General features: G+C 39.3%; 5 protein-coding genes across 10 annotated transcripts; 3 read left to right on the forward strand and 2 right to left on the reverse strand.

Annotated features, from left to right (window-relative positions):
* The first annotated feature begins 12971 nt into the window (after positions 1-12971).
* On the forward strand, positions 12972-14950 carry LOC105354599 (bryoporin). Its single transcript, XM_020704958.2, has 3 exons — positions 12972-13073; positions 13388-13493; positions 14261-14950. Exons 2-3 carry the CDS (start codon positions 13393-13395, stop codon positions 14688-14690), a joined length of 531 nt encoding a protein of 176 aa, XP_020560617.1. The 5' UTR covers positions 12972-13073; positions 13388-13392; the 3' UTR covers positions 14691-14950.
* A 419-nt stretch (positions 14951-15369) lies between these two features.
* LOC101165734 (DELTA-sagatoxin-Srs1a) lies at positions 15370-17089 on the forward strand. Its single transcript, XM_004071304.4, has 3 exons — positions 15370-15585; positions 16040-16194; positions 16273-17089. The coding sequence occupies exons 2-3, from the start codon at positions 16094-16096 to the stop codon at positions 16727-16729; spliced, it is 558 nt and encodes a 185-aa protein (XP_004071352.1). The 5' UTR covers positions 15370-15585; positions 16040-16093; the 3' UTR covers positions 16730-17089.
* Positions 17090-22767: 5678 nt separating this feature from the next.
* On the reverse strand, positions 22768-27782 carry ramp2 (receptor activity modifying protein 2). Of its 4 annotated transcripts, XM_004071305.4 has the most exons (5): positions 27650-27781; positions 27106-27168; positions 25232-25258; positions 24975-25152; positions 22768-24296 (listed from the first exon to the last, which is right to left on the reverse strand). In XM_004071305.4, exons 1-5 carry the CDS (start codon positions 27732-27734, stop codon positions 24047-24049), a joined length of 603 nt encoding a protein of 200 aa, XP_004071353.1. In that variant the 5' UTR covers positions 27735-27781; the 3' UTR covers positions 22768-24046. The 4 variants fall into 4 exon arrangements, with proteins under 4 accessions (XP_004071353.1, XP_011476270.1, XP_020560813.1 ...); XM_011477968.3 differs by lacking the exon at positions 27106-27168 and having other exon boundaries at positions 27650-27782; XM_020705154.2 differs by lacking the exons at positions 27106-27168; positions 27650-27781 and adding an exon at positions 26571-27093.
* Positions 27783-29821: 2039 nt separating this feature from the next.
* Positions 29822-41898, forward strand: ezh1 (enhancer of zeste 1 polycomb repressive complex 2 subunit). 3 transcript variants are annotated; one of them, NM_001278836.1, is given in 20 exon segments: positions 29822-30177; positions 30964-31153; positions 31261-31386; positions 31471-31593; positions 32597-32714; positions 32809-33039; positions 33391-33493; positions 33730-33893; positions 34014-34105; positions 34193-34355; positions 35972-36156; positions 37915-38006; positions 38150-38178; positions 38249-38374; positions 39296-39474; positions 39558-39653; positions 40363-40444; positions 40538-40618; positions 40695-40779; positions 40922-41292. In NM_001278836.1, coding segments are annotated over 19 exon segments (2310 nt in total). In that variant the 5' UTR covers positions 29822-30177; positions 30964-30979; the 3' UTR covers positions 40983-41292.
* A 263-nt stretch (positions 41899-42161) lies between these two features.
* Positions 42162-60432, reverse strand: cntnap1 (contactin associated protein 1). Its single transcript, XM_011477969.3, has 24 exons — positions 59627-60432; positions 56602-56703; positions 55241-55434; positions 54866-55019; positions 54544-54747; positions 53624-53808; positions 53395-53544; positions 53021-53282; positions 52119-52268; positions 51852-52026; positions 51657-51763; positions 51454-51576; positions 51049-51252; positions 50807-50963; positions 50609-50736; positions 50287-50460; positions 49964-50182; positions 49616-49855; positions 49296-49535; positions 49021-49148; positions 48720-48813; positions 48368-48598; positions 48240-48284; positions 42162-46455 (listed from the first exon to the last, which is right to left on the reverse strand). The coding sequence occupies exons 1-24, from the start codon at positions 59685-59687 to the stop codon at positions 46256-46258; spliced, it is 3927 nt and encodes a 1308-aa protein (XP_011476271.1). The 5' UTR covers positions 59688-60432; the 3' UTR covers positions 42162-46255.
* Positions 60433-60948: the final 516 nt, after the last annotated feature.

The following is a 60948-nucleotide window of genomic DNA, read 5'->3' on the forward strand; positions in this document are numbered from 1 at the left end:
AAATGACTGGTTAACTTATTTTTTTTTAGCGAATACCAAAACAGACGAGCGACATCGAAGGAAATCTGGAGTGATATGAGGTTTGGAAGAAAAGCCAAACTTGTCACATTTATATGTATGTAATAAAAGAACGCAAAATTGAGTGATTTTGGTTTTGGAGCAAATTGATGAAAAAAGGGTGAAAAAATGTTGCTGTTAAAACAATGAAAAATTAAAAAAAAAAATAGAACATCTTGTTAGACTTTTACCATAATTTTGCCTGGACTGAGCAAACAAAACACAAGTTTTAACTCAAAGTGACTGCAGCATATTCCCACCTGACTGTCACTTGTTGGTTAAAACAGTCGTAGAAAAGGGAAGCACACAAATGTACACATCAAACCATGTAATAGCCAATTAGGCTCAGTCATCTGCTGGTTTTCTGCCTCAGTCATGTGACTACCTGTGAAGTCGACAAAGGGCGGGTGGTGGCAGTTTTCAGACTTAAGTGGTAATAATTAAAACTAGCAGATCAAACATGCTGGAATCAGCCAGCATTGTTGTTGAAGCCGAATAAATTATGTGTGTTGCTGTGTTTGCATTAATGTAAACAACTTAAACATGTTTGGGTTTTTTTTTGTCCTGAATGGATTTTCCACAATCTACTCTTTGAATGTGATAACACATGGACAATACAGTACTTAAATCTAAATTAAATCCGCACTGTGAGCATCACAAGGAGAAATTGATCATTAAAGACACTCTGATGAAAATTGTGAAAAAAATAGGGAGAATCTCAGCACCAACAGTCCCACCCACAACTCAGAGGTACATTTCTGATGAACTCCTCTGCAGATACTATGTCCTAGAAAATGACAGGTTTTTTTTTTACTTTTGGGTAGAAATTGCATAATCATAATTAAAGGATCACTGGGAACGTTGTTAAAAAAAGATCAAAATATGTTCAAAGTGAGTCTTTAAAATCTGGTTCAAAGCTAGACTTTGCTGTTAAAAACATTTTTTATGTGTTTTAAAAAATGTCGAATTCATGAACCTGCTTACGAAATAAAAACAAATGCAGAAAACCCGACTGCATTGAGCCAAAGCAAAAAGCTTTGCAACAAAAATGCACAGCTTTCCCACCAAAACCAACACTAGCAGAACAGACAGTGGGAAAGTGCATAAAAAATGCACAAGACACCAATGTGTCATTTCTCTGACTGCCGGAAAAAGAAATTCTCAAAGGCAGCACAATAAAACTGCAATAAAGACAGGTTGCAGCTGGCACAACAACCATAACAAATAAAACCGCCAATTTCAGCTCAGATTTGGAAAATATCTGCTGATTAATTTTTCAGGCTTCTGCTTTTTATATGATAATCCTTCCTGGACATCATACAAGTTTCACAGAAGTGTAGTCATTTTCAGAACAAACAAAAACACATGCTTAATAAATCACTTGTATTAAATGAAACTTAGTTTTTTCTTTGCCTTTTTTTTTTCAAACAGCACGTCATTTGTTTGTGGAGTCAGATCTGCTAAATCTAAACTCTTCAGAGTTTGATCTCAAAGGAGCATTTTGTTCTGCAGGGAACTTTCTGGGTCGGCGGTCAGTGTGTTTGGAGGAATGCGGTTCAGTCAAAGCTTGAGAGCCATCTGTTTATTGCTGAATGAGAACATTGGTGAATCAATAATCCTGATTAGTCATGTTAGGCTTTAAATGGATTATAGAGTTTTTGTAATTTGTCCATTCACGAAAAAGGACAACAACTTCTCAACCAACACATTGAAGTGCATGTTTTGCAATTAAATGGGCATATTTTTCCAATTTCTGCTGGACCATTTATATATCAGAGAATTAAACCTCAGACACCAGACAGAGGCATCTACGGATGTATAATTCCTGAGGAACTCAGTACACTGGCCTTCATCTGACACCAGTGAGGATTAGAAAATCTTGGTTCATGTGTCTTTTTTTTATCTTAAAGTTATTTTAGATATAGTTGTGTTCCGCTGTTTCCCCCATTGGCACAGCTGGTTTTAGTTTTCAGTTCTCACAGTTACTTTGTTAGTCACAACTGTCCCAGTACATGTACCTTATAACGACTACAGTATGGCTTAAGGTAACTGTACGACAGCATCACTCTTACATCATAAGGGCGTGCAATTTACATTAATCTCACAAATACTTTATGAAACCTTTAACACACGTACGGCAATAGTGCATTCCATTTTCATGACGTCCCCTAAGGTGACCGTATGAGCCTAAAGGGAACATCAGTGTTCTGCTTAAGATGCTGTCACTCCTCTCTACAACCCTCCACCAATCCGGACAACCCAAAAACCCACAGCACCCGTACGGGGCGTGACTCAGGCTTTAGACCACATTCACGATCCCAAAATGCCACCGCGCAGCGACCTCAATGCAAGTTTTTCAGCAAATTTGGCAGGTGGCGGCATTTGTAATCGGGAGGCAGCAGTTGCATTTTTACTTGCAGTGGCCACAGAGGTTTTAAGAAAAAGTTAAAATTTGACATTGGACAGTGGCCATCCAGGCCCATTTAGTGGTTGTGTGCTGGCAAACCAGTAGCAGATGGGTAGCAGGAAGGCAGTAGCACAATAAATGACTGATGAGAGGGTCTTAAAAAGTCCCCACAATTGTCTGATGACTGCTCACACAGCCGCCTTCTAGTCACCTCCCTGTCCACGGTTCGATTCTTTGAAATCGTACGGTAGCAGCAAGGACACTCGACAAGGGCTGTTGACACGGACAGCGGGCCCGGCAATGACCGGACATCAATCTGGCGATCCCGTGGGTAATACATATAATACTTTGGCATCAATGCTCTTCATCCGATGAAGACTTTTTCTGTGGTTGGACCGCTTAAACCTTCGTCTTCTTGGGCGCAGGTGCTTTGCCCTTGCCTGGTTTCTTGGGAGGCATGTTTTGACAAGATTATAATGTGTGCTCAAAATCTAAGTAGTGAATGACCAGTGGTGCAGAGTGGCCCGCTTTACATATACCCCCGGGCTACCGGGCGGCCGGTGGCCAGTGGAACTTGATATGGACAGAGACGCTTGCACATCGTCTAATCAGAGCTGCTGCCACCACCCTGTGGCCACCCAGCTGCCGTGCGATTTCATAATGGAGTCATCCCCTCCTGACTGACGCTGTCTACATTTATGACCGCGCCAACGATTTTCATTAAATCAGGCAGTGGCACAAAATCTTGAAGATTCTGCTGAAGCGCAGTAAAATTCAATGGTTTTCTGTTAGTTAGATTTAGTTTTTGTCATGTTCAAGTTTTGGGGGTTTTTTTATTCAAAGTTTTACTTTATGTCAACAAGTCAATCTTGTTCATTGGAGTTCTCCACCATCCACAATTCCTGACAGCACCCTTCTTAAGGCAGACTGAGATCTGCTGTTGTCAGTGAATCCAAAAAGCAGACTCATCATTTTCTAAACAAAGCCAAAGTTAGAAAAGCTGAACCGAATAGTTGAATATGTGATTCACTTTAAAGAAACGCTCACAGCAAGAGCACACGTTGTTCACGGTTGCTGTGAATCTTTCCAACCAGACAACTTACTCCATGTTGTCCCAGCAAGGTGTCACAGGTTGTCATTTGTCTCTTTAAGTTCTAAAGTTGATCCAGAGCTTCACGGTTATTTTCTTAGGGAAGCCATGTAAAGTTGGGAACAGTTTTTGTGGAAACACAGTTTGCTGGAGGATGTTATGGTTCAGCATTGATGCTATCTTTTATCAATACCGTTTTGTTACATGTCATTAGCAAGAGGGTGCCTTTGGCATCGCAGTTTGTCTGTAAATTTCAACTCAATTATATGTGGGGGTTATATGGGAGTTTTGAATTTGGATATCTACGAGGTTAGCCTTGCTGCTTTTTCTTTAGTGTTGAACCACTTTGTTTTAATTGTACCTATCTATCAGACATATTTAACTTTTTTTTTTAAGAAAATGTTAGGTTTATCACTTTGCCACCATGCACAACCACAATAAAAAAATAAATAAAATACATGGATCCATTTTTCCGGAATTTAAAACGTGTTTATTATTTTATTATTACTTTAACACATCCCCTTTAGCCAAATCAATAGCCTGACCAGAAAAAGCCATTACTGATGACAGCTCACTGTATGCATTGCTCAACTGTGGCGAGAGATGGGCCATGTTAACTGCAGATCAATTTAGATGGAAGAGGTAAATCCTGTTCTTGGGTATAGTGGGATTAAAACGACACCGCTGACCCTCTTAGTTTAAGAAAAAAATCTTACCATCAAAAGCAATCCTAATTTTGCAACTTTCACACATTTGCTGTTAAAAAAAAAATCTCCTGTTATCACAGAGTCGGTGCCTCTCTGTGTGACAAATGACCTTGATACAGAAGCGGTGTAAGTTCAGATGGACCCACTCGCTTCATCAAAGGCACAAAGGGGTAGGGGGTTAAGAAAAAGAAAATAACCGTGGAAAGAGAGGAAAAAAATCCATCCATTCCTTTGTGCCCTTTTAAACTGTCAACAAATGATTTAGGATGAGCTGGGGTTCAGGGCAACCTCCTTGACAACTACGACCCGTTGCATCAGTGAGACACAAAGTAAGACAGCGGGAAAGGCAGGAGGGGGGGCACAAAGCAAAAGCTTTGAACAGAGTGGGGAACATAAGTTAAAAAATAAATCCATATCAATGCTTTTATATGTCTGTTCTTATCACTCATTCATGGAGTGAAAGCCAAAATATCACAGCTTTTTCTCCGTTTAAGTTGGAGCTGGGGATTTTAATTGCTCGGGTAAAGCGCAGCTGGATCAAAGCGAGACTGTAGATGGGGGTGTCATCAAGAGCTAGAAGGCCAGGTGAGGGGCAATGCCAGGCAGCCAGAAAGCAATAAAACTGATAAATGACACCAAGATACACAGAAACTCAGATCCACTCCACCTTCATCCTCTCTCAACATCTGCTCTCACAAGCACACCTCTCCTGCTCCATCTGCCCCTGAAAAAGCACCCACCCAAACACCCACCATCCCTCCATCTCCCCTCCAGAGAACAGCCCGGCTCTTATTGAGCACTTGTCTGTTTACAGATCAACGCTTCCCATCGGGTTTTGGATCAATAGGATTATATTTCTTATAAAGCAGGACAGGCCAGGGGAGGGTGGGGGTGACAGGAAGGGCGGCTGAGGGTTCTGGGTGTCTGAAGATGCAGCAGAGGATCAAATCTTAGAGAGGCTGCGTGAGGGCTGCTGGAGGATGCGATGACAGAACAACAATTTGGAGAAAGAGGGAGGATGAGGGGGAAATTGGGGGAGTAAACAGGAGAAAAGCCAATGCCAGATGGAATAGAGGATGGGGAGCTTATTGATCTCTTGTCTGTCTTCTCTTCAGAGGATCAGTGGCAAACAGAAGCCGTGGTGTTTATCATTTAGTCAATGCGAGGATGAGGGCGCTCTGTTTGGGGATATGGAAATGAATGTCAAACACTGCAATAGTGCATGTTTGCATGGTGCAGGTAATTTCCCAAAACGTCATTGAAAGATAAGCACGGTTGGAAAGGGCAGAAGTTAAGATGTTTTTTTCAAGAACAGCAAGCTGGAAGAACAGAAGAAGCAGCAGTCATTTACATATGTTAAAAAGCAGAAATGCAGCCGTCAGATGCTTTCATTTCAATACCAAGATGCTGTTAGGAAACAACAAAGCCGACTCTTTTTTTAGCTCTGTCTTGTGGTTCTCCTGTCCATTTACAAATGCACGTTTTTGCATGTTCTTTTTATCAAGGAAAAGGTTGCAGAAGGTCAAATCTGGCCTACTTAAACAAGTATTTACAAAATGTGAATTGTTTTTTTAGGAACAGCTGCCCAACATTCCAACATAAATAATTACATAATTGCTGTTTTGAAAACTGTATTTAATTTGCATTTATCTGTGTGAAAATGAAAGACCAGCCAAGCAGAAGAAAGAGAGAGACAATCTCTAAATGACTGGCTCCTCCCGGCACTCAGACTTCTCATCACTTAGATGGTTTTAGTCATTTTGATGTACATTGTGTAAACCTGCCTCTCCACTGTGTTTTCACTTTCTCACCCCGAAAAAAGTGACACAAATATATTCCTGATGCGAGCGGGGCCATTGATTTTTCTTCAGTTTGGGGGAATTAATCCATGCTGGGCACAAATCATCTTTAAAGCAGCACCCTGGATGCGTTTTGTCGCTGGGTAATTTAGGCGTCCGGATGCGCAGGCATGCTCTGTCAACTTAAAGCCCTCATCTTCAGTCTTGCCCTCTTAAAAAAAGCACACACCCACCCTCATAAGCATACAGGCAGGCAGACGCCAACACACTCACGCTCAGATTAATGTCAAGGACTTTCCTCTTTAGAATTCTAAAACATTAAAAATGCAGATTAAAGCCACATTTCCTCATATACACCTACTTTGCTGTGGGGTATTCTGCTGGCTTGTCCCTTTTTATTCCCCACCCTCCCTCCTCAAAGTGGCAGCAAATGTAATCCTCCTTAATGGATGTGTAATATTTACATTTATACCATAATCGCTTAAACATTCATTTACAGGGCCGTATTTGGTTGTTCGTGGTCCTGACAGCCTATTCATCAAAAAGTAAATGTGCAGAACCTCGCGTCCCCTTCAGCAATCAATCAATACGCTCTTCCCGCAGCTAGCATCGGTGCAGATATATATCAGGCCAAAATTAATCACTGTGAAGTTTGCATACCCCCCCGCAACTTAATCACCCCCACCCATTACCCTGTCTTTGTGAACCTTTACCTTTGAAGACCGTTTTGATGACTAAAGGGATTGATCAAAATGACCCATTCTCAGTGCTGATTAAATTGTAAGAGTTTATGCCGCGAATCACCAAATGAAAAAAGATTTGCACCTACATTCACTGATTGGACCCGTGGCTTAAAGATATTGAGTTGAGTGGGCTTCACGTCATAGCTCCTCCATAATTGCCATAATTTGTTGATATTTTCACAGTTTTACCAAAATATTAGCATCTCCACAACATATGGACAGTTTACTTGGTTCTTTAAAGGGTTAAAATCTTCTAAATTAGACAAAGTTAGACAGTTTTGATGAGTTTAATAACTGGTAAACTCTTCACTGAAATATCCATCCATGTTCAGAACCTGCTGAATCTCTTTTGGGGTTGAAGGGTTGCTGGAGCCAAACCAGCTACTGTTGGGCAAATGTGGGCTACATCCTGGACAGGTCATCACATTCACATTCACACCAAGGGGCAATTTCTAATCCCCAATGAACCCATGAAGCGTGTTTGTGGGAAGCCAAAGTCCCCAGAAAAAATACATGTGCACGAGATGAACATTCGATTTGAGCCAGTGAGGTGAGAGCTTTAACCCAGCCCCCACTAAAAAATTTCTGATAAAATTAAGAGCCTAATCATCTACAAACCATATATTACTTCTGTTAGATTTGCATGATTTTTTAATGTTCGCATTTAGGGAAAAAAGGAATTCAATATTTATTTTGCATAAATAAAATATTAAAATTGCAGAAATGTGGTCATAATTATGGTAAATGGTTCAAGTCTCTATAGTTTTAAGGTGGTTGATTGTTGTTTCAGAGATTTGTGAAAGGAAAACAAGTCACCACAAGGTTGTGCAAATCTTTACCTGTGTTGACAGTTTTTTAGGCGACTACCTTTTGGTCTTTTATTTTATTCTTGTTATGCTCATTGGATACGAAAATTAACCTTATAACCAAACCAAATAGTGAATAACCACACAAAACGTAAAAAGCCACATTTCTTTAAATCTGCAACTTAAATTATTATTTTTAAAAAATGCTGTAAAAACATTTCAATCAAATAAACAATTTGAAGTCAGAGCTTTAAAAAAATTCTACAGGTGTAAAAGAGCAGAATCACTTGGCTCCAGAGGAGACAGAAAAATCACAGATACTGTGCATCATTTGAGCTTTTTTTTTTTATACAATCAATTCGAATGGAAAAGTTGAAAATCTGTTCTGTTTCTGATTTGTTAAAGAAATTGAAATACATGAGCGCTATTGCACTCACTCTCTTATATCAACCTAAAACCAGAAGAGGCACATCTGCCAAAGCCACCCACAGAGGAGCAATATCCAATGATTTTTGTTTTCACACTTTCTAAGTGGCCAATTCCAGATCCCAGAGCTCCCTAATGTTGATGTCACATTTGGGAAAAGAAAGGGGAATTCTGGGAAGAGGTCATAAAAAAACACATACATTAACGACCATCATTGGGTGACAAGGCCTGACTGTCAGTCTAATAATGGGAACGCAATGTCAACACTTTCAAAAATAAAAGCTTTTTGCACCTCCAGCTTCGGAACTGTTTATGTCATTGATTATTTTTATGATTATTGCACTAAAGTGATCCTGCTTTGTAAAACAATTACAGCTGAATGCGGTTGCGGTGAGCATTAGGGAAAAATCTCATAGAATTTACACGTTCATTTGCTCATTTATGTTTACTTTTTCAGTTGTAGTGGTAATATTACTTCATGTTGTAATATTTTAAAACATACAGGGTAAAAAAAAACTTTAATATTTCAGAACTTTTATTTAGGAAAGAAAAAAATTATTTTGGGGCTACTAAGATCTCTGATCTCTAACACTTCTGACAAAATGAAAAGGAAGAAATTGTCCTCTTATTTCTGTCAAAGTTTTATTTTTATTTTTACCAGAAATTAGTTATGCAGAACTTTGCAAATATCACAGCTTTGTAGATAAGAAAGACTGCTTAATAATTCCATACAGGCAATTACAAGCCAGCTCAAATTTTGGCAAAGATTCTATTGATGTTGGCATGACAAAGACGTTTTCATCCAAACTGTCAGCAAAAACTATCAGAGATCTGGAACCAAAGAGGCTGCTTGTTTGCTGTTCATTAAACAGAAGGACTCGTGCCCTCCAGGTGTCATCTGTCTGTTTCCCACAATCCACCACAGTAAAGCATCTGGACCCTTCCAGCTTGTGCTTTATATTTATCAAATAACAATATTCTGCCAATTTTTATAAAACAAATACAGTGAATTATTTATAACAAAAATAAAACTAAGTAAAAAGAGACAGTCAAATTGTATGTTATTGTACCCATTTCTATTCTGTTTCTGTTTTGCATATTTTATTTTGAAAATTGTTCTTTTTTTATGTATTTATCATACATATATTGAATATATATAAAGTATTTTTGCCAAGTAAAATACCTGCATTAGGCAATCACTTTAGCCAGAGAGTTTATTAGTTTGTCTGCCTTTGATTCCTTTAACCTCATCACTGAATTTTCAATTTAGAAACAAGAGCTTCTGTGAATCAGCCAGTGTGAATTATAAGGTGCTGATTGCTTTATAATTGTTTTTTTCTGTATTTTAGGGAGGAAAAATGCACAAACTGCATTACAATTAAATCAGAACTGAAAAGATTTAAACTCAAAGTGTTGTGAGGTAAATGTTTTTATTTGGGCTCCATTCAAGTTTGAAGTCAACATTTCTTTAAATATCAGTAAATAAGTAAAAGTAAAATAAAATGAATGCTGAACAGCAGCTTTAGTGGTCTGAAAAATAGAATAGAATAGAATCTTTATTTTCTATAGCACTTTTCTCAGAGCAAGTCACAAAGTGCTTAACAAAGAGCATAAAAGCATATCAACACACAAAAAGTAATAAAATACAATAATAATAATAGTAAAATAAAACACAGTAAAACGTGGTAAAACTAGGACTAAATCAACTAAAAGCTCTCCTAAATAAAAACGGCTTGACCTGAGATTTAAAACACTCAACGGAATCGATTCGACGCAACGACAATGGGAGGGAGTTCCAAAGACGAGGAGCAACAGCTTGCAATGACAGATATCCTTTAGTCTTATAGCGGGTTTTTGGAACGCTTAAAAGATTCTGGTTGGAAGACCTCAATGATCGGGCCGAAGAGTATGGGGTTAAAAGGTCAGATAAGTATGTCGGAGCTTGACCATGCAAGGCTCTAAAAACTAAAAGTAGAATTTTAAAATCAATTCGAAATTTGACAGGTAACCAATGTAAAGCAGACAAGAGAGGAGTGATGTGTGTCCGTTTACTTGTTCCTGTTAAAAGCCTCGCTGCAGAGTTTTGGACAAGCTGAAGACGGTTTAGGGAACGTTTGTTAAAACAGGTAAAAAGAGAGTTGCAGTAATCTAAACGAGAGGAAATAAAAGCGTGGATAATTGTTTCCAGGTCTGATCGAGACAAAATACTTTTAAATTTTGCCACGTTCCTCAGATGATAAAAACAGTTTTTCACTATCTGTTTTGAGTGACTTTCCAGAGACATGGACCTGTCAAACAACACCCCAAGATTTCTGAGGCTTGACTGGACAGAAGAGCTCAGACACCCAAGGCGTTGACTGATGGACGGGATTTTATGATCAGGGGCAAAAATAAGTGTCTCGGTTTTCTGAGTATTTAGGACTAAATGATTACTGTTGTGAAGTGGATAATATTAATACTTATAATGCAGGTGCTATAGTGAAATATATACTGTATATATTTTTTGGGCAAATCTCTAATAACACTGAGACATTCACCAGGAAGAGATCACTGATATTTTACTTGTTATATTTCTTCTTCTTAGTCTTCCAGTTGTTCCCTTTAGGGGTCAGCAATGAATCCTTCACCTCCATCTAAACCTTTCTTCTGCTTCCTCTTTGCTCACACTAACCACCTCATGTCCTCCATTACATCCAGGAAATACCTTTTTTATGTATGACCTATTTAGAAATTTTTCAAATAAGAAAAAAAATAAACTTCAAAGACAGAATTCAAAAACACAAGCACAAAAAAAGAAAATAAAGAAGAAAGAAGAAAGTAAAAAAGAAGGTAAAAATAAACAAATAAAATACAATAATTATTCACAATTACAATATACCATGCTACCAATCTATGTCAGAGATTAAACACCTCATACCTGTTAATATGTTTGAGAGTTCAATTTTTAATCCCTTTTACCAACATCACCACTGTCTCTCCTCTGAATGTGTCCAAACTTTCTGCATTTATCTCCAAAACATCTAACATGAGCTGTTCCTTTTATGTGATCTTTGTCACTCTCAAAGAGAACCTCAACATCTTCATCTCTGCTACCCCCAGCTCTCCCTCCTGTCTCTTTCTCAGAGTCTCTACAAAATGGCTGCTCTCACCCCACTATTCTACACCTTTTCTTGCACTCTTGCTGACACTCATTTGTCACATATCCCTCCATCTGTCACCCGTTCCAACCTGCTTGCATACACCTCTTCACCTCTTCACACACCTGTTACTCTGAACTGTTGAGTACTTAAAGTCCTCCTACTTCTTCACCTCTGCTCCCTGTAACCTCACCGTTCCACTTGAGCTCTTCTCATTTACACATAAAAACTCTGTCTTGCTGTGGGAGACTTTCATTCCTCTCCTTTAAGGAGCAAAACTCCCCCTCCATATGAGAAATATCTGCAAACATCATGATCCTCAGAGGTTCTTGTGTAACCACATCTGTCCGTCATCACCACAGAAAATTCTTGTTCACTCAAGCCTGAGCCTTTGTTGTAGTCTCACCTTCACATTCTCTGAAAATGTAACTTAATTAGGGGTATTCATGTAATTGATTTACCTAAAAAGCTGATCATAACTGCTGTTTGGGGGTGGATACTCTCACAGCATTACCTTTGAATTTGATGTTGTATGTTGTAGGACGGCCTAACAACCAGATTTAACCCTTGTGCTATCTTAGATGACCCCACCCTTACTTTGACGTGTTCTCCCTACCATGACAAAGGTGGATAAAGGTGGAAAGATTTCATGTAATCCATGGACACCAGTGAAGATCACAAATCATTGAAGAAAAAAGTTTCAAAGTTTTCAAAAAGCTTAATCGAATCCTAAAGAGCTGAGTTTGGTCAGATGGAGCAGCAAAATCAACAAACATTATCATTTTTATTTTAAAAGATAGCAGTTCCAGTTTCCGTAAATGTGTCACTATATTTGCATTTTATAAAGTTTTTGTATTCTTCACAGACTGGTGTGCAAATATTTTTATAAGGGGTTGATGTGATTTTTATCATGTTTTGGATCGGAACTGAATTAAGGCAAGGTGCACACAAAGTGTGTGTGAGACCCTCTGCTGAGGTGCCTGTTTTTATGTTTAGGCAGCAAATCCTAAATAGTCTATTTTACACACATTTGTTTAAGAAAAATGAATGTAAACTGCTCTACGATTTCAATCTTTGGAGTTGAAGGTGGTGTAATAGTTCCAGAAATCCTAAAACAGAAAAAAACTGGAGCTGCAGTTACTACATGCTCTGGCTGGTTGACTAACAACCAACCAGCCCATCTAATATAGAATAATCTTGCAAAGTAAATAAACTTCAAACACTTTAAACCTTAGATTAATATAATTAATGAAAACACAAAACTGAGCTGTCTTAACGGATTTTTGTAAACTACATTAAAAATGGGAGTGTCTCCTCCCTGATCATCATGGGAGCAGAGTACATGAGTCTCTGAAATTAACTGTTACAGCCTGTGAGTGATGTCTGGCTTCCACTTTAATCTGTTGCCACCCTTCACCAACAGCAGTTGAGTAATCATTTAAATAATGCTATAATTCTCCTTCGCAGATCAAAACATGTATGTTGTGTCCTTTGAAAGTATTGATAATTTATTGCAAAAATTAGAAGCAACAAATAGAATAGACTTGCAAACAAAGACAGAATTTTACAATACTATCAGAAACGTACCATGGCTTTACACAAACACCCTTCACAGAAGAGCAATGTTAATATTAGCTAACAAATACAGACCAGACCACTTTTTCATGGACACTGTATAATGAATTGATGAATATCATCATGCAGATCATTTTCTGAATGTTCAAACTTCTACTTTGAACATCCATATTGAGTTGTTACTAATAGTTTATGGCCACGCCTGTTTGTGTTGGATCAAGTATCAGGGAGGTGCTACAAGCAAAAACGGAGATTCTCTCCACCTTCCTGCAAGATCTGAGAAAGAATTTGACGTTGCTGTTGGACACCAGACTGGTCTACAAAAGGTAAATTTCACTCTACTTTTTCTGCCCAGATATACAGTAAGGACATAATTTATCATCATACCCAAAATGATGTAGCTTTGACAGATTCACCTCTTCTACTTCCAATTATAATACACGTCTACGTGTAAAACATTTAAAATCTCAGTCCAGCATTCTCTCTCTCTCTCTCTTCTCTCTTTCTCTGTGTGTGTATATATATATATATATATATATATATATATATATATATATATATATATATATATATATATATATATATATATATATTAGACATATATATAACCTGAGAGGCTTTACTTGCACTTTTCTTGCAGTCAAGATGCCAGAAACTGCAGAGGCTGTGTCAGCCACTCTGACCACCAACAGAAATTGCACCATAGAAATTACCAATGGCAGCAGCCACTGCCTCATCAACCCCAAGTAAGTCTGTGAATGCTTCTGCAAGTTTACAACTTGTGAAATTGATTACATTAAAGTGACAATTTAGATCAACTTTAACACCTCTTTATTCTTTTGTTATTTTATCCCAGAATGATCAATAAAGTATTTTTTGTTTTAACATAATTTTTATTACAAGGTGCTGCTAGTAATCAGTGCAGCTGACTTGATTCGTTTTATTATATCATTACAATAAAATAATATTAATATCTTTGATGTCTGAAATTAACAAAAAACTACTGATTATAGTCATGGTTTAGTAAAGTTTTAGTTTTTTGTGTAATGCAATACAATGTCAGACCTTCAGTTTCGAATTTCCAAAGAAGAGTGAGGATCTCGTGTGACTAAAAAAAGACAAACAACAGAACCATTAAAAGTTGCTGCTGCCTGCTGTAATTTGTGTCAAGCCTCCACATTTATCTGAGTTTGGCAGGACAGGACATACTTTGGATGAGTGGTTTCATGTGTGGCATTACACCGCTGAGAACATCCACTTATCCATCATACGGTGACATGCACTGCCTCATTGCACATTGCATGCAGGTACACTCACTGTTACTTAGAAGTTCACAGTGGTACCTCCAGTCAAACTCCATCCATCAGCATAAGCTGTTTCACCCCAGAAAGCGCCACTCTCAGAAAGTACACTGACAAACTCCTAAAAACTTAGTGAGATGTGTGTTGGGTTTTTTCCATTCGTATAAGTGGGATTATCATGATCTGTTTGTTTTATTTCTATCCTCTCTTAGGGTCTACATGAGTAGTGGTTTCTGTTACCATCCACCCCAGCCGACGATTCGAACCACGATGACAGAAGTTTGCTCCTTCACCAAGGATGACCACACTGCCACGGGCGCGGTCGGCCTGCTGACCTACGACTTGCTCCATATGCAGAGTCGAGTTTGCTCACAACGCATGGCCATCATGTTCTCTGTGCCTTTCGACTATAACCTGTACAAGAACCGGCTGGCTGTGGGTGTGGTGGATCCCTCCACTGCCTGCGACAAACATCTGTACGAGCAGATGTACGATGGGAAAGATCTGGGCAACTTCGCCCGTTCTGATGAAAACGGGTGTGGCCTGGAGCATCGAGCGACATCTGTTGATTTGAGAGCGACCATGTCTGCAGTCGGCAAAGCCATCGTTAAAGTGGAGATCTATGATAAAATGCATCATTAAGATGCTGTTTGTTGTTTCTGAATTCAAAGAGTGAATAAACTTCATTGTATCTGACCAATGCTGTTTTCTTAAAAAAATAACACGAATAAAAACAAGCTTTATGGAGATGAAGACTGATTTTGCTGTCATTTTTATTTTGTGTCCACTAAAAGATATCAATATCTGACAACCAGCTCATTGATTCCTCATTACCTTATATCTTGGGCTCACATACAGTGTACACTCCCTTCTCTTTGATTATGGTAATAAAGCATTCAGACTCAGTGCTTCTGGTGGATTATTTTCACTCTATATTCTTTCATTAATACTTATGAACAGTAATTATTTTTTAATCTCTTATTGGGATCCATGCAATTCTAATCAGTGGGAGCAGATGGAACATGGGCAGAGATGTTTTTATAATCGGCACATTTACAATCCAGTTCCTCACTTTCTTACTTGATTGTGGGAAATTTGAGAAAAAAGGTTTAACAGTGGAAAAAAAAATTTTTGTCTTGGCATGCAGTGATTGCTTCATCTTTGTTGCACAACGCCACAGACGCGTGATTTTCCGAAAGCTCTCCATTTTTGCCAACAGCTATAGTCGACCAGACGGGGCGGTGGCACCACTATGGACCTTCGGTGTATCATAGCAGGAAATTGTTCATATCTTTCCCTCACATGGGTGTGTCTGATTAAAGAGGGGAATGCCATCGTTATGATCTGCAGTGCTAGTCATCTTTTAGTCTAAGCCATGGCTTTCAAAGCTGTATGGAAAGAGGGTGTGCCAGGTTTAAATGTGGCAATGCGGCGAGTGGGAGGGTAATTGTCCCGTCCTTGTGAAAAAAAACGATAAATAGATTAACTTCTAGCCCAGGTAACTTCTCCCGCATGCACACTTGGAGCATCTGAGCAGGTAAGTCACCGAGAACAGTGCAGGAACGTTTATTAGAGACAGTACAGGGATGCCTCCTTTGCTCTTGTCTATTTACAGAGTAAGAGTCAGATGAGACATTTGTTTGATTTATCTCTTGGTTTGTTAATAAAAGGGAAGATCATTTTCTTTTATGCTTGCAGTTTCTTCATTATTGCTTGGTACTTAGAGCTGTAATTGAAGTTTGGCTGCGTCTTATGAGACCGCCGCCATACTCTGATTGTTCACAACTGTTTTGAAATTTCATTAGCCTGTGAAATGCCTCGTCCGTAATTAGCTGTAGTTGATGAGTGCCTTTCAAGGTCAGTGGACTGTCAGCCGAGTTTTGCAGCAGAACAGATGTCAGCTATGTGTTCCATATCATAATCAGGCGCATTCTCTTGACCCTCACGGTGCTTCAAGGAAGAAAAAGACTTGTCCCACCTTTCCTTCTTAGATTCTGCCGGTCCACATCTGAAACATCTTGGTCTTTAAAGCACCTCTGCTGACAATGGAGTCTGCTGAAGCAATAGCAGCTGACGTGAACAGCAGCAGAAGTGTGATAGTTGAAATCACAAATCTCACCAACAATTACTGCCTCTTAAACCCCAAGTAAGGATCGTTGGATTCCCTGAATCGAGTCATTTTTTTGTACAAGTTGTGGAATAAATGCTCTCGTTTATTCTTTAGGGTTCACTTTGAACATGGGTTCTCGTACAACCCCCCTCAGCCCAGCGTGGGCCCTCTGAAGACAGAGGTTTGCACTTTCACCAAGTCCAGCGGCACCGCAACTGGAAGCGTCGGCGTCCTCACCTACGACCTTTTCGAGAGGACGCAGAAGGACCACGTTGAAACTCTGGCCATCATGTTCTCAGTTCCCTGGGATTACAACTTGTACAAAAACTGGTTTGCTGTGGGCATCCACAAGAAGGGGCGCAACTGTGACAAAGATTTGTTTAAACAGATGTACTACGAGAAGAAGGAGCGTGAGCATGGCTTTATCAGGGCAGAAGCCACTGGTTCCGGGATCAATTATGTGGGCGACTATCTTGACATCAAGGCCACCATGTGTCCCATGGGCAATGCCATTATGAAAGTAGAGGTGTGGGACAAGTTTTTCCCCCTCATTGGTCAGCAGGTGGTTTAAAACCGCCTTCTCATTTTAACTAGCAGAAGATTTTCTAACATGTTGCATTATTTTACAGCTGTGTTGTTGCTGACTGGTGACTAAATGTCTGAGTTTTACCCTTCGTGAAATCTGGCTCAGACCAAAGTTGAGCTTGTGTTTAAATCCTGGCAGAGCCAACCCTTCTTTGGAGCCAAAGCCAAAGCCTCCCATGTATTTCAATAGCATTTCACCTTAAACTGGCGTCTTTGGAAATGGAAATCAAAGCATGCCTCAACCAAGGATGAGGGCAAACAGCTTAATGAAACACACAAAACGCCTGTCCTAACTTACCTTGACATTGCAGTCTGAGGACTGAAATAAACTACTCTGCTAAACCTACTTGTGTCTGACTGTTGATTGGCTGAAGACAGCTTTAAAAAAAATACAGACTGAACTTTAGAATAAAAAAAAATGGCACTTTTGTGTTTGCCTACGTGAACAATGTTGCAAGTCACCTTCTTTGACATACTGACATTTTACCATGTCCATATTTTTATGTACATATATTTTTAAAAGGTGATCTAAACACTGATGTTTGCTGATTCTATAGCTTTAGTCACAAGCTGTCAGCGGGCGAAAAATGGGCAAACCTGTGCTCAGGTTTGCCTACCCTCTTGACACATAAAATGTCAAGTAGACCGCTCAAGCTAGCAGTATAGTGAAAAAACAGAAAACTCTTAGCAATGAGTAAGAAAAGGGGGTGGGGTTACTTATCGCCAACAGTCCCACCCACAATTTAGAGCCAAATTTATAACGAAGCACCACCGCTCTACAGATACTATAATGTTGGCTAAACGACATAATCATAATTAAAAGACTGCTGGGAACGCTTTTATTATGATCGGAGTGGGTTTTTAAGTTGCGGCTGCTCCCCTTTATGACCCTCCAAAGGTTAACCCCCGTACGGATGCATGTGACTAAGGCTTAAGCTGTGGCTAAAAAGTTAAATCCCCAGCTTCACTTTGAGCCTGACAACCTGACTGTCTTATTAAAAAATCTTTGTCACAAAAAAAAAAATCACCTGGGTTCTGCCTTTGAGACTTAAAAACATTATTAAAATAACAATCATACATATATAACAATGAAAATATCACAAACTTTAATTTTATTTAATGAAAAAAAGTCAAATTTGACATCTATTTCATTTTGTTTGAATGTTGTGTGAGTGTGCCGTCACCGACCTTGTAAAAAAATACAGGGATTCATGTCAAAATATGCAAAAACCTTTTTTCTTAATAAACATTGAGTGTAAAAATATAAAGTTCCACCATTTTTTTTAAATCTAAATACTGTCATTTGGATTGGTATTGTAGCAATTGTGGCCTATGAGATTTAATATCAGCTTTTTACTGCTTTTGCAGCATTAACTGCTCCAGGCACAAAAGACACTCAGATCAAAGGTTTTGCTTGCCTTCACATTATACATATTACAGAAGCATAAAGTAGATCTGTTTGGGCTCAATCCCTGATGTTTTGTTGAACGACACATTGGAGTAATGGCACACAGTTCAGAGTAAACAGCTGAGTACAATAAAAGTTTTGTTTGTAAAAACCTGTAAAGAGAAGATACCTTTAAGACGTTCCCGTCACATCTTTGCTTTCCGTCACTTTGCAGGTTCATGTTTGTGTGAAACTGTTCACATCATGCATTTGTGTAGTTGTATGCATTTCCACGACCGGTATGCACATGTTTCCATTGCTTTTGTTGCACATCGTTGTGCAGCCGCACCAATGCCTGCTCTGACAGCCTGCTCACAGAAATTCTGTTTTTTCCTTTGGTGATTAGAGAGGAAACCCATTCAAAAAACCAAGCAGGATTTTGTCTGTTGTATTCTAAGCAGCTAAAAAAGAGAGTTATCAGAAAAATATATATTCCTGAGCAGGTGAAAATGAGCATTTGTGTTCTGCAATTGTGGACGACAACACACATCAAATGCTGCCAAACTAACGTGCTTTTTCTTTAAAAAGAAATGAACCGACTCATTTAAATGAAAAGTTTAGAAAAGCAGCTGCAACATTAAAGTTTAAATTCCTGTATTCAGGAGGCAGCAGTCAGCTGAGGACAAAAAAGACCATTATGGGTTCAATTCAATTGCAGGCAAAAGTGCATTGATAAGAAAGAGAAAATAGCTAATAAATAAACTTTTTAAAATCAAACGAACCCAGAAATATCATTCATACCCCTTACCTCATTCATATTTAACCTCATTAATATTTAACACAGTGAAAAATTGCTGCTACGGAAATGAAAAAATAGAATTTGTTTACATTGGTGCAGGCTTTTCAAACCGTTTAACCTTTCACAAATAAAGATAATTTGATGTAATTTTAGGTTGACTGGATGTTTTTTCTGGTTTTTTTTTTCAATAAATGTAACTTGGGATAGAGCTGCAAGTTTAGTAAAACTGAATGTGTTCAAACTTGAATATAATTTTTGTTATAAAAATTGAATGAGTGTTTTTTAAAGGGCCTATATAACAGCAATAATTGACTAATCAGCAGCTGTTATTTCTCTGTGTAACACTTTGACAAAAGGACCACATTTTGAGTCTCTACAACTCAGTTTGCTGTGCAAGAATGCCATCTAGGGGCGGCCATTTTTGTCAAAATCACAGCTGTGCAAAAAACAAAACAAAAAAACACAGTTTGATTTAAAAGTATATATGTTTTGTGCAGCATATTTAAAAAATAAAATGATTGCACATTTGTGAGTATGATTTTAGGGAGAACAGATGACCACGTTTAACAATTTTAATGTAGTTACCCCTACTTTCTCCTCGCCTCATCATTTCAACTACAAACATGTCTGAAACATTTAGAGGGACTTTGATCAACTTCATCCTACTTTTGACCTGACAAGAGTCAAGCTGACAACAGGGTTGTCTCCATCTTAGCTAATTTCACCTTAATCTTAAAACCAACAAAAAATACACTTACAATGAAAAGATATCTGGGCTAAGCTTTTTTGTTTATTTTTCTTGTTGAAATATTACACCGGGCATATTTCACAGTTTGTTTGGCTGATTCAAACAGGTCACGTTGATCTTGGCAAGCTGTGAGAATCGCTTCACTTCTAAATTTGTTATTTCGGAACCTCTCTGGCTGCAGACTGACACAAATGTGTATCGAGTAACAATAGATCATTTACAGTTGAACCAAAAACATCTGGATTTAAAAAAAATTAAATTCTATGTAATGAAATCAAAAATTTGAAATGTTATATTCTATCCTAAACTAAACAAAAAGGGACAACAACATGATACAAAGGCCATTAGTATCAGTTTAAGAGAACGGGGTTGTCATTTTTTTTTTTTAGATGAAATGCAATAAACAAGAAGAAAAAAATCTCAGTTTAACCCTTGTGCTATCTTAGATGAGCCCACCCTTACATTGACGTGTTATTCCTACCATGACAAAGGTGGTTAAGGTGGAAAGATTTCATGTAATCCATGGACACCATGTGACGATCACAAATCATTGAAGAAAAAAGGTTCAGCGCACTGTCTAGTGGGTCTAGATGACCCAACTCCCAATGTTAAAGTGCCTAGGATAGCACAAGGGTTAAGCTGTGCTTTCATGCAAACATAGTGCCACTGGCTGAAATCTTATTTGCACTTTTCAAAGGTAAACCCTTCTAAATCGACAAAGTTTTTAATGTTTAAAAAGGTTTGTAGTGTCCTCACAATCCAAATAAATGCTTGTTTACTGGGTGCAAAGGCTGTCATCTGATAGCTTTGCAATATCAGCCCAAAAAACATGAGATATGTTTTTTATTTTTTAGCACTTGCTTTTTTTGCTCTTCAAGGCTGAAAAAAAGCTGTTTTTACAACTTCTGAAACAGTTTTTTTGTTGTTGTTTTTTAGTTCCGTGAGGCTGTTATAGCTCCAACTGTCAATCAGGCAGTTATTTTCCTCATGTTCTTTTTAATTGTCCTGCTGCTGCACCAACAGAGTTGACCTTCAGCTTGGTGCTTTCCTGGGCCATCCAACCTGGAGAAATGAAAAATGTGTTGGCTTGATGTGCAGTGAAACAGCCTTTGCTGCTTCTCTGTGTCTCTTTTGAGTTCATTCAGAGTGACCGGGCAACAGTTCTTGCGTCAAACCTACTTGGATGTGGAGTCCTGTGCTGCCAGAGTGGTGTCAGCCAGCTGAATGGTCAGCTCTGAAGCAGCAGTGCCAGCTGCCTGGCTCCAACACAGCAAAATAATTACTCATGTCACGTTGAATGACTCGCATCAGTGGGTGGGGTCTTTCCATTTTCATCAATTCTGGCACACCTCCAGCATGTACATGCAGCTAGAAATTAACTGGGGAATTAATACTGAGTGCTAATTGATACAAGCAAACAAAGGTACAAAAAAAGCAAAGCAAATATCAATCAACTGTCAATGACACATCAATAACTTTTTGTCCTTCTATGGACAGCATCTTTTCTCATGGATCCCTACTAGGCTGCAAAGTCTGGCAAAACCAGCAGCAGCTGATGCAAAGATGCCCTTACCTGCCATCTTTCCAACCACTCAGCCAGATATCCCGCGCATCGGTCAAACATCGAGGGCAGCACATCCTTCACGCCCAAACCTACCACCTCCCACTGACTGGAAATGCTTTTTAAACTTGCTGTTGCAGAGATTTGAGGGTGTTTCTCTGCCCTTTTTTTTCAATTTGTTAAAAGAAGTGTTTGTGAAGTAACTGCAAAATTCTTTGAACTGTGAAATTTACTTTGTTTTCCCAAATCCCTGAATTTAGGAGGTTTGTGTACGAAAACAAACGACAAAAGCCGAGAAGCAACAGGTCGGTTTGCTTCAGTGTCTTTGATGAGTCGTGACACTTTGGTCTGTGGGACCATATTTCTAAATGTTGGCTGTTGTAAGTTAAGGCATCTCACTGTGTATGTCTCTGTGCTATGACACAGCTCGGAGGATAGATGGAAAACTTCTTTTTTTCCGATATGCCCAAAACTTTAACTATCTCCATGTATCTTTGCAAATTGTGCTTTTAAAATAATCATAAAACAGAATTGTTTTTTGTTTCATTTATCAGAATTGACAAAGCCTTTTGGATAAGAGGTGAAACGTTTTTTAACTTTAGAACTTTAAGTCCAGATGACGGCCCCTAAACCTACTACTATCATGAAACAGAATTAGACAATCTGAAATCAAAACAATTTCCTTTGAATAGAAAGAAATACGTGCCTAGTTTTTTATTTTAGATGACTTCATTAATGTTTAATTCAAAACAAACAATACTTTATTAACCCCCAGGGGGGAAAAAATAACATTTTTTACTCATTTTCTGAGATTCCTTGTGATTGGTTTTAGCTGTGAGCAGAAAGGATCTCCATTCCAATCAGTGTTGTAGAAAAAGCTTCTGGCTACAGACTAACAAACATTAAAAGCTATAAATCAGAATATGGTAATTGTTGAATTTTTTGGTGTCAACTTTATTTTTATTTTTACAATAAACAATGTTTACAGATGAGGCAGTATTTTTTGTTGTAGTTTTGCCACGCTTCTCATTAAAGAACAGTGTTGTAGTTCTACATTTGACCACTAGGTGGCCAAAAGTACTGCTTGCATTAAGGCTCTCGAGAACATGTGCATCTATGTCATGGATTCTGCTGATTTTGGTGACTAAACATGAAATCCTCTTTTAGTAAGTATTAAAAACGTCTAATACGTTGTTAAACAAAACACATGTGAAATTGAATGCATTCATACAGCAATGTTATGATTTTTGTATTTGTTTTGCTTTTACCTTATAAAAACTGAAGATATGCTTCTGTTGCAAAGGTTTTCACCGCATCAGGCACATAACCTAAAAAAAATACTTGAAGAAATTGATTTTGTATATAAAGTAAAATTCAACTGCATTTAAATAAGCAAGTATACATACCAGAATCATCACTGATTATTGACACTGAATCTTTTCTATGCATTCATCAGATATGGTGAGGTTTTTGTCACAATAAGGAGGAACAAATCAAATGAGGCAAAAAAGAATAAAAAAGAAAATGACTAAGATCACTAAAGACGCTTTATCCATTTCACTCACACACTCAACAATAGAAAAGGGCAACCGGTACAAAGTCATGCGTGCCAGATCAGGGTGGGATACATATCTGCTGTATAGACTTCTTTCACTATAGCACTTGTACACTTCAGATGCTGAGAAACACTTTAAGCAAAGACAAAAGCCATCTGTCCCAGTTCCTCTTAACACCCAACAGGAAAGGGTTTGAATAGTTTCAATTCAACACTTAAAAAGATGAGAAGCTTATGGTGAAAGACAACTTTCTCTCTGCCTTTTTATTAAAAAAAAAAAAAAAAAAAAAAGGATGCAGTAATAGTAGTTTGAGCAGCCATTTATCCAAAAAAGAAAAAAACAGCAAGGCAAAAATTGATATTTAATTGTTTAAAATAAGGTGGAAATTACATAAGAGTAAGAACAGATATAATGCACTATAATCTCTCAGTGTTCAGAAATATCACTGGTGTTTCCCAAATAACAAAGTTACAACACTACACATAAATACAGCTCTTGTTCCACTTCTGAAAGCTAACAGCTTGTCGTCATTCAAAACTAAACAATCTACACCCATCATGATGCAAGCAAAAGATCAAACTTTTGTCAGTATTACTCAGTGCATTTCACGGTTGCACACAGACTTTCAGTGTTTTGTCTCATCAAGAAAAATCAGCATACTCTATTACAAAAAGAGAGGACACACAATATCAGGACCTCATCAATCACATCTCAACATGATGTGTCAACAGTAACCTTTGACTCCAAATGTCCTAGACAAGATGACTCAACTAGGAATCTCTCAGCCTTTCATTTTCAAAGATTGTCTCAAAACAGGATTCACAATTGTCAGCTGAAAGCTAATTAGAGCGATCAACGAGAATACATAAAGACTTCATGTAGATATCCCATCTATTTCATTAGCAAGCCACGCAGCTTTAGTCTTCAAAAATCCTGATTACATTCGTTCCAGTATAAATGTAGCTCCGTTTTCTGAACACCAAGTGCAAAGTGGTTCAGTAAATAATCAAAAGTTCACTTGAGTGGTTAAAAACTAGTCACAGTCTTTATCTTAAAACTTTAGATACAGTAAATGTGATACAGTATAGTATGGGAAATGTAGTTCACGTGAGTCTATAAGAAGATTCTAAATGATCTTCTTCTCCTCTGGTTCTTGTGCAGGTGAGTTGTGAGGTGCAAAGATTAAAAGCTGCTCTGATAGTTTATGTGTTGGTAGAGATACTGGGAAAAGCAGGAAGGACATTCTGGTCAATCAGGAGCTCCCGTCACCATTTTTGGTCTTGAGCACCACCAAGCTGACCATGATGGGGATCAGGCAGATGGGAGTGATGACCAGGGCAAAGACGGTTGCTGGTGGTGGGTCACTGAACTCCTCTGTGGGACACTCCTTGAAATACGTGGAGTGAATATCCACAAATATCTGTTCCACCAGTGGGTTGGGCCATGGGATCTGAAGGCAGTCAGATATCTCTTCTGTGCAAATGCTTAAGTTGCTGTACAAACTGGTGAGTCAGAAAAAACAGAAACCAATGAATATTGCATTTTGAGTCGGGGTATGGCGGTTCATTTTCACAGTGATTGGATTAATATCAAGATTTGGGGTTTCCCACACGATTCCTATTTATTCATTTCGAACGATCCAATTTGATTCACCGATCTAAAATCGATATGGGACATTTTTAGCCAAAAATTCAAACAGTGTGACTTAGAGAGATACTGACCAGTGCATGTGAAGTTTTCCTGAGTCTTTGTATTTTTTGCAAGATAATCAAGCGTAAATTAAATATGTGTACAATCAAACAAGTCAACAAAATGTAAATTCAAAATTGCAAATTCCAAGTGTTTCCACACATTAGACTGTAATGATGGATTGATCATTTTTTGCTGCCATCACGTGTGTTGTCCGTTGTGATGCACTTGGTAGTTTTCATGTCATAGTAAAATAGACCTACCATATGAATATAATCATTTTATTTCATTTAGAACGTATTTTTTAATGATATAGATTGATTTAATTAAAAACCTGCCTCAGACAGATCAATCTAATTAGATGGCAGGAACAGAAATCGATTCAATTAAGTAGATTAATCGTCACACCCCTAATTTTGAGGAAAACATTTTTTGAGGAAAACATTTTTGTTTCAATTTTGAAAATTAATTACAAATATAGAAAAACTCACCTGTTCACGTTTCCCCAAACACACCAGTCAGTTGTGTTTAATAAATCCATTGCATTGTTAAACTTGGGCATACAAAAATGGTGAAAGAGTGCAGAAAGGCACTCCACGCTTGGCCCAGAGAAAATATCCTCACAAATGCTGCAAAGAGATTCACAATACGGCCCGCTTCCACAAGTCGCTGGAATAAAACCGAAATTAAGAACAAAAAACGGAATAATTTCGGAAATCGTAGAAAGAATGCAAATAATTCCACCTACCAATCGGCTCGCCTGTTGCTGCAGTTGCTGTGGGAGTGGAAACAAAAGTACATTTTCAGTATTACTACTTCCAGCATGATTCCATAAAACATCAACCTCAGCTCTGCCAAACTAACACACAGCTAAATGAGCAGATGGCCTTTTGCCTGTTGCAGCTCATGAATTCTTTTCTTCACCAAGGCAGGAATTTGCATCTGCAGGCGGCAGACCACACACTCACCAGAGAGAAAGGAGAGGAATACCCCAATGAAAGCAAGTGCTCCCTTCATGTCAGAAAAAACAAGTAAAGGTGCGCTTCCCCCAGATGACTATCTAAACCTTTCAGACTTCTTAAGCAAGGCATACCAGGATACAAAACAGGAAGGAAAGGGCGCAGTGTTGTCTTCGGTCACCAGATGTCCAAACAATGTTACCCGCTGCTACCAGATGTTCCTTAAGGATCTGTCTGATGGCCCTGCACCTTGTCAGCAGCTCGTCTTTCTCCAGCGCACGTTACTTCAAGTCTTTCCTCCTTTTTGAAAGGGGTGGAGGCAACAAAGATTGTCCTCTCCATTCTCCTAAATAAAAGGAGCACACCCAAGCTGGGGCTGGACGCACATCTGAAAACCCTTTACTCTTTAACTCTTGTTCTGCTTTTTAGTCTCAGTTTCTCACAGTCGAAGGCCTGGCCAGCGCACAGCATGTGATTTATTTGCCTTTTGGGCTGCCTCTGCCAAATAGGAAACATAAGTAAACATTTAGGGCTTAGCGTTTTGGGTGGATGTAATCATGACTGCAGGGTGTGCTGTGCAGGCAGCCCACGATTTCATATTTAGGTTAATTTCACCAAGCAAGCTGTTAGTCAGGAGTGGCCAGCTGTTTAAAAAGCCAACCTCTTTTACACACGCATGCTTACAAAGAAAGAGTTTGTGTCTCCCCAATATGTGGGAACGCTTGCTTAAAGTCACTGGGAACTTATAGGGGGGTGGTACATCTGTCGGGGAAAGCAGTTTCTAGCTGTCATCACTTTAAAAAAGCGGCACATGAGAATCTGTTTCATTAAGTCGCCGGAAATAAATCCTTTGCTTCGTGTTTTCTCACTACCAGCTTGTAAATTTGGTCGCGGGACCTACTTGTCGGGGCTCACAACATCTGTTTGCTGAGCTGCATTATGATTTAGTAATGACATCAGGAAATGTGTCTTTTCGTGGGAGGGGCTGCGAGATGGGGGGAGTTGGCAGGAGAAGGGTGGGGGGGACAGTCAGAGAAAGAGGAAGGCACAGGATGAGGACCAGGGAAAGGGGCCCGCTGCAAAGTTTCAGTTGTTTCACAACTTGGAGTTCATGCACAGACCACAGACCTTGCGTGGGGTAAATGACGAACAAATTCGGGACGTTGAGCCAGGTGGGGGGCTGTTTATAAGAAAGGTTTTGGTTAACCTCTAACCCCCAGCCATTGTGGGCCTCCTGTCGACTGCTGTTGACCCCCTGTTTCGTAAAGACCTCCTCCAGAGTTTGTCTTGGCTTCTCATGATAAAAACAAAGAGATGTCTTGGCAGAAAACACCATCTGTAGACTCCGTGTACAGGTTGGTCTGTTCCAGGCCAAACAAATGTTTGGGAAAAAAGGGATCCAAAGCAATTCCTCCGTGGACATATTTATATAATCGTTGGCGGACTAAATTCTAATTAAATTTTATTCATTCATTTAAACTGTTTATTAAAGATTTTGACAGAATTTTACTTAGATCATTATTTTTATAGGTACCAGTACATGAAGCACTCAGTTTCAGGTGCTAAAAAAGTTTGACACTCTCTGATTTGCACAATTTCTGTTCAAGAATATTAAAGAAAAAGGAAATTATTGCTTCTGCTGTCTTGGAATAAAAAACCTCACTTGCTGTTACGTTGGGTTGCAGCCCTGCATCGTCGTTAGGCAGACAAAGCACAGTTCTGTGTCCTTCAGAAAAAAACAATGAGAATATGAGCAATTATAAGAAAATATTCTACAGAGTCATCTAACAACACTCAAAGTGAACTAAACTCTCAATAATAGTTTAGTTTGAGGGGTTAACACATGGTGTAAAACTAGAAAAGGTTAAGGAAGTCCAAAAATTCACTGCATCCTTTCTTTGTCTCCAAGCACACAAAGAAAAAACACCTAAGACAAACATTTCTAAAAAACCTTTTTCCACCTCAACAAAAATATTAACAGTTGTAATGACATTTTTAGTGTCTGTAATTCCATCAGGAATCATAAAAAGGTGTCTTCTTTTTTCATATTTAATTTGCATCAAAGTGAACCCCTCAAAAAACAACATTTTCTTCTACCTTTTGTACAAATATTCAATTAAAAAAAGGGTTTCAAGCGCTCATCTATAGAGAAAAGTTTAAGAATTAAGGAAAAGGCAAGACATGGGTCAGAGAAATCATCTACTTACCACACATGAGAAGTATTATGAAACACCCAGAAAGCACAGGAGAGAATCTGGTGAGTGTCATTTTGTCTGACAACGCTGTGTTCATCTTCCCTGGTGAGTAAGGGTAATGTATCTCAACCTTTCTGCAGGAAGGCTCTATAAAACAACAGGAAGCCCTCATTTCCTAGTATGGGCGGATTCACCAAATGGTGAAAAGGAGTCTGATAGTGTTGGAGCTGCTGTAGCCCATTGTACACCACCATCAGTTTCTCTTTACAAATGTTTCATTCTTTTTTGTTTTAAAAGAACTAAAAAGCATCTTCTGAGAAACTTGAGATTTTAAGATTTTTTTTTTAACATTAATGTCCCAAAAAACATCCAAACAAAAGAACTGAATGTACAGAAGGATTTAGGGTCTAAATTTTTTTACCTTAAAGACAGAAATCCTCAATGTATGTGTGTTGTGCACAGAATGTACTATTTCCTTTCACGCCATGGAACATCATCTGGAATGGTGACAAGCACCCCTTTTCTTCCCACCCTGGATGTTTTGACGTCAGGTTGAGGTCTTGTGGTACACAGAGGTGGCAGGGACACCCTGTTTGAAACTGAAGAGCCTGCTTACGTCATTGAAGGATGAGTCTTCTGTCTCAGCTGCTGCGCTTGGAAAATATCCAGACAGCAGAAGCCAAAATTGTTTCCACATTTCACTTCACTGAGTGTAGGAAATTTCATTTTTTTTCTGCAACAAGTTCTTGAAATCCTTGCAAAGTTCAGATCCATGCATTTGTCTACAAAGAACATGTGTTTTAAATGTGCTCCTTAGAAAGGTAAAAAAAGAAAATCTGACTTACTTTCTTGGCTTGTATTTCATTTGCTTTAAAAGGTAACTTTAATTTATTTTTTAAATTGCTTTAGTTGTAGTTTTTATCAGCTGCTTTAGAAACCTTTTCCTCACCAAGTTTTTGCTCCAGATACTAGAAATGTCTTGTTCCAAATCTGAAGAAACCAGTTGCAATAGAAAGTTCAAAAATCAACAACATCACAAGTTTTAAAAACTGATAATGTCTTCACTTCCTAAATTCAGTTTGTTGTCTTTTGACAGTTCATTATCAGCATGTTGCTAGCAACGGCCTACACTGCTTCTAAATTGCCAAGCGTGCTTTGTTGACTGAAATATGACCACTTTCACAAACCAAAAGCATAAATAATACCCCAAGCGGGTGTGGTGTAACAGTTCAGAGCAGAGAAAAGAAACACAATGTGTTATGTGATGTTAAAAATTGTTGTCTTAATGCATGAGGAGTTAGAAAAGTAAAATTATTCCATGACTGGCAGCAGAAGAGTGCCATCTTGTGTCTCATAGAAGTATTGTCTCAAAATTCGGACGTTTATGAACTTTTATCTCCCAAAATGAAGAAAATAAAATAAATGCACAGAGATTATTTATAATTTATAAAAACCTCCACAGAAGTGATAAAATCCTGGAACAAGATATGATGATGTGTTTTTGGTTGAAATTCTGATTTTTAATGTATGTAAGGTTGAATAAACGATGTGCATTAGTTTGGCTTCAAACATTAAAACCTTTACATGCTATGACAGGAGTCTTTTGTTGAAAATCAAATCATAAACATTTACAAATGAAATAGATCCAAGCACTGCAACAAAACGTTAGACCTGTTATTATTTTTGACTGTTGGAAATGTGATTTAATTAAACTATACCACGCCATTTTACTCGTAGAGTATATAAGGTATTTGAGACAATTTTAGAAAAAGAAAAATAAACAGGTCATTAAATATAATAAGATTGGGCTCCCCCTGCCGGAGAAATGTAAAACAGCAGCTAAATATTTAGACAGGTCCAAAGGAATGTTAGAAAACTGGAGGCTGGTTACCAATTAAGTCTTACCTGAAACTCTCACTTACAGATATTTGTATTCTGAAATGAAAGAAAGACTATTTATATTTGGTTAAAACAGTTTTTGCATTTTTTTTTTTTTGTTTTTTGATCGATTGTTATTTCTATTATAGCCACACAGCCCTATAAATTACACTTTGACCTTTTTTAATTGCTTAATTGTAGATACTGAAATAGATGCTGTATTTCCATTTTAGTTTTTCTATTTTTCACCTTGGTCAAAGAAGAGGGGTCATTCATTCAGATGGTACTTCAAGCAGTTGCATCAGTTCCTGTGCGTGTGCGTAATGGCTGTGCCGTTGCTGCTCCACGCTACTTTTTATTCCTAGGGCGCAGAATAGACATAAATCCCAGCTCCGCTTGGAAGCGCTCTGGTCGCAGTAAAGACGTCACCCTCGTGCTCGGGTTGGTTCAACCAAAGTGCGCAGCTATTTGTACGCTCCAACAACAACCTCCAGCACCATGCGTTTGGATAACGTGCTGCTTTCACGGAGATCCTCTCGCCTTCTGGACTCGATATTTTCGTCTAATCCATAGCACAAACGATTTTTTTTCCTTCTTTTTTTTTTTCTTCCCAACGCCGGGATTTGATCGCGTTGCACCAAAATCGGACGTGGATTTTAAAGGTGTGTGACTGCGACACTGGACGTGGGGATCTGGACGCACACACGCGCGTGTGCAGGAAAACCTTCATTGTAGAGGAGTCAGTGCGCAAGTCTTAAAAGTGTTCTGGGTTTAAATGGACACGGTAGTGCGCCACGGTGCTGTGGCTGCACCCTCAGGACGAAGCCCCGCTGCGTATCTGTGGTGGAAACGTGTTTACGCGTGAAAATCAGACCCACGGCGACAATTTCTGAGCTCCATTTTCATATGCTATTCATCTGTCACTGTGTTCAGCTTGTATCTTTGGGGAAAATGTTTGCAGGCGGTTATGAAACACTAAAAAACAGCGCTACGCACTTTTCTGCTCCGCCGAGGCACGCCCACTCTTTAGAAATGTGGGCTAAAAAACCACGGACTTCGTGCTTGCACGCATGCCTGGACTGTTGGCTTTTTTCCGCGTGTTTCACTATTATTATTTTACCCCAAGTATGGCTATAATCATGGGGTAACCTTGAGATTTTAAAGCACCCTTCAAAAGGGCTTTTTACCAGTAGATGGCAATTTTGTTTTGCGAACAGAGGGGGGCGCTGTTTTGCAAAAACCTGCAGCAGTGGCTTATGGGAAAGTGCAAGTGTTCTGTTTTTTTTAAAACCGCCTTCAGGCTTTGAAGATGGAGGAATATTTATAAAAATGAGCTAAAATGGAAAAATACATAAAAATATTTTTTATAAGAAGCTGGTAACAGTTTGCTTTAACACATTCTTTATGGCAGAATTGTGAGTTGACCTTTGACTCATTTGTTTTGCCAGAGTTTGTCCTGCAGTCATGGAGGAAACAGCACATCCTGCCCCTGGTACCAGTGTTGCCCCATCTCAGCCAAGGCCTCCGCCCTGCACTTTTGCCCCGTCCCGCAGCCTGCTGGAGTGGAGGCGGAGGGTCAAGTCAGAGTATATGCGCCTGCGCCAATTAAAACGCCTTAAAAAAGCAGACGAGGTCAAGGTAGATTTAGAGTTGTGTCAGCATCTTCCATTTGAATACTAATAAAGTACTTTGTCCCTGTTTCTCATTCACTCAAACCTGTGTTTGGATTTCTACTGTTTTTATAGACCCTGTTCTCATCCAACCGGGAGAAGATTGAGCAGCAGACTACTGTCCTTAACTCAGAGTGGTCCACGCTTAAGATTCAGTCCATCCCGCTGTCTGTGTCTAATGTAGCACTGGCTAATAAGAAGGTGATGATGTTTAGAAACTGCCCATATATGAGGAATATTGCTCTAGGTTCTCCAAAATGACTGTTTTTCTGGGTTTTCTTTCAGATGTGTTCGGTGGAGTTTGGTTTCCCAGGATTCAAAGCTCAAGCCATCGCCATGAGGCCACTGTCAACAGTGGCAGGGATCCCATTCATGTACTCCTGGTCTCCCCTGCAGCACAATTTCATGGTATGTGAGTGGTGCAATAACTGGGGAGCAGTTTCAGTCATTTTAACTTACCTTGATAACAATGACTCTCTGATTGGGGTCAAATAAGGATCAGCTTAAACACCCACTCCAACAAAAATTGTCTTTTGGGTGCTTTTAACACGTTCATGTGGCATTTTTCTGAGGGCCACCGCTAGGGATTTTGTGCCCCATGAAAATCATTTTTTACAGGGCCTCTAACACAGTGGCAAATATTTTTTGATGCTGTTTCACATGCAATTATACATTATGAAGACATTTTTCACTATCATTGTCATCTTTGGGACAAAATAACATGACAACTGACATGTAAAGAATGGGAAGAACTGAGCAGTCTCAATACAATATTGAAAATTTAAGTTTCAAACTTGAATGAAAAGAAATATATAACTAAAAGCAACTGAAAAATAATATTTGTTTGTAACAGCTGCTTCATTAGAGGAGAGATGACACCGGCCGCGCCATCAACAGACGCTGTTTCGTAGTGGAAATTATGTTACCAGAATCTCTATCACCACATGTCAATCATGCTCCGGTAGCCAATGGGCTCAAAGCCCCACCCCCATGTCAAATAAGGCTTAATAAAAAGAATTGAGGACTGAAAGCAAAGACAGAGAGAAGCGAAAAAACAAAAGTTGAAAACACAAAACAGCATCTATTATAAACAAACATTTATCATTTGGTAACAGTTTTAGGTTCATAGTGTAGGTGCTTTTCTTTTATATTAAAAGTATAAATTTACTTTTTTTATTTTCAATATCTCCTTTAAGTTTTATATATATATATATATATAGAGAGAGAGAGAGAGAGGATTTACAATCCAATTTTTCATTAACTTTTAGCTGATCCAGATTTGATTGAAACTTTATTTTACCAGGAAATCCCTTGAGATAAAATTTCTTTTTTGAGAGAAACCTGTACAAGAGGCATTGGCACACACTCACACACAGCTCTGAGCCTTGCGTCCTTTTTTGTGTTTCTGAAGGTAGAGGATGAGACGTTCCTCCATAACATCCCTTACATGGGCGATGAGGTACTGGAACAGGACGAGGCTTTCCTGGAGGAGCTCATTGATAACTATGATGGTGTCCATGGTGACAGAGGTTTGTGTTCCGAAACTGCTGTTTTCGTAAAATCTTAAAACGCGAAAGAGGTTGTTGTCAGTTTTTAGGTCATGACATGCTGATTGTGTCCTAGAGGGTGGTTTTATCAGTGACGAGGTCTTTAAAGAGCTGGTGGACGCCCTCAGCCAGTATTCTGACCATGAAGAAGACGAGGAGGAGGAAGGAGCCGCAGCAGCAGCAACAGCCGTGGACGTTACAGAGAAGAAAGATGACGAGAGGATGATGAGAAGGAGCTTAGTGGAAGGCTCAGAGGAGACGAAGTCTGGAGCGTTCATCAGAAGGAAAAGAAGAAGCATGACTGAGGGTGAGTTCTGCGTTGTACGGTATGAACAAGCCTCACACTGTTCATTTTAGGACACGACAACCACCACAAGGTCACCCTGCCACAGCGGCTCCTGAGCTGGCATTGTTGATTTAAAGGTGCCCTTGTTTTCACATGTGGATGCTGTGTTTGACAGAGTCTAGTTGGCTTTTATTACAGGACTGAATGACCTGTTGTTTCAGGACGTATGGGAACTTGGATACAAACAGCTGCTAGTTCTCAAGTACAGGGATTAGGGATTTAGAGATAGAAAATCCTACACTGTGTAAAAGTCTGATGTTAGTTCGAGTTCAGTTGATTTGCTTAACAGTCTTCGCTCTGTGTCTCCAAAAGTGAGAGATTTGTCTGGCAGCAAGAGGATCCCCAGCGATAAAATATTTACAGCCATCGCCTCGATGTTCCCCTACAAAGGCACAACAGAGGAGCTGAAGGAAAAGTAAGAAAAGTGTTTTCAGTTTCAGGGATGTTCGTGCACGAGGCCGGTCAGTCTTTTGCTGAGTCTTCACCATGGAGACATGAGCTGGCAGGAGGGAAAGGAAGAATAATGGCTCAGTCTCAGGCTCTCCAGCTCAAAATAATAGTTGCATCAGCATATGAAAGAGCTTACAAACCTTAAAAGTGACACTGAAGAATTAGTAGGACCGCTAAAGTTTTCCTGTGCACTCTCCACAGGTACAAGGACCTATTGGAGCCCTCCAGTCAAGTGAAACTGCCCCCCCTGTGCACCCCTAACTTAGATGGACCTTTTGCAAAGTCTGTTCAGAGAGAGCAGTCCTTACACTCCTTCCACACTCTCTTCTGCAGACGGTGTTTCAAATACGACTGTTTCCTCCACCGTAATGACTTTTCTTGTCTTTTCTAGTTTTTCTGATAAACATGTTATGATTGGAGTAGCCACAATTTTTTTTGATGTAATAGTTTTCCAGTTTATAATTGTCCTGCCTCTCTTGGTGAAGCTTTTCGTGCTACGCCTAACGTTTACAAGAGGAAAAGTAAGGAGATCCGCATGGAGACAGAGCCCTGTGGGGAGGAGTGCTTCCTGTTGCAGGTGTGTCTGCATAGTCAGTTCATGCATTCTGTGTTTAAGTAATGTTCCTTGTTTCGTGGCTTACAAGGTTCCTTCTTTTTGATGCAGAAAGGGGCTAAAGAGTTTGTGGATCAGAATATGCGAAGATCACAGAGGTCTCGGCGGCGGCGGAGGCAGCAACGTGCTACCAGTTCAAGTTGTCCTGGACCGTCTGCATCTGCGGAGGAGAGCAAAGAGGGCGACAGTGACCATGAAAGCACTTCCTCTTCAGGTAAAACTAGACTTAAAAAACATCCCTTCTTCTTAAGAAAGCATAAAATATCCTCTTTTTTCTTTTTCTTTTTTTTACAAAAATTGATGAAATTACCATTATAATGTATCTCTAGGTCAGAGGTCTGACACGTGAGGCTCAGGAGCCACATGCAACTCCTTTATCCCTACATTATGGCTCTTTTAGTGAAAAGGAAAAATGCTAAAGTACCAAATAAATAATGGGTTAATTTGGTTTTAGTTAATTGAGTATTAACTTTTAACATGTCAAGCAGTGTCTAAAAAACAGTGTCTAGTTGCTGTTCAGAGGCAAAGTTCTCAAAGTAAATAATTACTTTGAGAACGTCCTCAAATAATTACTTTGAGGACGAGCCAGAGATGAGCCTCTGGCTCATCTCTGGCTCGTCTCTGCTCTGTACCTGACCGAGTACCTCGTCTCTGCTCCTGCTCCTACACCTGGCTGTGGTTCCTGTCTCCGGCTCGACTCGCGCCTTTGACTGTCCCGATAACCACGGCTGGATGAAGCTCGTCTGCTGGACTTTTATATATGTAGTTGTAGATTTAGATAAGTTAATTCTTCTCTAAGATTTCTGGTAAATCGCCTGTCCGTCCTGGGGGAGGATCCCTCCTTCATGTGGGCACCCCTGAGGTTTCTTCGTTTTTTCCGGAATCCGTTTTTTTTGGGAGTTTTTCCTTACCGCGAAGGGGGGTCTAAGGGCAGGGATGCCAGTATAGCTTAGTCAGTTTGTTAGTTCATTTTAGTATTTTTCTATTGAACTCTTTGTATTCGTGATCCTTTTGATTTCATGTTTTACTTCGAAGCCCATCGAGACGACTGTTGTTGTGATTTTGGGCTATACAAATAAAATTGAATTGAAATTGAATTGAATTGAATTAATTGCATTAATATGCAAAAGTAAAAAAAAAAAACTAAAATTATTTTATTTAGAAAAAAAGACTGTTATATTACAATTATTGTAACATTTAAAAGCCTCATGTTATAAATAAAGTGACCAGATAGACACAAAAACATAAATAAAGTGTATTTTTCTGGGTTTTGGTACACGAAAAGCTGAACCAAAGGGGTCTTTTAGTGTGAAAGCTTGCAGATTCCAGGTCTAAGTCATGAAGCAAATTTACAATTTAACTTAACATCACTGCTCCCAAGGAATATTTAGCCTGCTGCCCTGATTATTTACCTGCAACCATCTTTTGCCAAGTAAAATTTTACTATAATTTAATCTCTGCAATAAAAAATATGTGTTTATTTTTTAAATTTCTTTAAAAAGCATCTAACATTTTGACTTAAATAATCTAATCTGATGGCTCTTTTGTCTCCCATATATTCTCAGTGCAGCTCTTAAATTTCTTTCATTGCTTCACAAATACTCACCTTCAGCTTGGAAGTAGCTTGTGTTTGTTCAGCCAGTGACTCCGTAAACGCTCACACTAGTGAATATCCCCAAGCTTTAGGTCAAAACACCTAGAAATAGGTGTGTGTGGTGTTTAATATAACTGTGTATTAAAACTCAGCAAGTGTTCACCTGGAAAACACAACAGAAAGTCGTCAGTTCAGTCAGCACTTGGTCATCAAACCTCTGTGTCTGTGTGAGACAGAAGGGAATTCCCGCAGCCAGACTCCCACCAAGCAGCGTCCAGGGGATGACTGTGCAGACCAGCAGGCTTGCTGCGTGGTTCCATGGAGCGGAGCCGAGGAATCTCTGTTCCGCGTGCTGCACGGCACATACTTCAACAACTTTTGCTCCATCGCTCGCCTTATTGGTACCAAAACCTGCAAGCAGGTGAACTTACTACACAACATACTGTGGTCAACATCTGTGGCATTTCTTCTCCAGAGGTCGATTTAAAGACCCACTCCGATCAAAATCTGGATTTTTGACATGTTCTTGTGGCATTTTGAAGAAAATTAAGCTCAAAACTGCATTTTTTGAGTATTTCTTTATTTAAATTGTGAATCAAGAGCAGAAAGAAAAATGCAGTTTAAAAATTATTGATTTTGTTATGCAGAAAATGCACTGGGGGGGGGGGGGACAACAGGCTCCCTGCTTCGTTCCATTCTGATGCATCCACTCGTAGACACATAGATCCATGTACCTTTTTATTTCCTCATCCGAGCTGGAATCTGGCTCAAACTGTACAGCTGGATAGCTCCAATGTCACTTGCCATTATTGCAAGCTAAGCTAGCAGGAGAGCGTGTAAACAGAGAGCTCTCACCATCGGGGAGGGGAAGGGGGGCGAGGTTGCTCCGCACCAACTTAGAGGCAAATTTTTAATGAACTACTGCTGCTCTGCAGAAACTATATCCTAGAAAATATTTTTTTGGGGGGAGGGGGGCTAAAAAAGAAAAAACGTTTTAATTATTGATAAAAAATCACAAGAACGCTTCTAAAATAGCTGAAAAGGTGATCAGATTGGGTCTTTAATCTTCGTTTAATGTTTTTCCTTTTAGTTGTGCACTATATTTGCTGCATGAAGCCCCTGACTGGAGTTTTTCCTTTTTCAAAACCTATTTCGGTCCTTAAAAAGGATAAAATGAAGGAAAAGCAGATTGTTTTGAAAACTCATGGAACTAAAATCAATGTAAATATCAAAAGTAACAGGTGATCAAGTAAATGTTGACACAAAGTAAAAACAATCATATTTGTGAGTAATGATGTTTTGAAGAAAATTGTTTGCAATAATCCCCCCCCCCCCACACACACACACACACACACACACATCTGGGTTTTGCTAGCTGCAAGATATCTTGTTTAGTGTAAATCTATGAATTTTCTCAACATGATGCATCGCTGTTTTGAAACAAATCACAAAACAGACTTTAGAGCTGATTCCTGTGGCATCTGCGTCAGTGCGAGCGCAAGAACGCATGCAACTTGAGCCTGCGGTTTTTATGGCGTGAATAATGGCGCTGACTAAAGAGAAAATGGCATGTGGCACTATAAACAGAGATGTTTACCAGATGTGACGTTTCTCTGCCCTTCCCATGATGCAAGTTTTTAGAAATGCCACAGTAGTGCCAATTTGGTTGTGTGCAAGGAGGCAGATTCAGAGCAACATTAAAATCTTTAAATGATTTTTTAAAGAATTTCACATTATTTGTAATGGAAATATGAAAGAAAAAAACTATACTTTTTAGTTCCGATCGAGTCCAGTTATCTTGAACCAACCATTCTCCAGAATCGTACCCTAGTGGCCTCTCTTGGCTCACGGGCAGACAGTCTGCGCATAGAGTCTGCTTGTATGCAAAGAGCCAGCTGCAGCATTACGAATGTCTGTATCTTAGGGCCAAATGTGAGACTTGGCAGGGAAGGTTTGTAGTTTGTGTGTTTGTACAGATGTGTTTGTGTGCTCTGGAATTTTTTTTTTAAAGATGAAGCGGGGGCAGGATGTTCCGGGTCATGCACTTGTTCTTTTTCTGCTTGCACAATATTGCACAACATACAGTGACTTTAAATGTAGGCATTTGTGTTGGCCGACTCCTGTGTGAGTGTGTGTACAAGGACTCATGCAAGATGACTTGTTTTTCTTGTTTTTGCAGGTATATGAGTTTGCGGTAAAAGAGGTTCTTATCCATCGTGTTCCTTTTGAAGATGGTGGCATTTTGCCCCAAAAGAAAAAAAGGAAACACAGGTTAGATGATGTTCCTGACCTTTTGTAGATTTAACTTCAAAATAAAAGCTTTCATTGCTAAATAACACTAAATGTCGCATGTTTATTTAGCAGTTGGCAGCCTTTCACTCCAGAGTAACACAATTAAATGCTTGATATTGTAGGTTATGGGCAAAGATCCAGCTAAAGAAAGGTATGTTTCGTTTAGAATATAGCATGACTTGTGCTACATGTGGCTAAATCTGAAGACTTTTCTGTTTCAGATAACTCATCCAATCAAGTGTACAACTATCAGCCATGTGACCACCCCGACCACCCATGTGACAACTCCTGTCCTTGTGTGATGACCCAAAACTTTTGTGAGAAATTCTGCCAGTGTGAGAATGAATGTAAGTGTCATCAGTCAGAAATGGCTTTTTCTTTTTTTCATCAAAATCGCATCAAGCTGCTATTTTTTTCAATGAAATTGCGACATTTTCCACTGGAAAGCAGTTTTTATACTGATTTTGCTTCTGGTGGGGAGGAATAGGGGTTGTCTGTTTAATATATTAAAGCTGACATGTTTACAGTGAGATTTTCTCTTACTGAACTTTTGCTCAAATGGCCACATGAAGGAAGATGTTCTTTTTGGGCATTCAACATAGAGAAGTAAACATTTTTCCTTTGGTTTGGCCTCATTGCTAGACTTGTTGTGGTCCACTTACCTCCCCCCCTCCTTGTTGCACCGCCTTTTCCCGTAGCAGAGGAGGGCCAGTGCCAAACAGGAAGCAGCCCCCCGTCCAACATGTGTGTGCTCCAACTCCAAAGACTTGGAGGGAAATCAAAGGGATGTGACGGGCGCTCAGGCTGATATACAGCATAATGAGCATGACTCAAATGGCTCCAGTTCAATAAAGCTTGATGATGCAGACACACAAAAGCCGCAGAAAAAAGGGAAAAGAATATAAAAGGCGCTGTGGAATGACAGAAAAAACTGTCTGGACCACTTGTGGAAAATTTCCCCAAGGAGGGGCTTCTGGAAAGGCATTCTGGTTGTTTTTGTCTGCTCTTTTCATTCTCCATCCCAAAGAGAGTAATGTTACATTCCAAACAAAAATATTTCGTTGTATCTTTCAGCAGATGCTTTTCAGCAGTGAACCTTTAAGAATGAATAAAGACGAATGCTTTTGCTGCAACTGGATTTTGAGTCAAACATATCTTTTTATTGTGCTCTGGACAGACAAATCATCTCACAATTTTTTACAATGCTGCATAAAAGTTTCTGTTTGCAATTTTCCTGTCAAAGTCCTCATCGTTTTAATGTTTTCCAGGCCAGAACCGCTTCCCAGGCTGCAGATGTAAGACCCAGTGTAACACCAAGCAGTGTCCCTGCTACTTGGCTGTGAGGGAATGCGACCCAGATCTGTGCATGACTTGTGGTGCTGCAGACCACTGGGACAGCAAAGTGGTGACTTGCAAGAACTGCAGCATTCAAAGAGGCCTAAAAAAGGTACACTGGAGGTTTTAACTCTTTCTATGAACAGTGGAGGGGAGTTGAAATTGGCTGTAATCCTCATTAAACTTCTCTTTTAGCATCTTCTGCTAGCTCCATCGGACGTTGCCGGGTGGGGCACATTCATCAAAGAGCCTGTCCAAAAGAATGAGTTTATCTCAGAATACTGCGGAGAGGTAAGCCCATGCAGTCGATTCCAATTTTATTCTTAAAAGTCCCGCTCCGATCATCTTTTGAGAAAATTAAACACATTCCCAGCGATCTTTTAATTATAATAATGCTGTTTTCAGTCAAAATTACAACAAAAAAACTGTCATTTTTGAGGATATAGTATCTGCAGAGGGACAGGAGCTTATTAGAAATTGGAAATGCCTCTCTGAATTGTGGGCAGGACCCGTTCCCGTTCCTGAGACCTCAGAGCAAGGAGCTTGTGGCCCGCCCAGCGTATTTTCAATGTCACAATTACACTCTTTTTCAAACTGCTTTTTTTCTTTTTCATTTGTTCCTGGTTCACAACAATTTGAATGAAGAAAAACTCCGAAATGCATTTCTCAGCTTAATTTTCTTAATATATGTCCTCCATCATCAGAAAAATACCACAATAAAATGTTAAAGAGTTTATATCGAGCTTTTCATAAGCCTTTCAGAGTAAACTATATCCATGTATATGATACTTTGGCACACAACATTTTTTAATTATAATGAACATTATAATACTCTTAAAAGCTCAAAGCAGTTAATTTTGTATGATTTAGGCCCTATAAAAACAGGATTTTCATTGGAGTGGGTCTTTAATAGTTTGAAAAGTTGTATTCAAATAAAAATGTCGTGACATATTCTGAAGCTTTCGAAAGGGTTAACGTTTTCATACTTGTCTGCAATCAGCTGATCTCTCAGGATGAAGCGGATCGGCGTGGAAGGATCTATGACAAGTACATGTCCAGCTTCCTTTTCAATTTAAACAATGGCAAGTTTGCACTTCTTTTGCCTCACTGTCATTAGTCATACAAACCAATAGACTGTGGGGGAAAAAATCTTTAATTCACTCTGTATCTCTTAGACTTTGTAGTGGATGCCACACGAAAGGGGAACAAAATTCGCTTTGCAAATCACTCAGTTAATCCCAACTGCTATGCTAAAGGTATGACTTTTTTTTTTGCTGTCAAAAATAGTGTTGAGAAAGCCTCTGCTGGTTAACATGCCCTTCATTATTGCAGTGGTGATGGTGAATGGAGATCACCGCATTGGGATCTTTGCAAAACGAGCTATCTTGCAAGGAGAGGAACTCTTCTTTGACTACAGGTAGAGTCACGGGGCCTTTTCGTGACTCTCCATCTTAATAAAAGTAAAATTAAAAGAAGCCATGCTGCAAAGCATTGCTACTTAATAACTGGCTTTTCAAATTATGTGTACTAACGTATGTTCATGGTTTTTCTTCCTACAGATACAGCCAAGCTGATGCCCTCAAGTATGTTGGAATAGAGAGGGAGGTAGACATGACTTAGCGGCCTCCATAACCCCTGTTTGTGATTTCAGCCTCCCAACTCGGGCTTTTAATCACAACGGTCTCTGCTCTTTTCTCCGCAATTTTTCAAAAAAGAAAATTGCTGTTTGCAGGTGCTTCTGCTCAGCAAATACCACACCGTCTCCATCATCTTTATCTGCCCGAACCTGCAAGATTCCCATCATACATACTCAAAAGTATTTAACTGGAAATATTATGAATTAGTCCTGCTTACTGCACTTAAGAATTTTCCATTCTTTTAAAGAGAAGATGCTACATTATCCATTAAACCAAATATTGCTCACTATAAATTTGTTACTGTACTAATCAACTGGTTTTTGTTACACATCTCAGCACAGTATGCAAGCTCTACAGCCGAATATCCGTAAAATGCATGAGCTGCCTTTTTACAAACCTTTCATTAAACTCTTAGCTGCTGCTAGCTGCAGTCAGATGCTGTTTCTGTGCAGTCAATATTGTATTCGGTGAGGTTACGCTTCGACTGTTTGACCGCATGATGTGTTATTCTGCTAAGCATTTCAGCAGTTTGCTTCACCACCACATCGTTGTGGTTTAAAAATAAGCTATTTTGTGTCTGTTTCGTTGTGCTGCAAAAGTTAAAAAGACTAAACATAAAGGCAACCTGGCAAGAAACCGACTGACTGAATGTAATGTGTAGATGACTGAATAGATCTCAACCCCTTTTTTTTTTTGGTTGTTGTCCAATTATAGGTACTTAAAACGATGTGCATTAGTGAAATAACTAATATGTTTACATGCTCAACCCTGTTTGGCAAAAAAAAAAAAAAAGATCCAATGTAAATGTCTTCCTTTGAAATGCACAAAAGTGCCAAATCATTCCTCCCACAAAAAGCACTATAAAATGTGTAATGTGTTGCATCATTTTTTGACTTTAACAAAAATGGATTGTTTTGGCCATAAATCCCCCCCCCCCCCCCCCCCCCAATATGGGACTGTAAAATGTCATTCATTTAGATTTCTTCAAACTTCTTAATGTTTTAAAACATCTAAGCCAAATTTCATTTAGGTCATACTCAGGCGTGCTGAAGAAAATGGAGTTTCATGTTGTGTACAGTGAATGCCTAGAAAAATTAAACTAACTTTTTACCAAACTAATGTTGTCTGTGTCTTTATGTAAGAGAAAATACCAAACAAGCAGTTTCATTCAAGCTTCTTTTATTGAGATGGAAGTCATTTTAACAGTAATGGTCATTTACAGTGATTTTGTTTTTTTTTTCTTTACAAAACAAACCGGAGTAACAGAAGTCCAAATTACGTGATCAAAAATACAATTTACAATTGGCTCGTTGTTGAAGGAATGGTTTAGTGGTGCAGAGCTGAATGGACTTCTGGTATCACTAATATTTTTAAAAGTTTGCCGGCAACATAACCAAAGCTATAGTACATTTTAAGATCTTTTTGAGAGTGTGGAGCAGAACAAACTTCATTGACTTCATTGGTTTTCTTTTTTTTTATTTTCATTTCTTCGTGCTAATGTATTTACTTAAGACTTCAAGAAGTCCAACAAGACACAAGCCCACTTTGCTGTTTGTCGCCCTCTTCTGGTAATTGCAATTAAACACAGTTTAGGACATTTTTACAAGTCCCGTTCTCACGTTGTGAAAAACATTTAGTGTGTTGGTTAGTTGGCATTGGTGCACATTTGTTATTATTATTCACTGTAACCTTTTGGGTAAACTATAACTATACAAGCATCAAAATAGTTGAGTCACACAAACACACTCCAAGGACCACACAAACTACAATGTGAGTTGCTGTCACGTGACACTGCTAAGCTGAAAGTTTATAGCCAGTTCATCAACAAATGCAGTGAGGTGTGTGTATCATGACTAAGTCATTTGTGCATAAAGCATAACTGATTGATGTTTGTGTCTAATGGTTTGAGTTGTTGTCGCCAATGTCACAAAAATAAAGTCAGTTATAGGGTCAACCCACCAATTTCAGTCTTCGCTCACCTTTCTCGTTCATTCGTCTGACAATAGGACACATCCTGAAAACACAAGTGTCAGACACCACATGTGGTCAAATCTGTACAGGTTCATACAAGGGTAGCAAGTTGTGCCTTTACAGTAGTTGCAGTTTTTACATCCTTTCATTGTACAGTTTTTGCGCCATCTGTAGCAGAAGAGAACCAACAATGTTGAGGTCTATCAGAGCCACAGAGAACAAGTACTGCACTATCCTGAGCGGTTCAAAAGCTTTTGTTAATGGTACTTTCACAGCAGTCTACAATTAAAAACATTAGGACAGGCCATCACTGTAGAGTCTGCCCAGACATTACAGAGTCAAAGGATATACATTCAAGCACTCCATTTAACTTGTTCTGTACAAACCATTGGGGGAGGAGGGGTTCAAAGCATTGTTACAATCACTTTTATTCACATTATCAGCTTGCTACGGTACATTTGCAAAATAAACAAAGGCCAAAACATTCGTGGCTGAAGGAAGCTTTTATTATTGCATGTTTTTGCAAAGTGCGCTCATGCTCTAAATATGCATAGCTAATATGTTGCAAAAGTAATTCTGTTGCCTTTTGAACCTGTTTTCACCGACACAGTAGTGCTTCAGAGGGAAGCAGGGCTGCAGCAGGTGATTACAGCTGTAAGCTTTGGTTGCACCAAATGAAAAATCCTCTTGCAGATGAGAGAGATTTCCCCAAAGTAAAGGTAGAACTCAAATTGCCTTTAGAAGCAGCTTAACAAGTGGCAGCAATGATGGTGTTGTGGTCAGCTACTGCCCTAAGGCCATCCATGCGTCCCTCTTCTCCCTTTTTTCTGGAGCAGTGTAAGCAGAGATGCCCAGACCTCCCTGTCCACAGAAACTTCCCCATTCTGCTGGGGGAACCCCAAGGCCATTCCAGACCAGCCAAGAGACACGATCCCTCTAGCACAGCCTGCGTCTTCCTTGAGAACTCTTCCCGGCAAATCTCTCCAGAGAGGCATCCAAGAGGCATTCAGGGGAGGTGCCTTAACCACCTCAACTGTCTCCCAGGAGGAAATCATAGTAGACCCACAGGTCCCCCACATTGAGAGAAGCCAGTAGTAAATCCATTGGGTGACAGAGCTCCTCACCTAATCTGAAAGAGAATGCCCAGCCACCCTGCCGAGGAAACTCAATGCAGCCGCGTGATCTCATCATTTTGATCATGACCCAAAGCTTTGACTAGCAAAGCATTGCCTTTTGGCTCAGTTCCTACTTCATTACAACAGATCAATACACTGACCACATTACTGCAGATGATGCACATATCTGCCTGGTAATCTCATGCTTCATCTCCTCTCACTTGTAAAGACTCCCTCAACGAACAATAGGAGATCTCCACCCATCTGAAGAGGGGAAACCCTTGTTTTAGTAGTCTAGAGCTGTGGCTTCTGACTTGGAGATGCTAATTCTCTTCCCAATAGCTCAAAACTTGAGTGCAAACTGCCCCAGGACATCAAAGGTCCTGGTTGAATTAAGCCAAACATACACCATCTGCAAAAAGCAGAAATGAAATCTTGTGGTCCCTCAACCAGATTCCCCTGGCTGCTCCTGGACGTTCTCTCTATAAAAAGTATAACAGAATCAGTGACAAAGGGCTGCCCTGCCAGAGTCCAACATGCACAGGGAATGAGGTTTGACTTCCTGGCATAATACAAACTCAACGTCTGCTTTGGTTACACAGAGACTGAATGGGTCTTAGTGGGCGACCTCAGATCCTAGGTTCCCAGAGCTCCTCCCACACATTACCTGGAGTGGCAAAATTGAATACTTTCACCAAATCCACAGAGCTCACAAGGGTTTGATGGGCAAATTCACATGAACCCGCTGATCCACTATGCCATGACTGAGATGAAAAAAAGACTGTGTCTCCTAAATTAGAGGTTTGACTATTGAAGCACTGTTGGCCACTGAAGCACCTCACCCCCATTATTTATTGTTAAAAATAAGGGATCACAACCCGATCTGCCAGTGTAGAGGCACTGTCTTTGCAATATTCCTTGCCCTACAGCATTAAGCAAACATATTTTAGCAGTGTGAAATGAAGTAAAATCCTACCTTTTACCCTTTTGTGGTCCTCTGCACAGTTGTAACGTGTGTGTTTTTGTGTGTAATTCCCACATTTGTATGGGAAGCTGTTGTTCCCTGAAGTCAGTTTATCACTAAAGTTAAAAGATTGTGGAAGAACTCTGTGGTTTTGTTGGGTCTTTGTTTTTGATACTATCACTGTTTAACACCAAGCTGTTGCCATCTTGACTTTATTTAAAAGCAACCAGAAGTCAGACAAAAGAAATGGCAAATCAGGTCACAAACCTGACAACTTTTGTCAACTTGATGTTCATTTTGATTCCAGCTCTCACACCTCGAGGTACTATTTCGAATCATCACATTCTAAGTCCCAAAGGGCCACTGTTGAGAGAGTGTGGTGATCTGAGCAAACTACCCAGCAAAGCTGCTATGTACTGACGGTATGGCTACTCTGTAAAGGTTATGCACAGTTATAGGGTGTAGTAGAGCAAATATAAGCATACATACCTTTGAAACATCATCATCTTAAAGCATAAAGCTTCATGCTCATCAATATCTCTCTTCATTGTATTGTTTTGTCCCCTTTCACATTGCTTTTATTTAGATGTTTTGTCAAGTTATTTCACAAGCAAAGTGATAAATTCTCAATTTAAATCAATGAGAGATTGGTAGCTGTGATTTCAACAGTGACTTTATGATAGATTGTCATCAAAAGGTATATCTAAGATGGAAATACATTTTATAGCTACTCACAACTTTCCCTGGACTGAAAAATGTCTCTAAAGATATCAATCAATACAAGCCTGAACACTTGAAACTGATGTTCCAGTTAGACATACATTAAAATCCATTTTCCCACAGTGTCTAAACTCTCACTGAATAAGCCATAAAGCTTTCAGATCAAGCCTGCTCAGAAGAGGCACTTCAGTATTTCACCCTGCAATACAGTGTGAGACTTGTTGGCTACTCATGCAATATGGGGCTTGGTTTGGACTTGAAACCCGGCAAAACTGGAACTTACCAAAATACATACTATGAAAAGTAGAGCACCAGGCGTCAAATCCCACTCAACTGGGGAAAAGAAACACAAACTAAAGCGTACGAAAGGAGACAAAATAATTAGAAATATTACTACAGGTAACTGTGGTTTTTGCAAGTGCTATTTCCCCCTCCCTCTTACCCCTGTGTAAAACCCTGCCCCTTTGCCCCATAAGTCCTGTGATACTAGCCACTTCGGAACTCCTCTTCAATTTCTGGGAGGGTCTTTTTTTCTCTTGTCAGGGTTTCAGTTAGTGGTCTGGAGCTGCTGGGGGACTCCAAGTTTTTTGGTTCGTTTGTGTGGTAACTGCCCTTCTGTTGGTAAGCATACACGTAGATGGTGTACAGGCCTCCGAAGAGCAGCAGCAATGCCAAGATGACAATAACTGAGGGAAAAATAGACCAGGTGAGTGTGGAAAAATGCATGACCTTCCAAAATGCTAACGTGGAACAGGCTCTATTTGACTTAACCCTGTAACATCCACTACATCAAAGAATTGACAAAAAAATTCAAATTTTTGGAACTAAGATGCTTTTTAAACCCTTTGGTCAAAACCACAAAAGAAAATTTGATTTGCAAAATACTTTTTTTATGAGATAAAATTGTATCAGTTATGATACAATGGGTAATTTGGTAAGTTTTTGTTCACAAGAATGTTAGTTTAAGATGCCAACTTATTGTCATGAGTGTTTAGGAAAAAACACCTTATTTACCCACTGTCTTGAATCATCCACATTTTTTGACATAGTGCAACTGTAGTATAAATAAATAATTAGCAACACATTTTGCATTCTATCCATGCAGCAAGTAGTCATTTTTTATAAATTACTCACAATAGATGAGTTATTCTTACCATAACTTTTTAAAAAATTAACAAAACCTTTCCCACCAAAAGCTTTTTTTGAGATTCCAATGGAGGCAGCCATTTTGAAATGACCAAAAAGCCCTTCTGCTGCCTCTATTGGAATGATTATCCATTACAGAGCAGACAACATGGACCAAATGGGTTTTAAAGGAAAGTTTGGATCATGCAGTCATCTCAGACTGATGAGAATACTACCAGTGTCATTGCATGGTGGTCAGTTGCCGCATCATTTTACACTCGAACTGATGTAACAAATAATGCTACATCTTTAATATTTTCCTTACAATTCATTATATATGAAGCCAATGTATTTTGATCAGATGAAATTAACCTGACCCATTCAAAGGAATATAAAAAATAAAATAAGCCACTTCAGTCTGACTCAGAGAAAACATTTCATTGGTGCTGCTGTAGATGTTAAATTACCAGCAGGAGGAGAGTATTCATTCAGAGTTATGCCTCCTTTGTCTGGGAGCACAGCAGAAAAGATGAATGTCTGATGACTAGGCGAAACCATTGTTAAGATACCCGAATCGTGCACTAATCTTTAATGGCATGCTGATGTTCTGCATTAGCATATTATCTCTGAGGCTAAATGATCTATCAAACGGAAGCCTGTATTAGTGATGGGCAGTGGGCTGGGCTCATGCAGACTAAATATAGCTCATCCAGCAGAGGTCTCAGACGAGGAGGGAGCAGGGAGTCGCTGTGCTGCATTTTAATCCAGAGACTGCAGCTTCTGTTACTCGCTAAGGCCACCAGATTTCATTTCGTCCCTCATCTGTAACACTGTTTTGCACAGACATTCATCTTTTGTGCTTTTTTCCTTTGGTACAATAACACATGGATTATGCCAATGCAACCAATGTTGGGTGTTTTATTTCATATCTTATTTGTGATATTTTCTTTACCTTATTCTTATTAACTAATGGTCATTAAATTATTGTCTTTTTACTACATCTTGCTTTTAAACACAAAAGTAGTATTGCAATTTATGTGAAAAAAAATTATCTTGTGTTATATATGATAAAACTAACTCAAAATCATTATTGTAGGTAAATAAAAATTAGTTTAGAACTGAATAAATAATATATTCACTGCAAACAAAATTTTGTTGAGATGTGACAATCGTAAAATTGAAACATTTTGAAAAACAGAGACGATCTCTGACAGCTGATATATGTAAAAAAACTGGTTCCTTAACATTTTCCATTTTCCTTTTAGTGTAACTTTGATGCTGAGCCAGATACAAAAAGTATTGGCTACTCTAGACAATGTTGGATCAGACAAAAAGAGGCTGTTACCTGTTATCCAAAACAGACCTAGGTCATCATGGATGTAGAAATATTCTGCAAGAGAAACATTTCAGGTAATTAAACGATAAAATAATACTCAATCAGTCTTGTTTTACATGTTTGACATTTAAACTCACCAATGCCAGTAAACCAGGGGTCTACTTCCCAGGGTACATAACCAAGGATAGGAGGGAAGGCCCCACAGTTGGACTCAGACACATAGCCTTGTGTGGTTACAGGGGGGTCTGTTTCATTTGGACGGAACAAGGCTTTTAGGGGGGCGTACACATTGTACCTCACCCCAGAAATGCAGCCAATGAAGCCCGGAGCATTATGCCTCTGAATTTCATAGTCAATATCACCAACCTCTGCAGAGAAACAATTAGAAATGACAAAACTTGCCTCTGAAAGAACTCAAAGAACTATGTAATGTTTGAATTTTTTGATTTATTTTTTTTTTAATTGTCACGGAGTGAAAAAGGAAATTACCCATAACTCTTCCCAAATACATGGATCTGGGGGAGTCAAACCTGGCATCCTCCACCAAGGTTATCTTTTCCACTATTGGTTCCATGTAGTCCACCTTAAGGTACAAAAACATGTAAGAAGCTGTATTTGTATACTTAGAAGAGAAAGCTATAAATAAACAAAATGCTTTGTTAACAGACAACAAAGACAACTATATGAACAATGCACAGAGCATTCCACCCAAATCTAAAAAATGTATTTGTGATCTAGATTTTTTAAATGGAAAGCAGCATAAATCTTAGGTTATGGTAGCAGTGAGGACCTGTGTTTTAATAGTTCTGTTGTGCCTGGTTATGTTCACGTAGTGAGGAAATCCATCTGCCAGGTTTCGATGAGTCAGTTGGTACTTGTGTGTTATGAGTCCCAGCTTATACCTTAGATCAACACTGCCTGAAAGAAGAGAGGCAACAAAAAAAGTCAAAGGTACCCATGCTGTTTCGAAATGACTTTTGGTGTAAATGTGTGAGATGTCCTACAGACTGAATGCACTGAAAATGCTTTAGGTTTCAGTTAACTCAATATTGGTGCTTCACCGACCGTCGTTCTTCAGGATGACAGCGATGTAGTCTTGCACGAAGGAGCTGATGTAGAGTAACACGGCTGGCGTGTGCACAGTGCTGAAACTGAACTCTATGTCGTCTGCCGTGTCGTTATAGCCCAGACTGAAGTTGTCGTAGTGCGGGTCAATCCAGTTTGCCCATGCTGCTTCATCTGACACTGGCTTTTTTCGAACGTTGTACCTCAGCCATGATCCAATCTCAAAAAAAGCTCCAATATCTTAAAAAGAAAAGAAAGAAATTAAGTGAGATGTTTCAGCAAAACCTCAAAGGATTTTGATTTTGATCTTATAAACTCACCTTTGTGGCAGTAGAAGCCATCAAAGGCTGTGTTGTTACAGTCGCAAGTATAGGACGCATATCCTTCAATGCACTGACCACTGTTTCGACAAGGTATTGTAGCATTGAGGCACTGTCCTGTGCAATTCCTCCTTATGCCCTGTGCTTCATTTACTTTTCCCTCTAAATCGAAAGGAGCACCATTTATACGTAACCCTCGAAGGCATCCTAAGAAAGGTCTCAGAGTACGATTGGCTGCACCTGTGATAAAGAAAAAGGGGGTCATTTGTTTTGTTTTGTTTTTTTTAAGCAATTGTACAGTTTTTTAGCCTCTGTTATTAAACTGAAACAGTTTTCCAAATAGCTTACCTACAAGGAGAGGATGGGTGAACTGCATGGTGACGAATGTCTGACCTGGAAAGCGTTTGACCGCCCAAGGCTGGTAATCAACCTTGATCCGAGCCACCTTCACATTGAGTTCAGCCTGAACAAAATGCCATTCGTTGTCATTGAGGGGAACAGGGGAGTGCAGGGTAACATTGAGGATGCCATCGCCAACCATGAAAACAAGTGCAAGGTTTTGGGTTGCTGTAAAAAACACAGGGAAACAGAAAATAATGTTTTTATTTTTACGTATACAAAAAATGAATTTTACAGATTTATTTGGAATTTTGAGGATAAAATCCACTCACTGTTCAGCTCTACTCTTATGAAATTTTTAAGATGGTCATCGGAGTTCTCCAAGAAGACACAATTGCCCCGATAGGTTTTAAAGTGGAAAGAGATGTCAATAGTTGTTCCAGGCCTCAACGTGGGGAATGTTATGTACGTTGGCTTTGTGAAAGCAATGGTGTTCCAGATGTTTCCTGTTGATTGCAAAACATAAATCTACAATAAGGTATTTTTAGATTATTTTTTTTAGTTGTGGGGCTGTTGATTGCCCAGTAACCCATGGGAAATCAAAATGATTAGATCACCCACAAGTTTTGGAATGACCTTCATGACTTTACTTACTATCGCCATGGCAGCGGAGTGGTCCAACTGTGAATTGAGCTTGTGATCCAGTCCTATTGGTGTCCCCAATTACCAACTTCCTGACAGGAAGATGGTCTCTGAAGTCCAAATAACCTTTATCTGAAAACCTATAAGCACACAAACACGGTGAATTACTTTCAGAGGCCAATACAAAAAAAAAAAATCTCAATGTTTTACCATTGTCTATAGTCTGCATCACAGTTGCACTGAAACTTTGGGTCAACACAGGTTTGGTTGACAGCACAGCCACACTTTTGGACTTCTCTGAAAGTCCCACCCCAGTAATAGTGACTTTCATTGTTGCGGCCAATCCAGTAAGAGAAAGGTCTCCCATCTGTTATGAAATAGAAGCCAAGTCATTTATGTGTTTTGTCCCTACACATCATCACTCAGCCAAAATAAATACTGATTTCTCTCACTTGGTGTGTTCAGAAGGCGGGACTTGTAGCAGGAGTAGTCGATCCACTGCTCACAGTACATGGAGGTGTTGGCAAGGGCAGTAACTTCATCCCAGGAGGCATTCCAATAGTTGATATCTCCTATGTATGGCTGGTCTATTGAGCTCCCCGATACCTTGGTCCCATCCACTCGATCGTGCATAATCACTGTCCATGCTTTGTATGCTGCAAAAAAACAAAACAAAATGTAAAGTTTGGAAAAAGGTGCGAGAATGGTTCAAGAATGACAAAACATCACTATTATATAAACCAATTTTATTTTCCATGATGATCCAGCTCACTGTTTTAATATCTCACAAAATTACTTTTTAAACTCAACAAGACTGTTATCAAAGCTGTATTTCATGCATCCCAGTGACCACTTACACTTCATCTTGCAGTACACTTCATATGGCCTTAGTGGCCCGCTAAGATCAGGATCGATGGTGTAGTTTCCAGACCAGTATTTGCCACTTAGTCTGTACGCTTCACACGACTCTTTATAGACCGCTGTTGGAGAAGAGAAGTAAATCCATTTGAATAGAAGGACTGCAAGTCAGGAGGAAGCATGATTTTTCAGGGATGCTTACACATGTGGCAGACTTCTCCTTTATAGCCTGTGTTCTCACACAAGCAGATAAAGTCGTCCCATGACTGGATGCATCTGCCCTCATGTTCACATGGATTTGGGGTGCATCTGTGGACATAATAGTTGCTCAAACCTTTTCCTTTTACTTAAGGTTTAGCTTTTTGTAATTGCTCTATGGTCAAATTAAATTGCCTACCTATCAGTGATCCCACAGGTACCCAACAAAAGCTCAGCATATCGTCCCCACTGCCGCTGCAAAATAATGTCAATATCAAGCTGCTCGTTGTCAATGAAAATGTGCTGCATGCAGCCATGGAAGCGATTCAGCTTTGTCTCACACTTCCGAATCGTGTTGTTAGTTTTTGGACAACCTGAGGGTCAGAAAAAAAATTTGATTTACTGAACAAATGACCTGTTTTTGGCCTGTAAGAGTTGGATAATGTCAGTTTAATCGTCAAATGACCTCCAAAAAAGTAACGGTCCCCAGTCCTTATGGTGAACGGGTTGGTGATTTTTAGCGGTGAAGCTTCCTCTTCATCTATGGTGAGAGTCAGCAGGTTGTCTCGGGCTGCCAGATCCACAGAGTGCCAGTACCCATCATTGAGCCTGTATCCTGGGGGATCAAGACAAAGCCAGTAATGATGCGGGAACAGTACCAACACGTGCTCCATCATGCAAAATGTATCTAATTATTTGCAAAGCTCTAAGTGGGAAGCCAGTAAGTGGGAACAGCTTTTGCAGTCTAAAGAAACACTTTTAATTGCTAGGATTTTCCCAGTGTTTATAGCACATAAAATTGCCCATGACATACTTTTGTCCAACTGTAAAACAACAACAAAAAAACAGTGAAACAACTATCTTCAGTCATGCATTTGCTTTATGAGGGGCAGGGAAACCTTTTCATTTAAGTTTCTTCTACAGAATAAGCTTATTTTTACAATAGTGAAAGACTTTTGTAGAAAATGTGTCGCACTGGACAAATCGGCAGAAAGTTTGAGCCACTCAATGAACGGTGTGTTTTCAGATCTACACATTTCCAAACAATGTAGCAGGATTGCATGATAATTTTCTTTTTTTCTACTCTCAACATGCTATTTTGCACAAAATCTATGCAGCTGCATTCATAGTATGTATTGTTTTTATTTAAATGGACAACTTTTGACCTGCCTATGTCCTGCTATACTTGTGATGTGCAACATAATTTTGTTTGCAGATGCATCTTTGTTGCTGAGCACGAATGACAAATAAGGAATGTGAAATTTTTTCTAAACATTTATTTTTCATCACTTTCTGCAGAATGTCACAAAGGGAAAATATTGTTTTCGTCTCAACAATGCTTCCAAGAAAACACAACCAGAACCTCACCTGCAGCAAACTGTATTTTCTTGTTTCCTGGTTGGAAGATGGTCACATTGATCTGACCCTCACTGAGACCCAGCTCAAGGGCACCCAGGTTGTCAGCAAAGCGCGTGAACATCAGCAGTCCTGTGTAGTCCCATGAGCGGAACTTGAACTTGACAAACATGCGAGGTCGTCTAAAGAACCCAGGCACTTGTAGGTAGTTGTTGGGTCCGGCAAAGGTCATTGGTTTAAGCAGAATGTCCCGGCAGGCAAAATGCAGCTTTTTCTACATACAAATAGCGATTATATATATATTTCCAGGATGAAAATTTAAACAACTGTTTGGTTGCTAAGTGAAGATGAAATAATTATGGTCACTAGTGAACTAAGTGTCTTACTTTTCGAGGAATACGAATTTCTGGATCTTCTCTTTTGGCCATATCGATGACGTTGATGTCGTTGATGAAGACATTTTCCAAGCAGCCTCGGAAATTTGGCGTTGTAGGGAGGTGAGGCAAATTTGGCTCAATCACTCCTCCTACGTACATCTGCACAAGAGTTGTTGGCCTCATTAGCTGAGAAAATGATTACTTTTTTAATAGCATTGGTGTAAAGTAATCGAAGTACCTGTGAGTCCAGATCCAAGTGAGTAAAATCTCCTTTGCAAATAGCGGTCACTGTCTGACTGTCTACTGTTAGATTAACCTGTCGTCCATGCCGCTTGATGGTCACGTAGTGCCAGTGCAGATTGTCAAGAAGGCTACCAGCAGTCAGGGTAATTCGACCATCAATTTTGTGTAAGACACTGCTTCCTGAAAGCCAACAGCGAGACTAGTTGAAAATAATAAAACCAAACATAATTTTAAGGTTTGTTCCAGAATTGGAGAACATATTACATTCCACCCACTGTATTTTGAATAATCCACCTACAAAATACTGAAACATGTAGTTTCTGACTACATTTACTTGTCTTGAGACCAAAAGTAAGAGAAAAGAAGGCTTGAAAGTAGTTTTAAAAATACCAAATGAGTCTGATGCATCTCCTAAAATAAAATTTTTCCCTGCATCCCCCTACTGTCCAAATGATGTTTTCAATAAGAATGGTCAAATTTAATTTAAACCCTGGTACGCACGTATCATCAGAATAAAATAATGTATTTATGACTTATTTAGGTAAGTAACTTTGCCCTCTTGGTCATCAGTAACAGCTGTTTAAACAACTAGCTTCTACTCCTGAGAGAAAGCTAATATTAGTACAGATTTGCAACCGTTACCTGCAAAATTTGGATAACAGGGTTGCACCAAATTTTGTATTCATTAAATTATGTAACGTAATAAAAAATGTACAATTGATCTGTAAGTTGAGCTAATCAAGCCTTTGATAGATTCTTATTGCTGAATATATAGCATAAAGTTCATTTTGAAGCCCAAATGTCCTCCAATTCTGGAAGGCGCCTAAACTAATCTTGGTTTTCCAGAAGAGAAACATGATGCTCATCACTGTCAGGGACAATGCAAAAAATGTAGAAGCTGCATCATAGCCTCACCAAGGCTGATGTGCAGGTAAAGTCGACCTTTCTTCAGCTCCAGGGTGAAGAGGTCCCCCTGTATCCCTTCACTGTGCAACAGCAACCCATCCTGCTCCAGAGTTTTGAAGTTTAGAGCAATGTGATCCCGCAGAGTACGGGACCTTTTTTCCGGGTACATGTAAATCACTGAGTCATCCCCGTTATATTGCAGCACAGAAGAATCTAAAAAGAAATGCTTCATCTAAGTAAGCAAATCCTTCAAATGTGATTGATCTGTGAGATTACAGGGTTTATTTCTGCAGTTAAAACCACATTAGTAAATCAGGTTGTTCGTTTTTACCATAAGGACAGCCAAACAGCTCCAGCCTCACACCAATCTTTCCTCCATTCTCTGTGTTCCACGCCAGAGGCAGCAGACGAATGTGTTTAGCAGTAAAGGCATAATGGAAGACATTCCTCTTCACTTGATAATAATTCCAATTCCCGGGCAGTGTCTAAAAACAGATGCGACAGGGAAATCACAAAGAGTTATTGAGTCGCTCCAGCAATGTTAACGCCTCAATATATACAGCCGGATGATGAGTTTAGCTTTTCTACATCAGAGACACATAATGTTCTGTCTTTGTTCTGGTGACAATGAACAAAATATAACCCAATGCACCCAGTTTCAGTACTTTTCCCTGAATTCTGACCCAAACTGTCCAGAAACACTTACAGAGTTGCCTCCTTGCATGATATATGGCGTCCAGGAGTCCGGTCGGTCACCGTAGAGGATCATGTACTTTGTGACCCAATCGTATGAGTTAAAAGTCCCCTGGGTGGCGATTGCCCTCAGCCTGTACTTCATGCCTAGGTTTACCTGCAGCCATGGCTGTCTGTCCCTGGGGGAGGGAGACCAGCCACTGCTGCCTGACAAACAGAGAAAAAGCCAATAGTAAAGACCCACTCTGAGGAAATTTGTGTTTTGGGTGTTTATGATACATTCTGGTGGCATATTCTGATGATGGAGGACAAATATAAAAAAAGTAAAGCTTAAAATTGAATTTCTGAGTATTTCTTTATTCAAATTGTGAATCAGGAGCAGACGAAAAAATGCAGTTGAAAAAGAGCTTATTTACTTTTAATTGATCCAGTCGATCACTTAAAAGTGATCGACTGGATCAGTCCAATATTGCTAAAAATCTTGGATGCACCATTAATGCTAGGTTGGGGGTGTAAGGGGCTGTAAGCAAGCGGGAGAGCATGTTAACATCTCTCAGTTATGGTAGATGGGAAGGGTGGGCGGGGTTGCTCAACACCAATAGTCTCGCCCTCAACCTCAGAAGCAAATTTCTGATGAACTACTGCCGTTCTGAAGAAGCTATGTCCTAGAAAACTACACAGGGTTTTTTTTTTGTGGCTAAAATAGCATAATTATAATTAAAAGACCTCTTGCAACGCTTTAAAAATAAATAAAAGATGATTAGAGTGGGTGTTAAAAAATCAGTTATGAAACAATTAAATTTAAACCCAACCGAAATTAAAAATATAGGATGGGGACTCTACAGTCATGATGGATTGGACCTTTCAAACACACTTCTACCCAAGTCTGTATTTTAACAGGAATGGGTTTGTTGTTTGTTTAAAATCCATATTTTATATACTAAGGCAAATCTGTTCAAAAAAAGTGTTTTGGCCCATTTTTTTCTTCCTGAACTGCTTCTGACTGTTGCATAAAGGCTTTTAGCTCTAAAGAGGATGCATAGCCTTATTAATGACACTCATGCGAGTAAGGAGCTTTTCTCACTGGCTTTACCCCAATATTTAAACCATGTAAAAAAACAATGGATATTTTTCTTATTTTATTTGAATTTTACAACACAAATAATTACTGGCCAATTTGTGCATTTAAATCCTCTGTACATTTAAATAGCTCATACTTTGGCTTAAAAATAACATTTTGTCTTTCTTGTTGTTTATTTTGCCAAGAAGATGATTTGTTTCTGGTGTAATTTTACAGCAACATCTGAACACAGTACGATACAGTATGTGCACCAACGAATGAATCATATACATTGAGGACAGTTTAGAACTTACCATACAACTTTGCAAAATTAGCAGAATAAAGAAAGTTATATCTGGAAGAGGCCCAGAAGGCGGAAGCATAAAGTCCAGAGACGAGTGGATCCACACATTCGTCTGTAGAGACAAAGAAATTAAGGTTTTCACATATTGTCACATTTGGAATTGGAACTTATTATGTGCCTTTTATGTAAAAAAAAAAAAAAAAAAAAGTTGTACTTTCAGGCATCAAAAAACTTTTACAACCATTAAATCACAGCTGGGATTTTGAGGCAGATGTTTGGATGAAATTACAAGCTTAAATAAAAGAATCAACATGTTTTTGTTGTATGGTAACAAACATCCTTATAATTGCACTACCTTACATCTCTGTTTTTAGTGCTATAGACACTAAATACATTCTTACATAATTGTTTTTATTGGATGTTCATCTTAGCTATGATTTGTTGTGGCGCCACATTCTGCCTTTGGTCATGAAACTCATATGAGCATCTGCTCAGGTTTGTGCTGCGGCTCACGGCCATTAAAAGTGACCATAACTCTACCTTATCTGTCTGCTAAGAAAATATTACTGATGCCCTCATCTTCAGCTCCAGGAGAAACACTGTGTCACTTTAAGTCTTAAAATGTACTCTTTAATGCTCTCAAGAGATTTACGACCGATAAAAGAATTGAATTTTAGATAAACTGAGCTCTTCTAAAAATTTCAAGTTACAGACAATCCTGTTGCCATGTAGAGATTTCTATCAGTAAATTTGAGTTTTAGGTTGACATCAGAACAAATCATGGAGGTCATATAGGGGGTAAAAATGTAATTTGTCAAAGTAGATATTTGAATTATGTAGAATGAAACTGTAGCAGAGGTTGCAGCAGCCTCACATAAAAATAATTTTATACAGACACCGAGGTCTGGGTTTGAAGCAGATCAAATAAAGCAAATGCAAATGTTTGAATATTTCCTTTAGTCATCCTGGAACGAATCCTTGCATGACTTCAGTCACCTTAAGCTGTGCTGAGGAAGTGAAATTTGACCTTGTCCTTCTGACTCAGTCTTTCTAGTATAGAATTCCCAGCTACCCTGCACTAATCGATCAATATTGTAGCTATGATATATCCTATGTCATCTTTTGAATTGATATTTTTATATACACAGTAATAATGCATTTTGGTTTACCTCGAAAGGGAATATTTGTTCTGTATCTTAACTTACATGCAGTTGGATGCATAAATGAAATTGTTTGGTTTATCACTCCTTCTAATTCACATTTTGCTAAAAAACAATGTAATGAGTGTTGTTGAGGTATACATAGAGCTTCCAGCCTGCCGGTTTTCTCCCCTTTCTATGCGAATCTGCACCCTCCCTTCCTCCTCTGCAGCACTCAGTCCTATTCTCTATTTATCATTTAGGAGCAGTGAAGATCAGTGCAGCTTTGCAGAGCAGTAGCACCACCTCTGCTGAATCATCAGTCTGCCCTGTCTGGGCTGACACATCATTACTGCTGGGTGCACGTCCTCTCCATGTTGTCACAGAGCTGCATGACTGCCGGGGATCCAGACAAGTCCAGATGTTTTTCGACATGCTAAAATCACGCAGAGGCAGAAAACTGCAAACTGTTTGATTTGAGGGGTTTCAACTAAATAATTCATGCCTGGGCAGGCTACACAGAGGGTGGTGTCGAAATTCTGCCTGGGACTCCAAAATATAAGCTGTGCTGAACCTGAGGTTCCAAATTCAAATCTCTTTTACTGTTTTATGCACCAAGTACCAGAATAGTTCCTCCCATAGGAGCATAGGCTTCTTTTGTTTGTTCTGCTAATGCCGACAGAATGAGCTTCCGGTTTAAAAATAGAGGTTCTTCAAACACACACATGCACCTCAGAGAGGGCGCCTCAGCCCCATCCAAAGATGGAGCTCTGGGATCTCATGCTCCATTTCATTTCAGCACACCTCCATCAAGCATACAACAAGACACACTGGCAGTATGATAACAATCCAAACAGACATATAAAGACTTAGATTAGAAAACAGAATAAAAGTTTTTCCAGCATATAGGAAGAAAGTAAATCTGGTGTTCCATTATATGAAAACTTTTTTATATTGAAGAAATGCCCAAAAGTGTTAAAATACAGCAATGGACAAAAGTTTCTGTTCAGAAATATGCAAATATGTTAATTAATGTTAAATATGTCAATTTTTCAATTACATTTTTCTTTTTCAATTTTGTTTTGCATTTATAATGATGTATTTAAGTCACATCTATTCCTTCTAAACCCCACACAGAAAATGCTGATTTTACTGAGAAGAATCAATAGTTGACACAATTCCCCACCTGATGTGTGTACCTAATTAAGCGTTTTATTGTTTGTGCAGTGGCAAATGATGGGGGGGGTGAACAGGTCCTGAGCAAGTCCTCTCAGGTGATGTAGACACATACTTTCAAGGGGGTGGGGGTGTACTGCAGTGGGCTTGTCCTGAGGAGGACTGAGCCATTATGCATGCATTTCCCCAGCCTTACTGCAACAATATAAACCATTTCTACAGACGTATAGTTTTGAAAACGATACAATAAATAATATAAAAAGCTGTTTCGTGGTTTGTCAAGAAGTGAGCCCGCACGCTGCAGAAACTTGCGCACAAGCTGCCAGAAAGCACTGCAATGCAGACAGTCCAGCCCGAGCGGGACCAGCGTGCGCATTCTGCAGGACGGACGCAGTTTGCTTCTGCACTTTTTTTTCCTGCTTCCCTCCCAGTCTGTGGAACCTCGCAACACAAACCGTGTAAAGGGAAACAATCCATGTTTTGCCAAAATGCGTGGTTTTCGTGCGTCATGGGATGCCCTTCAAATACCCCAACATCTCAGGCTGCATCTGCCCTGCGGCAATTCTGTCTGTTTTAACGGGATTTTTAAATGCTATTTAACTTTTTTTTAAGAAACAAAAAGCAGCTGGAAAATAAGACATATGTTCTTTTTTTAAAATCCTGTTAAAATGTTTCAGCAAACGATGATAGATAAATAATTTCTTCTTTCCAAAGACTTACCCGATGCGCATTGTTGGAAGCCCAAAAACAAGAGGCATATGGTCAGTACTGTGCAAGGCATCCTTCACTTAGAAAGCGTTTCTCCACGGATTATGTTAATTCGATGGAAAAATCTTCTGCAGCATCCTTTCACACCCCTTTTAGCCCAACTTTTAACTCGCACAGCTCCAACTCCTCCAGATCTTGGGCAGCCTCGGCCGGGGCGGGGACGCGCATCGGTGCTGATGCTGTTTCACCGAGAGCGCGCTTCTTTTATGCCCTTTCAATTGTTTCATTTACATGATGCTCGGGGTCCAGCTCCTGTATGTCGGAAGCTTGCTGAGATGTGGATCCTTTTGGTCTTTTAAATATTCCTTAAATACCAAAGAAAAACGGAAGAAAGTTTTTGAGTCCACTGCGGAAGGAAAGCCTTTTCCTTTTTGGATGACTAAAGAAATGCAGGCTTCTGCCTGCAGTGTATCCAAAACGGAGGTGTCATGGTCAGCACAAAATTGTCCTCTGCAGCTCCTTTTCTCCTCTTGTACAATTTTTCAGGCTGCTGTTCGCGCATGTGTACATTGTACCAAAGAGACAACAGAAAAAACCCTTCTTTCTCCCCCAAAATTTAGAATAAATTAAAGAAAAACAACAAAGCAGAAGTCTCAAACAACCTCCAAGCTTAGCAAAACCATAGTAAATGTCAACGGCATAGGATCAGGTTGTAAAGAAATCCCCCTCATCGTCTGTTTGACCTTGTCCAGGTATGAGTTTGGGTTGTTCACAGATTCCCTCCGAGCAGGAAAAAAAATACTGGATGAGAATGCCAGCTGTGGCTGAACTCAGACTCATCCCCTCACATGCAGACTCACACACACACTTATACAGTGAAATGGGGGCGGGGTAATACAAAGAGGGATTTGTGGCCATGGGTGGCACACTGACCATAAAATAAAAAAGGCTTTAGGATTAAGAAGTGGGTTTATGGGGCGACAGTGTGATAATGTAAGATTGAATGCTGGGGCCAGAGTGGGATTTGCAGAGTTTTCAATCAAATCAGATTGTCCGAACGTAAGCTCTCTGCAACTGAAGAAACCACTGGCAGGAAGCTGGACTTTATTCTGGAAACACAAAAAATAACACAGTTACCATGTTTCTGTGGAAGGCACATACTTATTTGATGTGAGAACTCTTGTGTAAAAAGTACAACACAACAGCAAACAACAACAAAAGTGCCTCCTGGCCTCCAAAAATGACTTTAAGTACATTTAACCATCAAGAATTGTGCAAAAAAGTGAAGTCATTTATATCAGTTTCAATACTCAGAAGTCATTTTTGGAAATAAA

The sequence above is a fragment of the Oryzias latipes genome, chromosome 8 (genome assembly GCF_002234675.1).
Source record: "Oryzias latipes chromosome 8, ASM223467v1".
Lineage (NCBI taxonomy): Eukaryota > Metazoa > Chordata > Actinopteri > Beloniformes > Adrianichthyidae > Oryzias > Oryzias latipes.

Bases quoted from the DNA above. Each gene is read 5' to 3' on its own strand.
- LOC105354599 (XM_020704958.2), top strand. From the start codon at position 13,393: ATGCCAGAAACTGCAGAGGCTGTGTCAGCCACTCTGACCACCAACAGA. The intron at 13,494-14,260 runs GTAAGTCTGTGA...ATCCTCTCTTAG, and splicing joins CACTGCCTCATCAACCCCAA to GGTCTACATGAGTAGTGGTT.
- LOC101165734 (XM_004071304.4), top strand. From the start codon at position 16,094: ATGGAGTCTGCTGAAGCAATAGCAGCTGACGTGAACAGCAGCAGAAGT. The intron at 16,195-16,272 runs GTAAGGATCGTT...TTTATTCTTTAG, and splicing joins TACTGCCTCTTAAACCCCAA to GGTTCACTTTGAACATGGGT.
- ramp2 (XM_020705154.2), bottom strand. From the start codon at position 26,865: ATGTCCACGGAGGAATTGCTTTGGATCCCTTTTTTCCCAAACATTTGT. The intron at 25,259-26,570 runs GTCTGTGGTCTG...CCACTCCCACAG, and splicing joins CGTCATTTACCCCACGCAAG to CAACTGCAGCAACAGGCGAG. The intron at 25,153-25,231 runs GTAGGTGGAATT...GTTTTATTCCAG, and splicing joins AGCAACAGGCGAGCCGATTG to CGACTTGTGGAAGCGGGCCG.
- ezh1 (XM_023957150.1), top strand. From the start codon at position 30,980: ATGGAGGAAACAGCACATCCTGCCCCTGGTACCAGTGTTGCCCCATCT. The intron at 39,654-40,362 runs GTAAGCCCATGC...GTCTGCAATCAG, and splicing joins TCTCAGAATACTGCGGAGAG to CTGATCTCTCAGGATGAAGC. The intron at 40,780-40,921 runs GTAGAGTCACGG...TTCTTCCTACAG, and splicing joins GAACTCTTCTTTGACTACAG to ATACAGCCAAGCTGATGCCC.
- cntnap1 (XM_011477969.3), bottom strand. From the start codon at position 59,687: ATGCCTTGCACAGTACTGACCATATGCCTCTTGTTTTTGGGCTTCCAA. The intron at 55,435-56,601 runs GTAAGTTCTAAA...TCTGTTTGTCAG, and splicing joins TAATTTTGCAAAGTTGTATG to GCAGCAGTGGCTGGTCTCCC. The intron at 49,856-49,963 runs GTAAGCTATTTG...TCTTTATCACAG, and splicing joins CACCCATCCTCTCCTTGTAG to GTGCAGCCAATCGTACTCTG.